Here is a 72,089-nt window from a genome sequence, read left to right as displayed (position 1 = left end):
ATTATTTCTGGATCTAGCATATTGCCACCACGGTGTCTTACATATGATAAATACTCTTTAGATATTTTACTTCTTGATTGACAGTGATAACATGTTTGGCAGGAATTATCATAATTTGGTACAGTGACGAGCTGATATTTTACAATATGAGAGAATCGAGAGCTTCAGCAAAAGGATACATTTTTGCTGGGATTTTTTTTTTTAAAGTTACTAGGCAGAAGCTAGTATAGGCTAGGTATAACTGTGCTCATATGATGAGCCCTGGAAGAAAAAGCGTAGTACTCAATCTCGGGCTAAGAGAAATACCAATGCCTAAAAGACAGCGTGCTGTTGGCATTGTTACTTCTCCCATTGTTTCCAGCAATTGTCAACACTTGCCAGTCGAATTTCCAAGCAGAGCAGTCTCTGACAGGACCCTGCCTCAGGCTGAGAATGGTTGTCTGAGGGAAATGAACTGTGGACTAAGAGGATTCTGAGCAGTGGAATACTGGTAAGTCTTTAATAACTTCAATAACTGGTCCGCAGTCTATGCCAATTTCCCTGGCGTAAGCACTCTCATCGTGGCTGATTTCAGGCTACCGATATGTATCAATGAAGGTGGAATTAGGAAAAGATGTGTACTCTCAGCTCTTTGGAGCCAATCCAAGTCAGTTCCAGCACACCACTGATCCCAAGTCCGGCCCCTTGTGGACACCCAAAGAGCCGGTCTGCAAACTGCGGGGATGGTGAGGGGTTTGTGGTTTTTTTTCCTTGCAGGAACATGAGGCTGAGACTCAGAATATTGCACAAGGCACCAAGAATTATTTTTAAAACATTACAGAAAGAAAAAATAGAGAGGGAATACAAATAGATGCCCACTCAACCAGCTAATAAAATATACCCACTTAAAGCATTATATTTGCAAAGACCTCTCAAATTTCATTACCACCCTGGGCTAATGTGAGTATACCAGGAGGGAACGTCAGAATTATATACTGTTCAAACCTTAGAGATCATCCAACTAGCTCCTTTGAGGCATGTGATTTCATCCTGATAAGCACAGAACAAGGAATATGCCAGCATCTGAACTTAGGTCAATCATCTGAAGATTTCTCCTCTGGCCCAAATCCTACCGCATCCAACACTCCATTAGGACTCTCTTCTGTGGCTTGTTTCCCCCAGAGCCTAAGATGGGCTAACATGCACAGGTCTGCTGACCCACAAAACTGGGAACAAGCTTAAAACAACCGAGAGCTTGTTGCAAGTCAATTTTGTCTGTTTGAAGAAATCTCTTCCTGGTATGTGAATTGCAAGTGGTGTCAGAGTTTGAGCAGGGACGCACCTGCACACCTGCCCTCCGACGTCAGTGCCCAGCTACCCGCCCCCTAACCCCCGGCCTGATCCCTGTACCTACTGCAGGGAGAAGAGATAGGATGAGGGCTGGCTAAAGGTTCTTATCTATTCTAATCAACTGGCCCTTTTCTAAATAATTAATGAAAAGACCTACTCTAAAAGGTTATGAACACCTCATTGTTAGGGCTCCTGCACGGTTATTCTTATAAAAGCTACCAAAAAAGCTTCCAGGGTTGAGGGTGTAAACCTGGTGAGGTATATAACAATACTCTTTCCCTTTTAGGCAAAAGAGGTCACGGACTGAGTTGGGTGAGGGGAGGGTATTGTACCCACGTGTTCATTCTGATTCATATTTCCAATTCAATTCATATTTCTGTTACCCTTACCTCACAATGTCTGTCCTTGACCCAGAGCTTGTTGGATTTTCCGAATTCAGCCTCTCAGAAAAGAGAGCCAGGATCAGGGAGCTCTGAATGAATTATTAATAAGCATTAATAACAATACAAAGAAGTCACACTGAATGAACTTCTTCTACAGTTTACATACTTTCATTGTCCATCCCGTCGAATGACATAAGAAATGTCAATATTGTGCCAGAAAAATGATCCCCAACAACCTTCTGCCTCTGACACTGGAGCAAACAGATATTATATGGAAGAGCTCAGTTTCCCTCTTTAATTCTAATATTATGGGTTAAGGGTGTGCCAAAAAAATTTCCTAAATAATAAATTTGGCTTTGCATTTCACTTATTTACCTAAATGTTTTGACCGTATTTATCTTGGTCAGCCAAGATGGACCATATCAGCCAACTTTTAACACTCTCTGTGAAAAAAACAGTTTCTTTACTGTCCAGCATTTAAAACATTAAGGGAGTGCTCAGCTAAAATTTAATAAAATGTGTTGAGTTGAATAAAAATGAAGCCCATGGCTGTAGTTTCATAAATGCTAATGATGTCTTTCTTTTAGCTCTAATCTCTATCAAAAAATTCACAATTGTTATAGCATCTGGTCTGATTATGTATTTTGCTACTGTTTTATTCCTGTGAATGCTTTTTTTCCCCCTTAAATTCTATTTTGCACTAGCTATCATTTAAAATTTGGTTGATAAATAATTACCTGTTATAGTGTTTTTTCCTATCTTTATTCTCTACATGTCTGTGTCATTTTATATTACATATGTTTCTTTAAAGTGGAATAAGACTGAACATTGGTTTTTTTTTTAAGATTTTTTTTTTTTATGTTTCTACTTTTTTAGAGAGAGAGTGTGTGTCAACGGAGGGGAGGGGCAGAGGGAGAAGGACAGAGGGAATCTTAAGCAGACTTCACACCCAGAATGGAGCCTGACATGGGGCTCTGTCTTATGACCCTGGGATCATGACCTGAGCCAAAATCAAGAGTTGGATGCTTAACTGACTGAGCCACCCAAGCACTCCTTAAAGAATTTTTTTTTAATTTTTTTAGTGTTTATTTCTGAGACAGAGAGAGACAGAGCATGAGTGGGGGAGGGGCAGAGAGAGAGGGACACACAGAACCAAAAGCAGCCTCCAGGCTCTGAGCTGTCGGCACAGAGCCCGACACGGGGCTCAAACTCATGGACCATGAGATCATGACCTGAGCTGAAGTCAGATGCTTAACCGACTGAGCCACCCTGGTGCCCCTTAAAGAATTTATTTTTAAGTACTCTCTATACCCAACATGGATCTGAAACTCACAACCCCCAGATCAAGAGTCACATGCTCCTCCAGCTGAGTCCAGCAGGTGCCCCAGTTGAATTCTGTTTTTTACTCATTCTGTCTTAAGTTAATGAGTAGGTGTAATCGTAATCATAATCACTCTTACAATTGAACTAATACTTAACATCTCAGGTTGTATTTTTTTATTCATCCTTTTTGAAGGATGAATTTCCTCTTCCTGCCTTCTATTGAAGTGATAAGATTTTCTATAGTACACTTTTGTCTCCCATGGAAAATTTGGAAACCAAAGATTATATCATTTTTGTAACTACCTTTGAATGCATAACATACACACCAACTATAACTGTAACTTATTTAACTGTTCAGAGTGGTTTTTTTTTGCTTTACTAAAATCATAGCCCCTACTTAGTTATTTGTACTTTGCAATCTATATTTAGTTACATTACTAAAATTTTATTAATTCCTGTATTTATTGATGTGTGGCTTTTTTTCTGTCTCATGTCTTCCCTTCAGGTTTCCTTTCTTCCTGATGAGATACAACCTCTAACAGAGAATGCCTCTGATTGGTAAAGGTCTGCGTCTTTATAGGTCTGCAAATGTTTCTCTTTTACATTCAATCTAGAATGATAGTCTGGATGGGTATAAAATTTAAGGTTGAAAATTATTTCCATCAGTATTTGAAGTCCATTGTTTACTGGCATCTATTGCTGATGAGAAGTCTCTCTAGTTGTCATACCTTTGCCAATAATCTGTTATTTCTCCCTGATAGTCTCCATGATTTTCCTTTTGTTTCTGATATTCTAGATTTCACTCTGATGTCAAGTCAGAGATTTATTTTAGTTAACTGGATTAGTATTTGTTAATTACTTTCAATCTGAGGACACACATCTTTCTTCAGTTCTGGGAACTTTTTAGTTATTAGATCTATCATATACTGAAACGTATCCACATAAACTGAAACTTCTCTTTCATATTTTTCCCCTGGTCTCTTGATGCTACATTCTGGGTAGTTCTTCTGTATTATCCTCCAGTCCATTGATTCTCTCTTTATGTCCAATCTAGTGTTTAAATCATTTAATAAGTTTTTAGTTTCAATATCAACATCTTCTATTTCCAAAGTTTTAAATTAATTCTTAGTCATGTCTATGTGGCCTTGTTTTATTACTACTTAGTTTTCTTTCACAACTTTCTGTTCTTGTTATGAATATCATTTGCGTATTTATCTCTTTGAGCATCCAAACATACCTATGTTCATGTGTTTCTCAGATTGATAGCTTATTTGACTCCTGGACTTAATTCACATTTGTTGTTGATTTTGTGTTCTTTCTTAGCATCAAATGTCTTGTGGGTATTTTATAAACCAAAAAAAAACCCAACAACAAAAACAAAAAAAACAAAAACAAAAACAAACATTTTGAAGCCAATAGATTTGTAAGATCATTTTGTTTATTTGGTGTTTGTTTTGTTATGTCTCCTTCTTCTGTGTTCCAGACGCCCTGACCATAAGTTGGGGGGCTTCTCTCAGCCATCTGCCTGCATCCATCGCCCAGGGGTAGGTCTCCTGTTATTATTCAGACCCCGGCTCAGGAGGTGATCTCAGCCTCACTCTCACCAGCAGCAGGAGGTTTCATGAGACTCACTGCCCCACTATGTCTGTGCTCTTCCTTGGCCAACCACTCTGTTAGCAACAGTTTTTCACAGCTTTCTCTCAGAAAGGATGACTTAGTGGTGCTCCAACCCCAAGCTCCTAGCATCTGGCTGGTGCCGGCCCCTACTTGGGTGGAAGGCTATAGTCTCCTTTCTCCTGTAGGGAACAGACATCTCCAGCCTTGGCTGCTTCCTGTCCCAGAGACCAGCAGGCCCACAGCAGTGCCTAGTTACTGTTTTGCATTGTTGTTCCATTTCTAGTCTTGGGAGGTTGATCCTAAAGCCAGCTGTGGTTATTCATTTTTTCTTTTATTTTTTTTTAAATCAATTATCGCTATATGCTTGAAGAATGTTAATACTTCCAACTGAATTTACTGTCATTACTTTCTGTCCATTTACAACAATAACCGTGAACGTTCATTAAATACTTCTGTGCCAGGCATTGTGTTCAGTATTTTCATATCTTACCTCATTTACTTCTGAAAATATGTCTAGGAGGAAGGTGCTATTCTGTGCCTCTGTATAAGTAGAAATCAACACTCTCTAGAATTTAAGTAGCCTGCTCTCTGGCAAAAGGCAAAATAGTATTCACATCCAAGTATGCCTGACTGGAAATTCAGAGCTACTGACTTTGATATGCTAAGGATAAGAAAATGTCTCTGACAATAATCTGACATAACTAGCTTTACGACCCTGGAGAAGAAGCCACAGGAGGAGGGAGAATGTGGGCTCTGGGTTTGTGGCTCTGGTTTCCAGTTAGGGTTCTTTCACTAACTACCAGAGAGACCTTGGGAAGTCACTGAAGCTAAGTATTTTTGCTATAAAATAGGGTTATTAACAATGGATTTTTCTCTCTGTTTCCTTATAAGGAAAAATATATATATATATATATACATATATAACAGATCTAAAATATTTTTTAAATGTTACATATCATGTAGTTCATATTTCATATTGGTTTCAAGCTTTTTTTTCCTGTACTGAAACCAAAAAGTGTCATAAGCAAAGCCTATATTGTTTTCCTTGAATATATTGCCTTACACTTGCCCACGCTAGAGCTCATTTGCTATTTCGCTACCCACTCACGAAACCTCATGGGATCTTTACGATGGTTTATTCCTGTTTGACATTTCACTTCCATCTTTAATTTTGGAGATCTCACTGTGTATTCTCCAATCCAAATCACTTCTAAAACTATCAAATAAACTCGTAACATTTTTCCATCTGGAAAATTGACCGTTTTCTTCTATCTTTGATTCCCTATCAAGCGAATTCTTTATCTACAGCAAAACAAACACTACCACCATTACACCGATTGGTGGTCAATGTCTTGACTGTTCCACAGCTTTTCATCACCATCCGTGCTCTTACCAAGGGGGAAATATCATGTAATGGAAAGAGCAAATTATGAAGCAAACCCACCTTAAGCATCTACTAATAGCCTGATAGAGGCCAGGTATTTAGCATCTCTGGGTGGCAGTTTCTCTAATCTGTAGGTGAGGGTAACATCCGTCCTGAGGGAAAGATGTGATGACTTTGTAAGACCAAGTATACCAAAGGCCAAGTAGAGTATCTGACACACAGTGGGTTTTTCAATAAATACAGATTATCCTCATCACTATCTGAAGCCTGAAAGTATTTACTGGCAGCAAACTCATAGAAAAGCCCATGTTGACTACATTAACCATACTCCAGTGATGCAAATAACTTGCTTGTTTTTTCATTTTTATTGTACTGTCAAGTTCAATAAAGCAGCAACACACCTTAATGTTCAATGTTGATAGCTAATGATGACTCATTTCAAACTCCAACAAGCACATTTTCCATACAACTGGTGGTCCCTTGTCAAGTGATTCTGAAAGGAAAGAAGTGTAGGATCCCAAGGAAGGATGGCGAGGGTGATGAAACCTGCAGAAGTGTCACTTTCAAGCCCTGGACCATCAGTGATATCCTTTATAAGCTATGGACAAGCTGTTTGCATGACTCATTGGTGGCTGCAATGTGACGTCCAGCCAAATGCAAATCTATTCCTGAGGAATCACTGAACTTGACAAGCATGTTTCATAACCTATGACTCCAGAGGCAGCAGAGTTGCAACCTGAATAGAACTTTTAGGAACTTTCTGGTTCAAGGTTTCCTAGGCTGGGTAAATGCAAGTGTGTGTGTGTGTGTGTGTGCGCGCATGTGTGTGTGTGCACGCACACATGCATGTGCACAGGGAAACTGGAACCAACTAGGGAGAAGGGGAGAAGAGAAGGACAGGAGGGAGGACGGGGAGCAGGGAGACTCCATTCACCTTCCTTTTAAACAAGTTTCCCCATCACCACGTATGTGCTACCTTGCTAACTGTGTATTTCCAGAAAGTTGCACTGTCAGGTTCAATAAGGCAGCAGAATTCTCTAATTTTCAATGTTGGTAGCTAATGACTCATTTCAAACTCCAACAGACATTAAAGCTTCATTTGCCACATAAGCAGTGGGACCTTTTAAAGCTAACTTGCTAAGTGCGTGCTTCCAGAAAGTTGCACAGATTCATATTATTGTTATTGTGTACTATAGGAGATAGCATAATTTCTTCCTAGAGGAAAGAAGATATATTTGCAGCCTGTTCTTTCATAACTATATTTATTTGCACAGTAGATTTCTCTCCAAGTCACTGAGTCATATCTTCCCAGACACAAAACTGAAACCTTCTTTTCTTTTTTATCAGGAGATTGACATTCTCATATAACATTTCGTAATGAAGTGTTCAAAGGTCACGTTTAAAATATATGAAATGTATATGAAATAAAGTCATTGAGAACTGCAAGTATTACAAGCCTCAAGCTAACAGACTGGCTTAATAAAGAATCACAGTAGCTGGCAGAATAGAAACTCAGACTAAAGCCCAGAATGAAGCCTCACTTTTTAGACACCTGACTTCCAGTATTTTTGGGTGCTGCCCAGGGAAGAACTTTTAACCAGGTTACTTCATAACTAGTTTTTTTTCCCACTTAAATAAAAATGTGTTGTATGGAATAAATAGCATCACATTTAAAACATGATGACTTTATATCTGTCGTAGCTACCTTTCATATTACTCTGAGTTTGGCACAGTACTGAACACTCCCGCAAGGTCTTGAAAAACTAACATCCTTCCACTTGGTGCTTGCTGTTACCTCTCGAGTGGTTGTGAAACCACCATGCTATCACAGCTCAAGGAATTTTCTTCCGTAAAACTAAATTTATGTTTCTATCATCCCTGAACAAACTTTTGTAAAATTTTGTAAAACGGTAACACACAGTGTTCTAGTATTGGTGAGCAGCATTGAAACTCTGTCCTCCAGATGAAGACGTGTGTTACAAACAAGAGAAAAGCTATGGCTTCCCAGTTAAATATTACCCTCAGCTAAGTGCCAACAACTTTCATTATTAGAATACACAAAAATAAGTCCTTCAGTACGTCTTGCCACCCACAGTCCCCTGGAAGCTTCGGAGTCATAACCCAGATGTCAGTGTGGCTTTCCCAGACTCTTAGGAACGATATTAGAATAGGTTAAACTCTCTGTGGAAGCTCAAAGCCCAGAAACCTGTGAATCTGACACTCGTGAGTTCTCAGGGCCACTTTTTTTTTGCTGGACAGATGGGAAACTCAGCTTCTTCCTCAACACACGCGCACACACACACACACACACACACATACACACACCTCGTTGTACAAAATCAGTTTTCATGAAGGTGAAGGATAATAAACAAGGGACACATATCCAACACATTTCAAATGACAGCATCCCCCTGTACATGTTCCTGTCCCTGGACATCTTTTTGGTTTCCCTTTGTCCACCATCTTCATCAAGGAGGTTCCTCACTGACTTTCTCCATGCCTCCTTTCCTTATTCCCTGGACTTCCTGGACGGCCCTCTGAATCCTTCCCCCGCCTCTTCCTGCTCATTTGCAGAACATTTCCGTCCCCTCCAGGTCCTGCTCCCAAATGCACTGAGGTGCTGGACAAACAAGAGCACCACTGGGTTACAGGCCCCCTCTCCCTTAGAAAGACAAAGTGGTCGCACACATCATTTCCCCGGTATACAGCATATCTTTCCCCTAAGTTTTGTGTCTATAAACAATTTTTTTAACACATTTTACATCTTTTTCACTTTTTGTCAGAGATCATGAAATACATTTGTAGCTTATAAGGCTTCAGTCTTGCAGTTTATCGACGTAACAAACTTATTTGCTCCTCAAATGGAAATTTTATAAAGGAGTACATTCTCTCTTTCACAGTTTGCCTGCTAGTTAAATTGCCTGCAATAAGACTGACAGTAATTTTCTATTGTTTATATGTCTTGATCGTGTTGCCATGAAGCTTTCTTAGGTCTTGGCAAATAAGTTCAGAGTCTCATGTGGCTTGGAGAAGCTTAGAAAAACGGACTCTTCCATAGTTGGGGGACAAGGAGCTACCATTAATCAATGCCAGACCCTGTGCTAGGTATTTACATCATTGCATTATTAAATTCAGTATGCAGCTGTTTTTGAGAAATGTTCTAAATACATATGTTTAATAACTATCTCAGGATATATGAATGGGATCAGTTTTAGTACCAAGTAGCCTTTTTTAAAAAAATGAAGTGCCCCTATTTAATAATTATTTTTCTTCCATACTGGAATTCATCCTTTTTGTAATTTTTTAAGTATCAAGACTAAATTTTAATGTCACACACTTTCTTTTTTTTTAATATTTATTTATTTATTTATTTTGAGAGAAAGATCGAGTGAGGGAGGGGCAGAGAGAAAGGGAGAGAGAGAATCCCAGGCAGGCTCCATGCCTAGTGTGGAGCCCGATGTGGGGCTCGATCTCATGACTTCATGACCTGAGCTGAAGCTAAGAGTTGGGCGTTCAACTGACTGAGCCACCCAGCTGCCCCAACGTCACACACTTTCATGGATGACTGTTAATTGGGAAAAAAAAAAATATCCAAATGATCAAACCTTATTATGCCTTTAGGAACATTTTCAAATTGATGTGAATTTGGTTAATCACAATGGTATTTATATCAGCTACACAGTCTCGGTACATTGGATTGTCAGGAGGGCCCTCTTGAGGAGGTGATACTTGAGCTGAGACATGAAGAGACTGTCATGGGAATATCGGAAGAATGGCAAGCGTAAAAGTCTCGAGGTGAAACACACTGGGATGTTGAAAGGAGAGAAGAGGCCAGACTGGCTGGTGTACTGAGCAAGGGCCAGTATTTGAGAGGCTGGCAGGGACCAGGCGCCACAGTGCTGTGAAATCAAGGTAGGAAAGCTGGCCTTGACTCTAAGTGCAGTCGGAAGTCATAGTGGGATGGAAGCAGGGCTTTAGGTTTTACTCGATCGCTCTCACTGCTGTGAGGATAAAGATTGTAGGGGACAAGGGAGAAAGCGGGAGGTCTGAAAGGAGGTTCCTGCCCTAGTCCAGGGAAGAAATGATGGGGCTTGGCCCATAGGAGGAGGTGACCAGGGAGGAGGGCAGAGTGGGGACATATGCCATACAAATGCGTACCATGCCACACCAGCACCAAATCAACCGTGAGCCATGATGGTGCCACACGCGTGGCAGCAACCACTATCCGTTTGATGTCGCTGGTTATTTGTATGGAAACATAAGCTCCTTTCAATAACACCAGGTCCCTCTTGAGAACCACTGTGCTAAAATATTGCAGCAGGCATGGTGGGAGCCCCGTTTGCTCCTTTGCATCCGTAGGGGAACTTTCAGAAGTATCACATGAACTATTTTCATCTGCAGAATACAGGAGGCAATTCTTTCGCATCAGTGCCTGATGAGGCTTAATTAGTTAATGCTTACAGGGTGGTTAAAATGAAAAATGAAAAATGTTTAAATGTCAACTATGACTCTGCTTAATTGTATTGTAAGCACTTAGCTCCGAAGCTTGCTGCGAATTCCTCTTTAAACCGATAGCGATTCTCGAGGGATGGGAAGAAGGCAGGAGCAGCTTTGTCTAACAGCAATCAAAAGTCCATCTATCACTTCACATTCTTTTCCAGAAAGGATGTAGGAATCAAGTCCTGTGGAGAGGTTCTTCATTATCTTCTAGAAAACCATGTCAGAGGGTCACTTTTATGAGAAGACTGGATGCCCACAGAAATACCACACTATTCGATATCGTTAGAGAATAAACGTTTCCAGAAAATGTCTACCTCAAAGCACCGAATCCTTTTTATTGTAACTCATTCTGATGGATATCTCTCTTAAATGTAGGGCACACTTTCTTATATGTAGGGCTAGGTGTTCAGTATGACTTCATCTTTTTTCCACATTTTTAGGTTCATGATTCCAACAACCATGTTGTGTTGTGAGTGAGTGATACTTAACAGGACCTGTCACATTCCTTAGTGGCCATTCGTTAAAAGGTCTGCCCTTTGTGGCTTTTTGGGGGGCCGGGGGGGGGCGGAGTTTCTGTTTTACAGTCAAGCCAGCTATTGTAACCATTATTATTTTCACTCCGATGACTCCTCATTTGCTGTTGTTAATCTGCTGCAAGCCAGATATTTAGTTACTGATGTTCTGAGAATTCTGTGTGAAATAACAAGGGAAGGGGTTTGAAGTGAGGAGATGAGGCTGCTCTGTTTGGAGGGCAAGGGTTTTGAGTTTTATTGTCTCTATTGGGACCATGTGGAAGACTAGAACACTGGCATGGCTTTGTAAATGAAAAAGCAAACTGAGAAAGGATTTGTCATTGCCACTCACTCTCACGGTGAGTTGACAAGCTCTTAGTTTCCTATTGCTGCTACAAAAAATGACTAGAGACCTACTGGCTGAGAACAACAAAATGTATGATCTTACAGTTCTGGAGATGAGAGGTCCCAATGGGTCTTCCTGGCTCAGGTCAAGGTGTCAGCAGTGCTGGTTCCTCCTGGACTCTGGAGAGGAGGCTCTAAAGGCCTTGACTTTTCCAGCTTCTAGAAGATGCCACTTTTCTTGGCTTATAGTTTCCTTCCATCTTTAAAGTCAGCAGCAAAGCGTCTTCAAATCTCTCTCTGACTCCCACACTCCACTTTTGTTATCACCTCTCCTTCTCTGACCCTTTGAAGGACCCTTGTGATGACACTGGGTGCTTTCAGATAACCCAGGAGAGCATCCCCATCTCAGTGTCCTTACCTGCACCTGCCCTGTAAAGTAACATAATCACAGGTTCAGGAAGGGATTAAGACATGGACATCTTTGGCAGGTCACATGACAAATTTGGCAGGTCACCAAATTTGAGTCTCTTTAGGATGGTGTTGGACATGGAAACAGGAGGCTGTTTATCATTTTTAAAAAAAAAATTTTTAATGTTTTATTTATTTTTGAGACAGAGAGAGACAGAGCATGAACGGGGGAGGGTCAGAGAGAGGGAGACACAGAATCTGAAACAGGCTCCAGGCTCTGAGCCGTCAGCCCAGAGCCCGACGCGGGGCTCGAACTCACGGACCGCGAGATCGTGACCTGAGCTGAAGTCGGCCGCTTAACGGACTGAGCCACCCAGGCGCCCCTGTTTATCATTTTTTTAAATAACCAAATTCCTTAAAGCTTACAAGGATCTAACAATCTAAACCATGTAAGGAAACTGGAAGGTTTATTCCCTTTGTGTTTAAGTCAAGATGTGGGGATTCATTTACACCTGCTGTCAGGGCTAAGAGATTCCCCTTCACTTCCTGGCAGGGATAGGAATTCACCTACACTTCCAGTCAACTGTAGGGACTCGGAGGGCTCTCTTACTTCTATTAGATCCTTAGATGTCCAATCAGGGAGGCTCATCTACACACAGGTGACCACGGTGCTGTTTGGAGTGGTTTCCAGAAGCAAACCCTTGACTGCGTTGCAGAGAGAATTGGGTGCTGGGCACGGGCTCCTTCCTTCAGATGAGCAGCTGGCCAGAGGCACCTGTCTCCTATATTCAAAATATATCTGGCTCCTTGTTATACCTACATGTCGTGCAGAGATATAACATGTATACTTGTGTTAAATGAATAATGAGGTTCTTATAAAAGTTGGGTAATTAATTAAAAAAATATTTCTATTTACTCTGAAAGAGGACAGAAGTTCAGCAACACAAATCTGGAAACATACTTCCATTTATTTTTTCATTTTATTTTATTTTTTTTTAATTTTTTTTTAACATTTATTTATTTTTGAGACAGAGAGAGAGAGCATGAACAGGGGAGGGTCAGAGGAAGAGGGAGACATAGAGTCTGAAACAGGCTCCAGGCTCTGAGCTGTCAGCACAGAGCCCGACGCGGGGCTCGAACTCACGGACCGCGAGATCGTGACCTGAGCCGAAGTCGGACGCTCAACCGACTGAGCCACCCAAGCGCCCCCATACTTCCATTTATTCACACATCTGCATGTTGAGAAATAGAGATAAACAAGAGAGATGAAGTCTTGGCCCCTAGTGGGTTTATATTCTCATTTGGAGAGGCAGACTCAAATAACCAAAACAAACACAAAAATTTTAATATGATCGGAGATTGTCATTAGGACCATAAAATAAACACGGCTGAGACTGTCAACTAGTTGAACCTCGGGGAAAGCCAAAGGCAGGATAGTTACTCTGAGCTCTGAGAGATCTGGAGGCAACCACGTGGAGATGGCTGTAGGCAGAAGGAACAGTGCAAAGACCCCCAGGGTGAAAAAGAGCCAATCAAGTTGAAAGAATGAGTACAAGGTCATTTCAGCTAGAGTACAGTGTGTGATGGGCTAAGGGTTACGGGACCCAGATCAAACAGGGCCTGTTGGTTTCAGTTTTATTTGAAGATTAATGGGGAACCACGAAAGTTTCAGGCAGACTATGATGTCAAGAATGACATTTTCTAAGACAGTTGTATGGAGGATGTGAAGGCGATCTGGCTGTGACATCTGTCACCCCATTGATCACCAGGGTTGATTCGGCTGATCTGGCTGGCTAGGTGGGTGTCCCCTTCCTCCCTCACCGTTCCATGTGCATCCCTCCGGAAGCTGTGTGCTCTGTCGAAGAGGACAACCTTCCCCGATAGAGGAGGACCATTCTTCGGTCAAGGGTATACGAGTAGCTGCGCTCCCCTGCTAGAACCTCCAAACAAGCTCTTAAGACAGTTGTATGGAGATTAGATAGGATAAGAACAAGAATGGAAGCAGGAAGACCACTCAGGGAACCAGCACAGTCCCCGGGGCAAGATGGTGGGCGGTGTCCAGGAGATGAACCAGAGGGGATAAATGGCAAGATCATGTTCTGAAGGTGGAATTGACAGGAAGGCATCATGGATTAGATGGGGTGGGTAGGAAAAGCAAAGGGTTCAGAATGATTTCTCCTTCTTTTTGGCTTATTAACTGGATGGATGTGGTGACATCTATCAAGGAGAGGAAAATCAGAGGGAAAACAGGTTTGTGAGAGAAAATTAAGAATTCCCTTTTGGATATTTATTATTCAGAAGGCTGCTAGATACACAAGTTGAAATGTCAAGTAGGCCGTTGGATGGGGAGTCCTCAGCACTGGAGGAAAGCGAGCACAAAGCCGTGTTGGCTGTAGCACTATCTTCCATGACAGGGTTGCCCTTCCCCAGGCACCACTGTTGGTCCTTAGAAGTTTCCAGCCAAGTTATCCCCACTTCTTCAGGTGACCCAGGTTTGCTTCTTGATGACGAAATATCCCTGAGTTGTTAAGAATGTGTTTGCCTCTTAGACCCCAGAGTCAGCGGTAGTCCCCAGAATTAATGAACACCCAAAGCTGTGACTAGGGACTTATGTATAAGGTGTAATGAAACAAACTACCAAATGTCTAGTGCACAGAGGGTACATAAAGTTTTGTTGAATGAATGGTTTCCTGTAATGTCTTTACTTTTTATTGGGGTTAGCAAATATGAGTCTAATTTTCCCTCAAGTAAAAAAAAAAAATTATTTATGGGTCTGCAAGCTAGACCTATGTTTCTCAGACCTTAATGAATTGAAATAATTCTATTAATCATTGGGGGTCTTGTTTTTGTTGTTGTTTTTTTTTTTTTTTTTACATTTATTTATTTTTGAGAGTGAGAGAGAGCGCACAAGTGGGGGAAAGGCAGAGAGAGAAGGAGACACAGAATCGGAAGCAGGCTCCAGACTCCGAGCTGACAGCACAGAGCCCGATGCGGGGCTCAAGCTCACAAACCGTGAGATCATGACCTGAGCGGAAGTCGGACGCTCAACCGTCTGAGTCACCCAGGCGCCCCTGGGGGTTTTGTTAAAGGCAAGTTCTGATTCAATCAGTCTGGGCAGTACTTGGAGATTCCTCATTTCTAACAAGCTCTCGGGTATTGCTGAAGCTGTGGGCTCTCAGTTCCCACTCTGAGTAGCAAGGAAATATACTCAACCTACCATCTTCTATTTCATCAGGCAACTTGCTCTGAAGTGGACATGATCAGGTAGGCAAGGCTCCCACAACCAAGTGTGGCCAGTGATGTTTTTGTCTCCTGTGGACTTTGACAGTAGTTATTTTTGATTTAATCATTTGACACCCAGTGTTTATCACCATGTTGTTGGTTATCATTCTATGCTGTCTTATTTTCCAAACAAAACTAAAAGTGCATAGAGAGCAAGAATACATCTCTGTCATTTTTTCTTTTTTTTTTTTATTACTGGCCCCAAAACTCCACTTCCCTACCTGGACAAGGTAATGGCTCAAGCAATATTTGTTGACTGATTAATGGATTTCCCCAGTAGGGAGGGACCCATTAGCATTAGCTAGACTCATACCGAAATAGCAATATGGCTTTTTCTATGAAGCCTAAAATTGAAATCAGATAGATTTATAGTCATACTTACATGTAATAAAGACACAGAATGTGTACATCTGTGTTAACAACCTGGGTTAATTGCAAAACAAGATTCTTCTAAAAGTTGGATAACTGAATAAAGAAGTATTTCAGAGCACCTGGACCCTCTAACTGCTTCTCAATTACAAAAGGATTACATAAAATGGTAAATCCATATTAAAAACAAATTAAACAATAATCATGAATATTATCCAAAATAATAAAGTAACAGTGAGTAGCTGCTTGAAGTGAATTATCGGGAACATTTTCATGATTATTCTTTAATTAATTGCTCCCTAATCTGAAAGCTTCTCTGCCTCTCAGTATGCATGGCAGCCTCATACCGTACTTCCCTCCCCAGAACTCACCAGCAGCTGAACAGTTTGTTCGATACACCATGGCAGCGAAAAAAACATCTAGTTGTGTGGGATAACACTTATGTGTGGCTGCCGCTTGGAATTCAGTATGAATTACATACTGCAATTAATACGAAGACCACTGTCTGAAATGACAGCCGGCTCTCCAGGGGCCATCACTTCCCCCTTTGTGCTCACTGGGAACAGGGTTCCTGGCAGCCACACAAGATTGCTCCAGAACGATGAGGATGGCCAGCTCTGATCTCTGCCCAGCAGTGGATCTCGGAGATGCTGCTCCAAGGGGTGGCCCAGTCACAGGGACAGCTGAAAGGAAGTGTAACCACAGCTGACTTTTCATTTTTCAGAAGTGTCAATTACCCGGTCAGTCATTCTTTAATCAACACTTTCAAAGCATCTATTCTAGGTTAAGCACAGTGCTCGGCTCTAGATAGAGTTACGGTGACAGACTCTCTGTCTTTACGAGCTTGTCGTTCACTAACATGTAGCTCCGAGAGGGCCGGAGCTTTATCTGGCTCGCTCACGCTCTATTCCCCAAATCCAGGAGAGTGCTTGCTTTATAATAGGGCTTCAAAAAATATTTTCAAGTGAATGGATGGGTGAATGAATGGGTTTGGTGGGGCGCCCAGATGTATAAATGATTACCTTCTGGTTAACGGAGTACCTTGCATAAAATTATGCCCAAACTATAATTTACGGAGCCTCCACTAAGCCCTGGGCCCGGTACTCTCCTATCAGTCCTGCACACGATCTATTTTCATCCTTACAATGACCTCTGAGTAGCTGTGACCAGCACACCACCGCACACATAAGGAGCTGGTGCAAAGAACAGCCATGCATGGTGCTACTCTGTTAGCGATAAAGAGAGAACTCAGATTCAGGTCTGCTGACCCTAGAATTCTTAACTGCGGCCCTGCACTGCTCTCTCTCCCAACTTCAGACAGTCAAGAGCCTCCAAGTTGTGGGTCCAAATCTAAAAAGGAAAAAGGAAAAGTGTGAGTAATTTTCTGCCATGGGAATGCTCAACATGATGGCAAAAGCAATCTCTATCCTGTTGCGAAATTGCTCTGCTTTCCTCGGGGGAAACTCGGGTTTTTTTTCTCACAGCCTGAGCTCAAGGAAAATGCAGGAAGAAGACTGGAGCCGACTCATCCATTGGCTAGACGAGTCAAGATGGCAGTGCTCACCTCGAAGAGAATTCTAATTTTCATGAGCAGACAGAAGTCAGGTGGCACTCCCTCTTCAAGACAAGCTGCAGCAGAAAATGTCACCTTCAGCGGCTTTTAATACAGGGAATCTGCTATTGACAGCAGAATCGGGGGGTGAGGGCCAAAAACAGGTCAAGATTTTTTTTTAAAGTGACTTTTTTTTTTTTTCAGCGCGTTAATTTCCAGGTAGTATCGCAGTAGACAATTCTAAGTTAAATGACAAAAGAAGCAGGCTTCTGGATCATGATGTTTGACATCAGTCACAGACTTGTAAATTCTGAAGATTCCCTCTTCAGATTATTTACCCCACCACTGAAACTGGGAGCTGATTACAGAGCTGCCGGTGTGCTGGGGAAGGAAAGTCTGTGTGCAGAGCCAAAGTTGGGGACAGTCAGAGAACCTCCAAAGTCCAGAGCCCTCAGGATGGCAGGGAGACAACAAGCTAAAGAGAGGTGGAATGACACCCAAAACAAATGTCATCCCCCTTAAAATTGTGCTGGGGGCTAATCATCGTATACTTTTATCGTACGGTATCGTACACAGAAAATCCCTTTTCTCTATACTTCCCAAAAAATCCTCAGGCATTTGCCCCATTCCACTCCACTCCACAGACTCCAGGCCTGTAGTGAAACATTAACACTGAGGAGTGTGGGAGTAGGAGGGGTGTTTAATTGAGAGCCACTGAGAGCAGGGTTCTCAAAGTCACCCCCAGAGAAGCGGCACCTCCCAGAGCAGGGGTCTGCAAATATTTTTTCCGTAAAGGGCCAGAGAGTAAATATTTTAAGCTTTGTGGCCAAGAGGCAAAATTGAGGATATTGTGTAGGTACTTACAGAACCAGAGAGGAAGTCAAAATTCCACAGTGTTATTGATGAAATTCAAACTATAATGAGTATAATTTCTTCGTAATACGGATTTGCTAATGAGAAGAATGTAATTCTCTTTGTAGGGGACATTTCACTTCATTGGGGCTCAAAGCTAGTGTTGCCTATCGTGGAATCAAAGAACCACGATTAGCTTGTGAGTCTTACAAACACAGGTTGCAACATAGATTTGGCTCTTGGGCTAGTCCTGAGAACTTGCTAAAAATGCAAATCTTAAGGCTCTACTCCCTACCTACTGAATTAGAAAATCTGGGGGTGGGGCTAATTGTGTCTTAACAAGCCCTCCAGGTAATTCTGATGCACCCTAACATTTGAGAGCTACTGCTAAAGGGCCAGCTAGCCCCACCCACCCTGCTGTTACCATGGTAACAGCCAGTTCCCAGTCCTAGTCTTCAGCCCTACCTTCCTATTGACATCATTTTAATGACTTGGATGTGTATTTTTGTTTCAAAATAACCTTCTGGGGCTTGGGCAACTCATTTAAGAAACATGGCCGCCCATGCCTTCTCCGAGATTTCTGAGCAGACAAGCAGGACTCCTTTGGGAAGAGGCTCAAAGCCAGTGAGTAGAAACCAAGGCGCCAGAAGGATATATCCACACTTTGTTTTCCATAGAGATTCCTAATGGAAGTTGTGACCTTTCACCTTTTCACTTGCTACCTCAGAACTACCTTTGGCCAGTGAAAAATAGATGGAGGGGCATCTGGGTGGCTCAGTTGGTTGGGCTTCGGACTTCCGCTCAGGTCACGATCTCACAGCTTGTGAGTTCGAGCCCGGCGTCGGGCTCTGTGCTGACAGCTCAGGGCCTGGAGCCTGCTTCAGATTCTGTGTGTGTGTGTGTGTGTGTGTGTGTGTGTCTGCCCCTCCCCCACATTCATTCCCTCTCTCTCTCTCTCTCTCAAAAACAAATAGATGGGAAAGTGGGTGATGGGCATTGAGGAGGGCACCTGTTGGGAGGAGCCCTGGGTGTTGTATGGAAACCAATCTGACAATAAATTATATTTAATATTAAAAAAAACTTTAAAAAAAGAAAAACAGATGGAGTTACAATATCAGCACTGTTTCCTGGTTGAATTGGGAAACCTGGCAGTATAATCAGTTCGCGCAATTCCTGAATAATATTTTTGCAGCCAACTCAGAGGGAAGAATTATACAGACTGTCCCCTGGGTTCATTCTTACTGGCTCATCTTCTCTAATAAGCCACCTCAGTTTCTCCATGTGTACAATGGAATTAATCAAACCATACTAACAGCATTGTCTTGAGAATAAACAGGTTTGTGAAGGTCTCTGAAGTTGACAAATGCCCAGAATTATTAGTAGGCATTATTATCCTAACAAATTGACAAGATGATGTTTATGCTGACAGAGAGTACAGAGAACTTATTATTCACGCAGTATCTCTCCTGTGGCAAAACTGATCACTTTATTGTCCATCTGGCACCTTTGAGGCATAGGGAACTTTCTGCTAAAAATTCAGCTCTTTAGACCCATTGGACGGGCTATCTCTGTAGACATTTTAAATACGTTCCACACTGGCCTGATCCCCCCCTCCATCCACTCTCTGAAATTCAGATCAGAAAACAAAGGGAGAAGTGGAAGGGATATCGTCTCTGGAAGGGCTTTGGTAAGTCTTCCAGGAGCAGCTTCCAGATGTTTTCCATTAATATCAGTTAATTGAACAAATTAGGTGGATGACTAGGAAGCCATAGAGATCCAGACCCAAGTGGACAAGAGGTGGGATTTTAATTTTCCTGTTTTCGAATTATGGGGGTAAAGCCAGGAAGGCTGTAGATGTTTGAGGGGAACCCTGTATTCTCCTACTTTGCAATGTTTGCCTAAGACAAGCAAGGTACTCAACTCTGAGGGATCTCAGCACCCTTTTCCTCATCAGGAATCCTAATCGAGCTGAGCTTCAGTTCAGTAGATGCAAAGGAAAGACCCACCCAACTACACATCCGAATATGTTGGTGGATTACTGGAAGGCACATTGGAAGGAGAGTTTAGAAAATGGGTCCCAAGGCAAATAAGCAGCTCTACGTCTACTTTAAACATCTAAGACCTCAGAAGACAATTTGTTTTCACCAGCACGGGAACAAAGAAGGAAGTAACAGGGAAAAAAACGAACAACAACAAAAAACCCATAACTGATTAGAAGAAAGCAAGCCTTGGAAAGAACCCCATAGAATCGAGAGAACTATGTAATATTCTTAAAAAATAAAGATAAAGGGTGCCTGGGTGGGTCAGTCTGTTAAGCGTTTGACTCTAGATTTCGACTCAGGTCACGATCTCACGGTTCCTGAGTTCGAGCCCCACATCGGGCTCCACGCTGACAGTGTGGAGCCTGATTAGGATTCTCTTTTTCCCTCTGTCTCTCTGCCCCTCCTCTGCTCTCTCTCTCACAATACATAATTAAACTTCAAAAAATAAGTAAATAATAAAGATAGAATGTATACAGAGTTGAATCCATAACTGTCTCAAAAACTTTTACGTTGATAGATGATATTGTCGGTTGTTATTTTTAATCCCCACTTCATGCTGTGCTTGGCACTTAGATTATTTTTACAGTGATGTATATTTTGCATTTTCTATTCTTTGGTTAGGAAGCCAAGAATTCCGGGGTGCCTGAGTGGCTCAGTTGGTTAAGCCTCCGCCTTTGGCTCAGGTCATGATCTCAAGGTTCCTGAGATTGAACCCTGTGTTGGGCTCTGTGCTGACAGCCTGGAGCCTCCTTCAGATTCTGTGTCTCCCCTCTCTCTGCCCCTTCCCTGCTCACTTTCTGTCTCTCGAAAATGAATAAACATTAAAAAAAAATCTTTTAAAAAAAGAACTTCCAGAAAAACGTTTTTGCTAGAACTTACTTCTTTTCTAGAAGTTTTAGGCACAGGGTAAGTAAGCTTTGCTTCTTTCCCAGATTTAGAATCCTAAAATGACTTGGGCTAAACTACAAAGTTCCATGTGTCTCCATTTCCTCTTCTTTTCTTTCTTTTCTGTTTTTGTGAGCGGGGCCGGGGGCACGAGGTGGTTAAAAACCTTTTTGTTTTGAAATAATTACAAATTCACAGACAGTTGCAAAGGAATACATAGACAGCAGGTCCTATGAACCCTTCACCCAGCTTCTCCCAATGTTTACAATCGCGTCATTATATCACAATATCAAAACAAGGAAACTAACATTGGGACAATCCACAGAGCTTACTCAGAGTTTACCAGTTCTCTATGTACTTATTTGTGCGTGTGTGTGTGTGTATCTGTATACAATCCTATCACATGTGTAGCTTCATGGAACCACCACCACAATGAACATGCTTAACCATCACCAGGAAGTTACTTGGGGCAACTGCTTTATGGCCATACCCACCCCCACTCCACTCCATCTCTGACCCGTGGAAATCACCAATCTGTTCTCCATTTCTATAATTATGTCCATTTCTTCATTTGTAAATGGTCTTGCCATCTCATGTCTTGTGGTTAGTTCGAGATTTCCTTCACCAGAGCTGTTCTTATTAATACTTTCTTTTTTACTATATATAATTATAAAAAGTATCCACGGTCACTTTGAACATGAGTGGCAAAAATAAATAAATAAATAAATAAATAAATAATGCATGCAAAGAAAAGAAATGAAAAAAGATATCACCTCTGGAATCCCGTCACTCAAAAGATAAGTGCCATGCAATTTTAACATGTTTTTCTACACTCTCCTAGATTCTGGCTTTATCAGATGGAAAACTGAAGTTCTCAGAAGTCAGGGCTTGTCTGAGGCAGCATTGTTAATGTAGAATTTCCTTTCCATTTTGTATGAATTAAGGAATGCATTTGGACTCACGGTATAAAAAGCCCAACCAATAATGCCCTGATCGTATCGGGGGGTTTGTTTCTCACGTACAAGACAGTGGCAGGGTAGGAATGAGGCACTAGCTTAGGGATGCACCAGGGACGCAGTCTCTTTGTGTCCCACTGTCCTCAGCAAGTTGGATATCATCCCCAAGCTTGTAAGTACCCTTTAATCAATAACATTCAAAGTTTTCTCACTAACCTTCCTTTGTAGACTTCTGCTCAAATCAAGTAGGCCAGAACTGGGTTACACAGCTACTTTGGGCTGCAAAGCAGGGCAGGACGAATATCTGCTTTCCCAGCGTCTAGAGAAAACAGCAAGGAGAAGGAGGTTAGCGTCCACTTTCAGGCAGCTAAACAGCAGTATCTGTCACCTTTCATCAAATTCCAAAATCATTTGCATTTGAACTTTAAATACATGTTTCCGTGTGCGTAAAAAAAATTCTGGTCTGCCGTTTTCACTTTCCATATATTTCCATATATTTCATGTCAAAATCTCATGCAGTTACTGTACAGCAGGGGTCAGCAAACTATGACATGCATGCAGGGTAAAGCCATCCCACCCACTGCCTGCTTTTCCCAGCAAAGTCTCACCGAAGTACAGCTATGCTCATTCATTTCCACACCACCTATGGCTGCTTTCGCCCTAGAAGGGCAAGCTTTAGTACTCTTACAGAGACCAACCACATGGCTGGCAAGGCCTGACATGGTTGTTATCTGGCCCTTGACAGAAAAAGTTTTCCTACCTAACTCCACAGCATCTTTAATGAATGCTGATTTTCAATACAGTGGATGGATAGCCCCGAAGTTATCAAACCAGTTCTCTACCTTTCAATATTGACATTGTGCTACTTTCCACTAATGCAGAGAAAGCAGCGAGGGACAGCCAAGCACATAATTTTGCAAAACTCCTATTTCTTATTGTCATAGGAAGAGAGAAAGTATGGTGTAGGAGTTAACAGCATCTTCTCTGGAGCTTGACTGCTGTGTGCAGATCCTGGGTTTACCTATCATTAGCTGTGTGACCTTGAGTCTACAGGACTTAACCTTTATGAACTTCAGTTTTCTCACTTGCAAAACCTACCTTGGAACTCTTGTGATGATTATATGAGTTAATATGTGCCTGATGCTTAGAAAAATGCCTGTACATACTAAGTGCTGCGTTTATTAGTTATTATTTTTGTTGATGTTTTTTGTCCTTAGTATCATTAGTAGTCATGGGTTAAATCCCTAACAGTGGAATTGCCCGAAGAGTAGGCAGATTTTAAAACTTGTACAAGTTTGGAAGGAAATATGTTTTCCTATTTCTGAGCAACAGTGCGTATTACCTTTTGTAAAGAAGAGTTTTTTTTGTTGCTTTGTTTTGCCATAGTGAGAGATGTTTAATTGTATTGAAATGCAACTGTTATTCTTAAATTTGTTATTCTTTCATTATTAGTGAAATTAATCGATTTTTGCCTATTTGACATTTGAATTTCTTATTTTGTGAATTGTCTTTGTTTTTTCTCCTTTATCCATTATTTATAATTAAGATCTTGTTTAGGTATTGGAAAAATTTTTTATACATTAAGGATATCAACTCTTTGGTACCTAGACTTTTCAATTATTCCTTATTTTGTCTTTGTTTTTGAATTTTCTTTTTGATATTCATTAACTAAAATATTAAACTATAAGGAGTACAAACTATCAATTTTTTGTCTTTATGATTTTAGTCTTTAATTCCTGATTGGAAAGCTTCTTACTATCCTGGGATCCAATATGTATTCACTCACATTTTCTTTAATTTTTTAACAGTCTAATTTTTTGACTTTTAAATGTTTAATTCACCTGGAATTCATTCTGGAATATAGTGAAAAGCAGCAACCTAACTTTTTTTTTTTAACTGAATATCAAACTTCACAGGATTTGTTTAAAATCTTGGCCTGCTGACAAGAAGCATCACCTTTCATGTATGTTAAATCTCTTTGATTGATTTACCCATGTATGTATGTATATATACATATACATATATATGTATATATACTCTATTAATTAATAGAACTTTAATAATTTAATTATAACTTTATAATATATTTGTGTCTGTGTAGCTATTTTTTCTTTACCAATTTTTTAACTTTTTTATTTTCAAATAGTCGTAGATTCACAAGAAGTTGCAAAGATAGTAGACAGAGGTTCCCATGTACCTCTCACCCAGTGTTTCCCAGCGGTTACATCTTACATGGCTATAGTACGAGATCAAATCCAGGAAACTGACATTGGTACAATGTGTGTATGTAATTCTATGCCATTTTATCACATGTTTACATGCCTATAATCACCGCTGATGTGCAGATTTCTGCAACTACCACTGCAATCAAATTGAAAAGTGATTCTATCACCACGGTCATCTCCCCTGTTCTACTACTTTATAGTTATACCCCAGCTCCTTCCCTCCCCACTAGCCTGACCCCTGACTACCATCTCTAACTTCTGAAAACCAGCAATCTGTCCTCCATGTCTATAATTTTGACATTTAGGGAATGTTATAGAGATAGAATTATACTGTATGAACCCTTTGAGACTGGCGCTTTTTTTTTTTCTTCACTCAGCCCAATGCACTTGAGATTTATCCACGTTGTTGCATCTATCAATAGTTTGTTTTCTTTTATGGTTGAGTTGTCTTCTGTGGTAGGGATGTACCACAGTTTAACTATTCATTTATTGAGGGACATTTTGGTTGTTTCCAAATTTTGGCTATTACATGTAAAGCTATGAACAATCGTGTACAGGATTTTGTGTCAATATAACTTTTCATTTCTCCGGGATAAATGCCCAGAGGTGTGAATGCTAGGTCATATAGCAAGGCTATGTTAATTTTTCTTAAAAGCAGCTAAATTATCCTAAGAGTGACTATACCATTTACATACCCAGCTGCAATGCATGAGAGACGCTGTGTCTCCTCCATGTCAGAGGCATTTGATATTGTGATTTTTTTTTTAATTTCAGCTGTTTTAGGAGAAATGTAGTGAATGCTCATCATAATCTTAATTTGCATTTTCCTATTGGTTAGTGTTGTTCAACATCTTTTCCTGGGCTTGTCATCTATACAACCTCTTTAGTGAAATGTCGGTTTATGTCTGTTGCCCATTTTCTTTCTCTTTTTCTTTTCTATTTGAGAGGGAGAGAGAGAGCACGCAAGCTGGGGAGAAGGGCAGAGGGACAGAGAATCGCAAGCAGGTTCCATGTTCAGCACAGAGCATGATGCAGGGTTTGATCTCATGACCCCAAGATCGTGACCTGAGCTAAAATCAAGAGTCTGACGCTCAACCGACTGAGCCACCCAGGCGCCCCTATTGCCCGTTTTCTGATTGGATTTTTTTTTTAAGCGTTGAGTATGTAAAGTTCTTCATGCATCATAGATAGGAGTCTTTTGTCTAGACATGTGATTTATGTGATTTACAAATATTTTCTCCCAGCCTGTAGCGTATCTTTTCATCTTCTTAATGAGTCAGTCTTGCACAGAGAAAAAAAAATATATAGTGATTTTGATGAGGTCAAGTGTATAGATTTTTTTCTTGTAAGGATTGTGTGTATTCAAGAACTCTTCACCAGGTCCAAATCTGGTCCACAGAGTTTTCCTCATGTTTTCTTCTAAACATTTTTATAATTTTACAATTCACTTTACAATCTACTATATCTTAGGTTACATCTTATGTATGGAGTGAAGTTCTGATCCAGGTTTATTTGCTTATTCTCAATATAAACTCATAAGCTCTTATTTACATAACATGTTCCTCATCCCTTTTTCGGTGTACTGTTCAGTATTTTTTTTTTTTTAGCATATTTACCGAGTTGTGCGGTCATCACCACAGGCTCATTTTAGAACATATTTCACCCCCAAAAGCAAACTTGTACGCATTTACACCTCAGCCCCAGCCCTCGACAACCACAACTGTACTTTCTGGTTCTCCAGATTTATCTTCTCTAGGTTTTTCATACAAACGGAATGGAAGATTCAAATATGTGATCTTTTCCACCTGGTTTCTTTCACGGAGTATAGTGTTCTCTAGATCATCCATGTTGCAGCAGCACTTTATTCCTTTTTACTGCTCACCAGTATTTCTTTGTATGGGTGCAAATTTTGGTTATCCCTTCACAAGCTGATGGGCATTGAGCTGTTTCCACTTTTTAGCCATTATGAATAACGCTGCTAGAAATGTTCGTGTACAAGTTCTTTAAGATATTTTTTAAGTTTCTTTACTTATTTTGGGAGAGAGAGAGAGAGAGAGAGAGAGCACATGAGCACACGCAGGGGGAGGGGCAGAGAAAGAAGGAGAGAGAGAATCCCAGGCAGGCAACTCGCTGTCCGTGCAGAGCCTGATGTGGGGCTCAAACTCACAAACCATGAGATCATGACCTGAGACAAAAATCAAAGAGTTGGATGCTTAACCAACTGAGCCATCCAGGCGTCCCCTATTTACAAGTTTTATGCGGAAATATATTTTCATGTCCCTTGGGTAAATCTCTAGAATAATTGTGGATATGGTCAGATTTGTCCTGGAACTGTATTAAGCTAAGGGAATGATTCGCATCTTTGCAATATTCAGTCTTTACATCCAGAAAGATGGTGTGTTACTTCATTTATTCAAATGTCAGAACCTCCTTCCAATTCTTCCACTGATATAGGCCCCTCGACTAATGGAATGCTGTACAATACTTCTAATTAATTTTTGTAGACCTCCCTTTTGCCCACAAATCCATTCACTGTCTTGTACATGGAAGGTGCTTGCCAGGTGCTTGCCAGGCACTTTCTTTGGTGTTCAGGACGCAGCAGCAAAAAGATCAGGTAGCGGCTCTCATCGAGCGTACTTTCTAGTCAAACAAAGGGACAACTTGCCTGAAATCTTAAAATAGCTGGCAGAATGGCAGCACGAGTTAGCATAGTTAGTGAGCAAGACTGGGAAGTGGGGGACTTAGTGTTCCAGGCAGAGTCTGGGGCCATCTTTCCAATCCAGAAGGCCTCTGAGATGCAAATGACCCACAGTTTTTAGACTAACCTACTCCGGAGATTTTGTCCCAAACTGTCAGGCTTACAGCGCTAGGAAGAAGGCCTGTCAGGAAGAATGGGTAAGTGCAGTCTTTGCTGGTTGTAGGGCAGGAGATCAGGACTCTCAGATACAAAATGACCTGTGACATAGCCAATGGGACATACATTCACAATCTCAGCGTGAAGGATCCTGTAATCCCTATAAATTCCTAAGGTGTATCATTTATATTATGCTGGCTATTGGCCCATGGGATTGACAGCAAAACTCTAAAGAAATGTTGGGCTGTTTGTTTGGAGGGAGTGAGAAATGTGATAGGAATAAACATCCCTCTCTGAGCATGAGTTTGGAGAGAGAAATATCCCAAGCAGGAGAGAAGAGAGATGGCAGTGGCTACTTGTAGAAGACAAGGCGTGGGTTGCCTCCGTGGCTCAGGCAGTTGAGCACGCAACTTTGGCTCAGGTCATGATCTCATAGTTCCTGAGGTCAAGCCCCGCGTTGGGTTCTCTGCTGTCAGTGCAGAGCCTACTTCAGATCCTCTGTCCCCTCTCTCTCTGCCCCTCTCCCACTCATTCTCTCCCTCCCTGTCTCTTCCCCCCCCCCCCCAAAAAATAAATAAAACAAGAAGAAGAAGAAGAAGAAGAAGAAGAAGAAGAAGGTGGTGGTTGGCGGGATCTCTGAGCCCTGCTGAGCAGATGACGAGGAAAGCCCAGAGAGGCTGTATAGATGAGGAAGGGCCTCCAGCAAAGGGAGAAGAGGCACTTCCTTCCAGAGGCACAGGGCTCATGCCCCTTTCGCCTGAAAATCCGAGGAGACTCGGGGTGGAAGAAGGACCCACCTGGAAAACCGCCAAGAGGATTTTGCAAACGGTTAGTCCATCACCATCAACCTCATACAGAGACGCTGTGATGAGAAAGTGTTAAATAATCTGCACAATGAACACTTCCGATGTGACACTCAGGATGGAAATGCAGAGGGGTGTTTGAATTCAACGTGAGTTTATTAGCTGATTTACGGAGAGAAATATTGCATGAAATGTTTCTTCAAAAATGGACTCAAAGTGGGTTGAACTCTTGCTCTGTCTTAAAACAATATAGGTCTCTAGGTACTGATCCCTCTGAGAATAGTGAAGTTCTGAATACAAATAACCAGAGGAGAAATTCCCCTGGTGATCCTGAACCTTCTGTGAGTTCACTAATGATCAAGAGAAGGGAGTAAACAGTACCCTAACTAGGGCTGAGACAAGCGAAGGAAGTATTATAGACACCCATAAGGATAGAGCACGATAGCAGAAGATTTGCTTGGATAAGGAAAATGTGCTATGGTGAAAAATACGAGGTTCAACTGGGGAAAAGTGCCAGCTAATACCTCTGGGGCATTGTCCAGAGAAACAAGGTAGTTAATGAGCTAGAGAAACCTGAAAAGCAGTGTTGCTGAAAGAGGCCAGAGCAGAGAGAGAATAAGCAGGTAGGTGTTTGCTGTGTGATCCTGAAGGTCAACATGTTAAGTGGCAAAAGCAAAAATAAGAGCCAAAGACAAAGATCCTGGGTTGGCCAACCATGATGATAGCTAAGAGCATCTCTGAAAAATTATATTCTTGAAGAATACTGGTCCATAACTAGGTCAAGTTGTCCCCTGGCTCAAATAAACCAGTGTGTTCTTTTCCAGTTTTTAGGATGTTATCACACAAGGGTTCCTAGTTTCAAGGTTTTCTTCCCTAAGAAATTCCTGAAAATATTTGCTGCTTGCTATATTTCTATGTGAGAATCTATGTTAGAGGATTTGTGATGCAATCCAAAATCATCTTTATTTTAAGTTCGGTATCTCAAAATGTTCCCAAGAAGAGCTCTGAGATTTTCAAATATGCCACCTCCTGAAGAAGTTTGCGAGTCACTAATCCAAGTGAGGCAAAGTGCAGAGCAGTAGAAAGCCAAACTCAATAGCTTCTCGATGTTTTGGGACATTTTAATTTTACTGTTTTGTACAAAATGATGTTTCTGGTTACACAAGAGAAGTAGAAAGCACAGTGGCCTATTGACATTACGTAAAGGACCTGTCTCCAATTTCTATAGCCTTAAGCAAGAATATGAGGGATCGGAAGACAAGAAGGAACCTTTCAAAGCCATCTAGTACTCCCTTCAAATCACATCATTCAATACCAACTATTCAACATTATGCATCATTTAAATAGCGCATTAATATGTATTGTGTCCAAGAGGTTATGCAACATGCCCTTGAGATTTTTATGGCTGCAAACACAAAGAGGGAATCAAATTATCCAGTTGACTTTCTACATCCTTTGTATAAAGAGGACGTTCTCAGTCTCCACCTCACCTTGCGAGGTGAAGCATCACCCAGGAAAAGAGGACGGTAATTACCATTTTGCGGTGGTTTAGAAGCCATCTTGCTCAGAGCCGGAAGACTACAGCGACTTTTGATGTCTCCACATGCCAGTGGAGACGGGCCCAGATAATCAGAGAGCTGGTTCCATTGATGAAGTCCTGGAGCCTTTTAACTTCCTCCCAGCTGAGAAGCAGTGCTCTCGCCCCCCACCCCCCCAGCCACTGCCCCTCCCCAGTGCCCTCTGCGTTAGCAGACACCCTGCAGAAATTCCCTCAGGGCTTACAGAAGGACCTGGCAGAGTGTCTCTGAAATCTAAGACTTCTAAAGTAAGCCATTAAATATACGTTCTAATGTGCGGGCTCTTAGAGTGATGGCTGCAAATTACCGTCTCTTCTAATTCCCCTCCCTTGGGTCAGATGCTCAGTCTTCATCATAATATATTTATCTCTGTAAATGGGAAAAACATAATTTCATGGGGGGGGTGTAGGGGGGAAATGGAGCTTTAACACTGATTGATATCAAAATTTTCTATCATTTCATTAATATTAATGTCATCAAAGCCAGAAGTTTTAAGTGATTGGGAGGAATTTAAAGGAAATGTGTGACAAAGCCTTCTCACTTTTGTGAGGTGAATATATTAAGCTCTTATACAATTTGCTGTAAGTACTCAGAACTCCACCCACCTTTCTGTAGCCAAACCCTGATCTTTGGAGAAAGCGGCTTTGGAAAATAATAAAAATCAGGTATATTCTGAAACATTATCTCTGCTTTTTCTACGTATCATTTTCCAACATACCATACCAATATTTCACCTCTGTAAAAAGCTGTGTAATCAGTTTACTGTGTCTGTCAGGAAGTGATGTTGGCATCTTTCTTGACAGAAAAATATTTGTGATGCTTTCCTGAGGTAATGATACTTCAATTTTCTTCAGTATAAAGAAGCCAGCTTAGAGAGTTATCAGTAAGACTTTACAGAAATTCAAAACTAAATTTAGTGTAAAAACTGTTGCATGATTTTCACCGTCAGACAGAAAACTTACATTAAGGTTCTTTTGAGCCCATTTTAATCATTTAACATGTCTTTTGTGGTTCTTGTAAGATCAGGGAAGTTCCATCAGGTGCAAATATGCCTATTAGTGCCGATTTACTGGCTTTATGTATTTAGACATATATTTGCTTTGTGATGGTAACCTGGGTGATTCGGTTTTCTCTTTTGCTAGGACTCTTAATACCTCGAAGAATAAAAATGCATTGTAGATGTTATGATGAGGTCATCTGAAAGATATGTGTCATAAAAAAATAATAATAATTGGGTGGCACCCTCTCCAAATGTGAGATTTAATTCTCCACGTGGCCCTTTGACTCCTAAGGATCTTGAGCCCCGACCATTAAGATTCCATGTTCAGTTAACTCAGCGGTGGGGATGCCAGAGCCTTGTGAGGCTCAGAGAGGCCCGCTACCCAAATTCCTCATAGTGGAGCACATTGTGGGACTCACCCAATGGTCACAACGGCATGGCTGGGGGACTGAGGAAACCCACGCTTACTTCAAAACATAATTACCTAGGGGCTCAGAAGGGAAGGGGGTGGGGCGCCTGGGTGGCTCAGTCGGTTGAGCATCCGACTTCGACTCGGGTCATGATCTCACACTCATGGGCCCAAGCCCCACGTCGGGCTCTGTGATGACAGCTCAGAGCCGGGAGCCTTGCTTCGGATTCTGTGTCCCCCCCATCTCTCTGCCCCTCCCCTGCTCACACTCTGTCTCTCTCTCTCTCTCTCTCTCTCTCTCTCAGAATAAATAAACATAATAATGAAAAAAAATTTTTAAAGAAGGGAAGGGGCTGACAGAGTGGAGGCCAGAAAGCCACTGCCATGTAGAATACAAAGCAATTTGAGAAACATCTCCCTGTCTCTTGTGGATCTGACCCAAACTTCATAGGTAGCCTTTACCCTCCGTCGCATCTCCAGTACCCAGCTCAGTACCCGACACATGATAAGGACTCTGTAACTATTCACCGTTACCATCACGACCGCTAACATCTGAATACAAAAGCACAAGCCTGGCTGCCTGTATCCCAAGAAAGCCCTACAGTGGCGGCTCCAAAATTTCGGCACAGAATATGCTTAGGGACAGTCATAGGGTGTGACAAGGAACACTGAGGTAGCAAGTACTCCTATTTTGCTTCTACACGTTCACTTAGGGGGACTTTCTGGGGTAGCAGAGGTAATGGGACCAGAGCGCCTCTTCCTCACAGCTACTCCTCTAAAGCGCCACCGATGATCTCGTCTCTCGCTCACAGCTACCTGAAAAGAGAGGAGTTATAAATCACCCTTTACAGACAATACAACTACATCCGGACACTTAAGTAATATCACATGCTCCATATCACATGGCCAGAAGGGGCCAAGTTACTCGAGTAGCAACAGGTAATCCAAAAACAGAGTAATTTGGCCTTTTACAAAGCCGGATCCAGGACTCAAATCCACCAAAGTGGTTTTTTAGACAGATGCATACACCTGAAATGTGATGGAGTCTAATTTCCTCTTCAGTGTGAGCTAAAACACCATGCTGGCTGCCCTACGGTAAGAAATGCCTATCTGGCCACAGATGTTATACACCTCTGGGTTCATTATTTGAAAATATCAGTTAAAAGCAAAATTCTCTCTGTGTCACTCACGTATGCACACACACGGGCAAAGATGGGGATCTGGTCCCTCATCCCTAAAGTGGGAGGTCTGGACCAGAGCAGGGTCTCACCAAGTTTGATGTGCGCAGGAAATCATCTGGGCATCTTGTGAAAACGCACATTCTGATTCAGTAGGTTTGAGACGGAGCCCAAGATTTTGCCATTTCTAGCAAGCAAGGTGCTGCTGCTACCACTCCACAGATGACACCGGAAGAGGCCCCTTCCTGTTGCAAGCGTCTTGGCATATCTACCATGCCCCTACTCCCTGGTCCCGACACCTATCAGAGGGATCATGTCCATTACTGCTCACCTGCCCAGCTGCAAGCCTTCACTCCGCTTACCCACTTATCCAAATCTCTTCCAGGCCTGGGGTGGGCTCCACATCCATGAGGTATTCCTTAATTCCTTTTTTTCTCCCCAGTGGTCATTTTCTTCTAAAGACCCCAGCATTAGAGGTTTACTCTCTTGCCTTGCATCGGTCACTAACGATTTCTGGATGGGATCTAACTAAATTATAGGCTAGTAAGGACACGTCCCTTCATTCTTTTCTCTCAGTAAGAATGCTTCCAAATGGTCACCTTTTTTTTCAGTCTTAGTTCTCCGTACGCATGTCATTCCTTGGTGGCCTTCCCTGAATGCCCAATCTAAGTTACTATACATCTCAACCATGATCTCGCGGTCCAGGGGTTTGAGCCCTGCGTTCAGCTCTGTGCTGACAGCTCAGAGCTGGAGCCTGCTTCAGATTCTGTGTCTCCCCTTCTCTGCCTGCCACACCCGCCCCCCACCAAGTCACGCACTCTCTCTCTCTCTCAAAAACAAACATTAACATTTTTTTTTAATTGAAAAAAACAAACAGAAAATGCTTTGTGGATCCATCAGAGACCTGTCACCAGAGCACTAATCTTGGGACTCTCACGTGTCTTTATTCTTGAAAACCAATTCCTTGTCTGTGTTCCTTCTTTCCTGCTGGGTACTCACAGCGGCCCACATCACAACTAATTCTGAAAGGAGACCAGACATGTGAGCTCCTATCAGTTTCCAGTAAGTTTCCAGCAGGACAAATCTCTTCTCTCACAGAGCTTGTAGATTCTAAGAAGTAACAGGAGAGACATACCTGTGGACATTTAGGATCCGTTTGGGGAACACAGGGCAAATTTAGATGTCATCTTTCCTTGGTTTCTCCACTGACGGAGCCCTCTCTGTAAAGCCCTTTCCTAGCTCAGCTTTGATCTGCTCTCAGGCCTGCCAACACACCCGTTTCTCATCTCAGACCTCAATTATTTTATAAGACATACAATCTGGCTTTGATAGTGTACATGGAAAACGGTAGAAAACGCAGGCTTCAGGGGGAAATCTGAATGTGCAAAAATGAACCCACTTATTAGAGAAAACCTCCCCGGTTGGTCTCTAATCAAGAGCTTAGTGATTTGTAATGTTAAGAATGAATGAAGCCGAAGGCAGAAGCGAAGGCTGCTATTGCCATGTGCCATTTATCTGCAGCGGAGGTAGAGACCCCGTCTCCTGTGTTCTAAGGAATGCTCTGTAGACTTTTCCTGATCATCATTGCCTTTCCTCTGTAGTGAAAGCTTTTGGGCTTGAACTCTTTGACACCCTTCAGACACACAAGAAATAGGTTTGATCGTGACCTTGACACTAGCATGAGTTTACCTGTTTGCAAACTGAAGTTCTAGAAAGTGGCGCTGAGTTCAGTCTCTCGGGGGTTCATCTATGGGACTCGGAGGCGGAGGCAGGCACCCGTCCCTCCCCCAGGGCAGTGTTGCACGGGGAAGGGCTAGAAACGCCAACCGCGGAGCCTCTAACTGTGAGAAAACCCAAGAGCCAGGGCCGCCTGGCTGTGGAAATGCTGTTCCTGCTCCCTCTAGGGTCTGCTCAAGCTTTTTCTGCCTCTTCTGTTCCCAAGGAAATCTAACGAGGCCTTAACGTACTGTCGAATTTCACATTTTCTATCAGGCTTGTTTATCTTTTACACATGCCATGAAAAACACCTGTGAGGCTACCAAGGTATGTTGTGTTGGAGTTGCAGATAGAAGGTAGGCGGCCCAGGGTGCCTGGGAGGCGCAGTCAGTTAAATGTCCGCCTCTTGGTTTTGGCTCAGGTCATGATCTCACGGTGCTGTGAGTTCAAGCCCCGCACTGGGCTCCACACTGTCAACCTGCTTGGGATTCTCTCTTTCCCTCTCTCTCTCTCAAAATAAATAAATAAACTTAAAAGACAAGAGGCCCAGTTAAATCTGAATTTCAGAGAAACAACAAATCATTTTCAGGTTTATGCCCCCAGCAATATTTTTATTTGCTAAATCTATTGCTTAGCTTATCGCTTGCTTTTGTCACGCTTTAGTCTGTCATGTTGCCTCTTACTGGCAGGTGTACGAGGAGGGTGAAGGAGCAAGAAGGAAAGAGGAGGAATTTTATGCCCTGTGTCCAGCCTTGGGATCACAGGTTCCTTCTCCTGCTTTCGAGATGACAGAAGAGGGCTTGAGAGGCCTTCCTGTGATATCCTCAAACCTTCCAGGCCAAAGAATGTTCTCTTGGTCGTGTTTTCACAGACTTCGAATTTGACTGTAGAGTGGTGTGAGTTTGAAAGCTGGGTTCTCCAGCAAAGTGAAATTAAAGAGTCCCGGTGAACCGCAAAGCGAGGAAAGCAGCCACAGAGAAAGTGTCTCCGTTCTCCTGGACACAGCAGGCTTTCGTGAGTGACACTGGTCCTATGCCACACGGATGCCACAGTTCACACACGGCAGCTGATTGTGTAACTCCGTTCCGTGGAGGTTAAGTGCAGATACGGTCCCATGTGGATCCTGGCGAATAGGAACAGAATGGGAGAGTGAGGAAAACAAACTGGGAGAAGACGTTAGGACTAACAAGGTTGAAAGCTAAATTTAATGAGTGTTTACCGCGTGCTACGCATTAATTTACAGGAACTAAACTTGTTGATTCCTCACGATAATGCTGTGAGGTAGGTGTTGGTGTCATTATCCCCATTACAAATGAGGAAACTGAGGCAGCCGAGATCAGGTCATTTACTTACTTAAATGAAGTAGCTGGTTAGGGAGGATACAAACTGGTTCCAGAACCCACTACACCAAACTACCTCAATCTCCTTCCTCAGCCTGAGCCATCTGTGACAGCAGGGCGTGCGGAGAGGTCCCAGTTGCTGAGCTGTCGACACAAGCAAACCTGTCCCCCCTGCAAGCTTCCGGAGACCAAGAGGGGCCTGTGTGGACCCCTGGCCGGGCATCTTCTCCACTGAGCAGCCCCGGGAGCCCAGATAGGGGAGCCAGGCCAGGCTGATGAAATGATCAGGGAAAGCAAATGGGTTGTGAATAAATGATGAAACTGAAAGAATTACATAAGGATTGTTTTTAAGAAAGAGCAAGAGCAAATGACAGGTTTCAGGTCAGAGTTTAATCCAACTAAACGAAGCTCATCTGTTTCCTCTTCTTTTTTTTCCCAAGGCCTTCATTGCCCTCTTGCTACAACATGTTTCAAATATTGTCCTGAGCTCCGAGTTCTTGAGAAGCCAAGGAATGACCACGATTAGGTAGCCTTAGCCTGTTAGTCCTTAGCAGGGTGACAGGGGTATCCCACAATCCCAGAAATCATCTCTACTGAAATGGCCAGTGAACTTAGGGAGAAAATAACTCCAGAAGGGCCAAGATCATCACTGTTGCTTTAAAAATAACTCTACGTAACTCAGAAACCCCTAGGAATGTATGTTGATACCATATTATTACAGAGGTTAAAGGACCTTGCTGGAAACAGATGGGATCTATCTGATTTCCTCTGATACCCTGAGCTAACAACAAAGAAAATTACTGAAGGTGGTAACACTCAGGTTAAATGGAACAGTTCGAAGTTCCAAAGAACTCAGTCTGGAAGGACGCCTCTGAGTAAGAAATCATAAATCTTAATGCAGTCACCAACATAGCTAGAAAAACTAGCTATGTCCAAGGCCTGTTCATCTAGAAAAGGATTCTTCTCTTCTCCAGATCACTCAAATGAGTTTTCAAGGTACAAATGATGGCTATAATATATGCAGAAATTAGAAACTGTTAATGACTTAATCCCTCTGAACTCCTAATGAAGTTCTGCAATATTATCCTCTGTATACAGCTTAGCGCACGGAGGCCCACAAAGGATAGGAGTCACCACCCGTGGTCCCCTGGCAGCCAGCTGTGTAATAAAATGAGATCTCAGATCCTGTCTTTGTACAAAACACCAGCTTATTATTGACATTCAAGAAATCTGGAAGCTTGGAGCCCAAAACCCTTTAAAGATGACAAGCTAGACTTAGTTATTTCTCCTTTGCAGTGATTTCTCTAAAAGGAAACAATCCAGTATGGAATTAAAACTCTCCCTTTATATGGCTTATTTTCTAGCATTCAAAATCTGAGCAGGAATAGAGAGGTGGAAAGAGGTGTGCTGGGAACACTTTGATCGTCATCCAGATGCATTATTTGCTTGGAAAGGGTATCAGAGGTCACCTTTCAAACAGGCAGGTGCAGGGGTTTCCTTTAAGGAAACACTTCTCCTTCAGCCCGGCCATCACTCCACAATCTCCACCTCATGTAACATGGTCCACATTTATATCATTGAATCTGTAAGTGTTAGTATCCTTAGTGTTCTTTTGGGAAAGTGTCTGCTTGAGCTTTAAACACAAGTGAATGCTGTGTATGTGAGGAGGAACAATCTTGTCACCGGAACTGTGGCCAGCAAAGCCCTCCTGTGTGGGTTCTGTGGATCCTTAAACAGCAAAACTCAGTATATCCAATACCCACTCAAAACCACCATCGTCACAAGATTTCTGTCTGGACCCCAAAGTTCAGACCGCCCTTGTCTGTCGTCTGCTCTTCTCTTCCTTTCTTCCTGAATCCTGGCTGCCTCACTTCAATAGATAATTAAAATCTTTCTTACTTTCTCAATACTCCGTGGGGAAATTCCACTTTGAAATTCTCTTTTCCCTGTCATTTTTACTTTACAGTTGGGAGGACAGGGATGAGCTAGGAAACAGGATCTCTCTCTCCCTCTCGCATTTTTAAAATGACGTAGGGAGTTTGGACATCCTCCCTACCCCCATCTCCCCTCTTTGATCCTAACCCTGATTCCTGGAGAATTATAGTTTTCCTTTTAATGCTTGCTGATTACCGCCCGGGGTGGGAGCAGGACCGGCTGCCCAAGGAAGCGCCCCGGAGAGCCGATTCTAATCTCCGCGGAGCCCCAGCTGCCCCGCGTCGGGGGGGGGGGGGACGCCGAGGTCCCCAGGAGGCCGGTCACAAAGCCCGGTTCTGCCGGAGCGCGAGAGCAGCAGACACTGGCTGCCCCGGGCCCGCGGTGCGCCCAGCGCGGCGGGGGCGGCTCCACTCCGCCGGCCCGAGTTCGCTGGGGGACAACTTACTGTGCTCGCTGTGCGTCCACACTGCAAAGTCCCAAGCGGGAGGGGGAGAAACAGCCAAGGCTGTGTCGTGTCCGAGAGTAGAGGCAACAAAAGAGGAAAGGGGAGAGGGAGGAAAGGAGGGAGGGCGGGCCGGCTGGAGACGCGGGCACTGCCCCCTCTCTCTCACCCAGAGCGCCCCTCGGATGCTGATGGGGAGACCCTCCAGGAGAAACGGCCCTTTCTTGGGGCCCCCTCCGACCCGCTGCTCAGACAGGTAGTTGGAGGGAAAAGAACAAAGCTCCCAGGGCAGGCGGGCGGCGGTCCCGGGGCGCCCCGGGGGCGGGGAAGGCAGAGGCCGAGGCGCCGCGCGCCCCGCGCTCCCCGCCGGCGCCCCCCGCCTCCCACCCCGTGCCCGGGGCCCCTCGCCGGCCCCCCCATCCGCCTCCCCTCGCGCCTCCGGGGCCTCCGGGAAGCGCTTCCCCCGAAGGCACCGGCGGCCGGCTGCGGAGGAAGTGGGGGGAGCGCAGGGAGGGCGGCGCGGCGACGGGGGGCGGGGAGGGGCAGCGCCGGGGAGGAGGCGGGGGGCGGGGCGGGGGGCGGGTGCGCCCCCGAGCAGCGGAGTCGGGCCGGGTACCGACTGCCATCCTGCCGCAATTTCCCTGTGTCATGGCTCCGGTCTCTTAGCAACAGCCGCCAGTCCGGCCGCCCCGAGCAGCGCCAGCCGCCGCCGCCGCCGCCGCCGCCGCCGCGGGCTCAACTCCACCCGGCGGAGCCCGGCGCGCCGCAGCCACACAAAAGAGGCGCTGGGGCCGGCCCGGGAGCGCCGCGGCGGGGCTCGCCGAGAGGCGCAGGAGGAGCGGCGGCGGGGAGCACGGCTCCGAGGCAGGATGCGGGCTGCGGAGGACCTGACACTTCTTGGAAACTCTTGGAAATGGCTCCCGCCACGGCAGCGGGGGGAGCTGCGAACCTGGGGCGGGCGCTCGCCCCCGCTGGGCTGCTGAGCCGCGCTCGGCTGGAGGGCCCCGAGGCGCTGTCCCTGCGCCCCGCCGTCGGCTCGGGCTGAAAAAGTTTCTCCATGGTTCCTTTGTGTCGCCCGAGCGCCCGTTCGCCGGCCCTGAGCTGCCCCAGCCTTCCCGGGTAAGTGAGCGATATTGTTTGCTTTTAGTGCTGCCATTTTGAGCAATTCCGTGAGTCCTCAGCCCCCGAGCCGCCCCTCCCCTCACCTGCGGCCCCAAGCCCCGGTCCCCGGGCTGCTGCTGTTCGGGGAGAGTCGTTTTCCTAGGCGGGCTGCACGGGATGCGCTGCCCAGAAAAAGCGAGCTCGGGATTGCCCTCACTTCGCTCCTGCCTCTGTTCTTTCCAGAGGCGGACTCCCAGCTGCTGCACTCATGTGACTCCAACAGAAATAAGCAGACCCAAAAGCAGGGCAAGGGGTTCGCTGTCCAGCCAATTAGGGAGTGGGGGTCGAGGACCTGGATTGAGTCCCGGGCAGGGCGCTCCCAGCCTGTGGGCTGGGAGCCTCAGACGCCGAGTGGAGCTTAATCCATCATGAGCAGAGAAACTTGAATGTCTCTCTTGGAAGCAGTTGTATTTTTAGACATCCCTCCTTTGCTTTCCCCCATGCTCCATTCCTTAACCACGGAAAGACCAGCACCAGGCAGTAAATTGCGAGGGCAGCCAACCTCAACTGCCAAGTTTGTTTCCCTTCATTATGTATGAAGAAAAGCCTCAAAGGTGGGTCTTCCTTGCCATCTGACTTTTGTCAGTATTTCACGTCAGATGGCAATACATTACAATGGAGTTCAGCTTTCAACAGAGCTGAAGGAATAATAAACTAGGGAGTTAATTACTAGCTATTAAACTAATTTTAAAGATCTGTAAACGATTGCTGAAATCCATTCCAATTTTCTTTACATTCTGTCTACCCAAAGCCAAAGCCGCCTTATTGGGGAGAAAAACAGGTGGATACCTTCTTTCCCAAAGATGCTCAGCATTCTGGTGCACCTTAGCAATGCCCAACAAAACGTTAGCCCTTCTCTCCTCTTGGAGAGCCACTGTGCCAACTGAGTCTAGGTTTGTTTCTAAAATGTCTGGCTGCTAAAACCTTAAAATAACTGCAGATCTCCAGATTATTGCATTAAAGATGCTGTAGTCTAGGGATCACTTAAAACAGCAGTCTCTATGTTACAACTACACAATAAATGTGCTTATTTTGGGGGATGACAGATGAACAGTAGCTACTCTTTTTTTTTTTTTTTTTTTTTTTTTTTTTTTTTACAATCTGTTTGTACTTACTGGTGCAGCCTCTTTTTAAAACAAAATTGTAAAGGCTTATAGATGTATTCTCCACGAACCCCTCTAACCTACCTAGTATTTCTCTTTAGTGAAAACCAACTAAGTTCCAAGGAGACATTGATTTGCAAACATTGCAAAGAGATGATTACCATTTGCTTTTCCACCAGTGGAGAAAAGATTCTGCCTATATTGATGTAATGGAGGGGATCAAGGGCCAAAGCTCTTTACCCAGGCACCAATTAAAAGCAAAATTCTTCCTAAGTAATCCCACATATTCAAAGGGTAATTTATTCGAAAACATGAATTATTTCATAAAGGGCAAAATACCAAAAGGCTTCTGAGTGGTATCTGAGCCTTTCAAATTCATACAATGCCCTTAATTTTAGCATCTCTATTATAGGAGAGAACACAACCAATGGAACAGAAAATGTTTTACTCTGGGGATCCAGCAGGATTGAAATTTTTAGAAGCTCACAGATATCTGCAAAGACACATCTGTGCATTTACCTACCTGGGGTTTATTATATTAAACAACCAAACTTTCTATAGGATAGTCCATGGATCCTTGCCACCCTCCCTTCCTAAACACGACCTCATGAGAGAAAGATGAAGAAAACAGCTCTCACTTGGGGAGAGGTCATTCTACAAATCATCATTATTATGTAGACTGCTGCACCTAATTAATTGCCTATTCATTTGAATATTGGGAATCTGAAGAGTGCTGTTGGCACATTAATAAGGGGTCAGAAAGCTATTATGGCAGAGTGGCTATTTTTTTTTTTTTCTTTTTAAGATTGTAATTTTCCCACAGGAGGAAAAAAAAAAAAGGTCTTTCTCTTAGAGATTCTAGGGGACTTCTTAAATTCCCTGATGAGGTTTAGCACATGATACCTTTAAGGGAGTTCCTCTGAGGGAGGAGAGGAGGCCAGAAGGAAGAGCTCAGTTACATAACCAGTTACCTAAAACTAAATATTCCACCCCAAGAAGCTGTCCAGATGTTGCAAAAAAAAGTGATGAGGAAAAGGCTGCTTGTCTTTAGCTGTAGGAACATCAAGAGGTGGGAGACAACTTTCGAAAGGGATTTATTATCAGAGGATTGACGTAGTTCTGGTGTTCTCCCCGAAATGAACTCTCCATTAATTATCTGCAGTATATAAGCTGTCTGCCTGCCAGTATGTGACCTTTCATTTTCATCCAGTGATGAAAATTGCTTTTGTCATTATAAAACAGTAACTTTTGTGACTGTTTTAGTGACTTTGAGCTAAACATTGACAAATTCCTCTGCTTAGAGACTTGAACCTCCTGAACTGCTCCCTTGGGCAATCTTCCTATTCCCACAGGACAAAGGGAAAGGCTTTTGCCACGAAAGTCCTCAACCACCTCTTTGAGCCCCCACATTTAGTTTCTACTAATGGTCAGCCCTCCTTCAGCTGCCAGCTGGGAGGGTTTGAAATGAGCCTTGCTGGAATATCACCTACAGAGTGTGTGGGATGAGGGAGGGGGAAGAAAGAAGGCGTTCTCTCAAATTGTTTTATCACCTCCTATCAGTGATTGCAACAGCGTTTCTCGGCCCTAATCCATCTACCCCACCCCCTGGCCTCTACATTCGGCACTCCAGTTAGTGGGTAGCCCTGGGCTGGGGGGGGGGGTACACATGTGGCGAGACCTGGGAGCGGGACAGTCGCAGCGCGTGGGATGTTGCTGCAGCCAAGCCTATACCCTCTGACTGTCTTCTTCTGCTTTGCAGCAGGAGGAGGTGGCCGAGCAGCTAGTGGGCAGTTGGCGCCCCCCACTACTCAAGCCTCCGCCCCAGAAACTAGCCGCGCACCGCACGGGCTCACCATGATCGCCACCGGTGGCCTACTGAGGATTTCTGCCAGAAAGCAGGATCCCCTCCGGCCCCCAAGCCAGGTCCCCAAACGCAAGCGGAAAGCCAAAAAAAGGCGCAAGAACGACGTGGTGGTGGTGAAAGGCAAGCTAAAGCTGTGCTCCATCTCGGGGCTCATTGCCCTCTGCGGGATCCTGGTGCTGCTGGTGGGCATAGCCATGGCGGTGGTGGGCTACTGGCCCAAGGCCAACGGGGCCAATAGGGAAGGGGGTAAGCAGCTGCCGCCCGCAGGCAGCGGCCACCGCGTCCCGACCACGGCCAGTGGCAGCAGCAGTGGGAGCAAAAACCGGTCCAGGAGCCACCTGGGGACTCCGGGGGGTGTCAACTCCAGTTCGGTGGGTGTGCCCCGAAGCACCCCTCCAGCGCGGTCAGCCTCCCCTTCGTCTTCCTCCACGTCCGTGGGTTTCTTCTTCCGCATCTTCTCCGGATACCTGCACTCCGACAAGCTCAAGGTCTTCGGGCCCCTCATCATGGGCATAGGCATCTTCCTCTTCATCTGCGCCAACGCGGTGCTCCACGAGAACCGAGACAAGAAGACCAAGATCATCAACCTGCGGGACCTCTACTCCACCGTCATCGACGTGCACAGCCTTCGCGCTAAAGACCTGGCGGCCGCCGCGGCTGCGGCCGCCGCCGCCGCCTCCTCGTCCTCCGCCCCCACCTCGGCGACCCCCGGAACCGCGCCGCTCAACGGCTTCCTCAGCTACGTGCAGTCGCGGGGCCTGGAGCTGAAGCCCGGGAGCTGCGGCGGCGGTTCAGGGGACGCCTTCGGGGCGGCGGCGTTGCTGGCCAGGGGCTCGTGGCCTCACCCCTCGGCGCTAGGCGGGGGCGGTGGCGGGGCCAAGGAAGCCGCGTCCCCGCCGGACCTGGCCTCGTCTCCGCGCTGCCCGCGGGAGTCCCCGAGCCTGACGGAGGCCGTATACAGCATCTACCGCGAGCGCTCGGGCGTGGCTGGCCGTCGCCGGGCCGCCGCCGCCGCCGCCGCCGCTGTGGCCGCTGCCGCCGCCGCCACCGCGGCCGCCAGCAGCGGCGGCAGCCCGGCGCCCTGCAGCCCACCCGAGAGCTGGGGGCGCCAGAGCACCGCCAGCTCCCTCGTGGGCTCTTCGCTGAGCGCCTTCGCGTTACTACCCTTGCAAGGGGACCGCGACGGGGATGGGGACGGGGACGCGGAGGGCTTGAGCTGCAGCTGGCAGAGGCCGCCTGGGGAACGCGGCTCCCGGGAGATCCCAAGGGGCGAGCTCGACCTGAGCTTGACCGACCTCCGCGGCGCCCCGGGCTGCTCGCGTTGGGCGCCCAGCGAGCTGGAGGAGCCCGAGGGCGCGGCGGCGGCGGCGGCGGCGGCGCGCACCGCCAGGGGGCAGGGTGGCCGCCTGCCCAGGACCGGCAGGTACGCCGCCCTGCGGCGCCGCAGCACTAGCGGGCTCCCTGACTACCGGGCGCCGCCGTCCCCCGAGCCCCCACCCTCCCCGCGCAGCGCGGAGCTGGACTCGAGCCTTCTGGCCCAAGCTGCCTCCCCCTCCCCGCCCCTGCGGCTGGAGGACTCGCCCCCCGCCAGGCCGGACTCGCCGAGCTCCCAGTCGGACGACCCTTCCTGCTGCAATAAGGGCTACAGCCCCCTGCGGGAGGCTGGCACCTCTTTGGAGTCAGTTGTGCAAGCAGTAGCCAGTAAAAGTCCAGACTGTGAGGCCGCCACGGCCCCGGGTGTGGAGCCGAGCCCCCCGGAGGATCCCAGCCAAGGGCCACCTAAGGCCCAGCCACCTCAGCCGGTGCAGAGGCAGTTTACAAACAAGGAGAAACTCTTTATGATTTCCCGGTCTCATGCCATAGGGGTAGAGGATGGAGATCTGGAAAGTACTGGCATTTAGGGCAAGAGGGAGCAAGGGGGCGGGGGGGAGGGGTGGAGTGAGAAAACTGGGGAAATGCCCACTCCAATCGGCGAATTTAACATTTCCCTCTTTCCCTGTGGACTCATCCGAGGAAATCGTCCAATACCCAAAGAGCTGCAGAATGTTATCCTTGAATTGCGTTCACAAGATTCCTGTAGATAACTCCAAGCAAATTTTTTTTTTTAAAGCCAGCTAGTCTTTTATGTCCGATGGTGATTGTACGTTCCATGAAAACCAAATGTATTAAAAAGTCAGCAATCTAGTTCATTAGATAAAATTCTCTTAATTTTCTTAGGATCAAAATAATATATTTTTGACAGTAACTGTGCACTTTACTCCAACTTCCCACTCCCCCCTCCCTTCATTTCCCTAACCCTGTACTCTGCTGCTGGTTTTGTCCATAGCTGCTTGTGAATGACAAGCTTCCTTTCTCTTATGCTTTTGTGGAGCATGGAAGGGGTTGTCCGCAGTTCTTTTAGAACTGACCTTACTAGAGGAAGTCAAAGCCAGAAGCAGGAGTATGTCAGGAAAGAGCACTTTCCTTGCCCTACCCCACACTGCTCCAATAGCCCAAAGGCCTCTTTATTTTTTAAAAGGGTATTTACATTTTGCTACTAGGGTATCTGATGGAGAAGGGGAGGGGCAGCATCTAGATGGACTGTTACATTCCTAAATTCACTCTACCAAGTACACGATACTTTCTTGAGTATTATCATACGTGTATTGCAAATAGCGTTATTAAAAATCTTTTTTTAATAAAAGAAGTTTCCAAACAGTTAACCATAATATTGCCTCCTTTTGCCTTGGAACTAATGCTTCTAACACATTAAACATTTAACAGTTCAGCTGGTAAAATCTAAAATATTTTGCTATGACACTGTAATATGATAGTAGGTATCCGCCCCCAAAGTGCTCTGTGCTATCATGACTCCATCCATTTCCAGTATATTTTTAACTTTTAAATACAGGGTAGTATTGAACATTTGGGAGTTTCTCTTTCAAATAGAATGAGACATTAAATAAATAGTAATTTTCTATAATACTTCTAGTTTACCTCAAAGTATTAATTTATAGAGCACCAGGCTTAATGGCCCCTTTTCAGAACCATTTGACTTATTTGGTTTTGACTTTAAGTTCATGATCTCAAATCCATGGCCTACATAGGCTAAAAAGATAATGTTTTAATAATTTGGGAGATTGTTTACAGTTGATTTTATTAAAAGTCGGCTACTTACTCTTTAAGAATAGTAGACGAGGTACCATTTTGATGCCTCTTCCTTTGAATGTGAGAGCCGAGAATCTCCAGAATGGTATTACTTGCTTTTGGCCATTTGGAAATGAGGCCTCATTGTAGGAGGCTAAAATACAGATTTTAAAGGAAAAAAAACAGCCAAAGATGTCATGTTTGGTCTCCCTGGGTGAAGCAGTGAGTGGGTCCAGTGGAAAGAGTGCAGATTCAGGAGTGAGACTAGACCCCAGCTCTCAGCATTTGCTAGCTGTGTAACTTTGAACAGAAACAAATGCTGAGTCTCAGTCATTCGATCTATGAAATGGGGATAATGAGACATACCTCATAAAGGTATGAGAGTGTTGGACAAGGGGTTATAGGTACAGAGCAGAGTACCTGGCTCAGAGTGTGTACTCAGTAAATTGTTCCTGTAATTACTATTATCATTATAATAAGTTGTCTGCATGCACTATAGAAGAGTAACCCTTCCTTCAACTTGAGCTCAAGAAAGCCTGGCTAAAATCTGGAATATCCACTTATTATCTGCATAACCTTAGGCAAATCACTAATCCCTCTGGGCTTCAGGTGGATAATAGAATCTCTCTGATTGCCTTCAGCTCTAGAAGCTTTACTTCAATCCAGGGTATTTGTTTTGTCCTAGATATAATCATATTTGTACATACAACTTTGCAAAGTGAATATACTTCATAAACTACCATTTAGTGTAACTTTGAAAGGACCTAATTTATTTCCAGATTGGATCTGCATTAAGCTATTAACTCACTTTAAAGCTCTGGACTAATATATTTGGTTCTTCTGTATAGCATACATGAGCTTCCACTGGTAAGAGTGACAAGCAAGTGTAATGATACCTCCAGGCAGTGTTAAATTTCAAGCGTCTCAATATTGTTTTATCACACTCCCCCCGAATTTCTAATTTCCTTAGTTTCTTTTCTCCATCATCTTGCATATTGTGTAATACACTGGGTTTGATGGGCTGTTTTAAAGGGAAAACAGGGGCACCTGGGTGGCTAAGTCTGTTGAGCCTCTGACTCTTGATTTTGGCCCAGGTCATGATCCAAGTTTGAGATCAAGCCCCAAGTCCAGCTCTGCACTAAGCATGGAACCTACTTGGGGTTCTGTCTCCCCCTCTCTCTCTGCCCCTTCCCTACTCCTGGTGTCTCTCTCAAAATAAATAAATAAACATTAAAAAAAAAGGGGGGGGGAATAGGCTCCAGTGCTCTGAAATACTGTTTCTAGTCCTCAGAAAATGGACTGTAAGACATTTAGCAAATAATAAAGCCCTACCTCTTAGTTTAAACAGAAGTGGGCATAATAACATTTATCCCTTACAAACTTTAGAAAGTTCAATCCAACCAATTGACTAGACTCAACAATGCCAAGTGCCTGGTTATATGAAACAGATTAAACAGACACTTGTAGTTCAGAAATTAAATAACTTCAGGGGAGCCTGGGTAGCTAAGTCGGTTGAGCGTCCAACTTAAGCTCGGGGCATGATCTCACAGTGTGTGGGTTCAAGCCCCGCATCTGGCTCTGTGCTGACAGCTCAGAGCCTGGAGCCTGCTTCAGATTCTCTGTCTCCCTTTCTCTCTAGCCCTCCCCCTGCTTGCACTCTCTCTCTCTCTCTCTCTCTCTCTCAAAAATAAACAAAAAATAAATTAAATAACTTCAGCAAACAATTTATCTTAGTATTAAATCATATCTATCTTAACCATTCAGCAATTTTACTGGATCTTTTTTCTCCCCCTGAAGATAAAAAAGGCTAAGCTCAGTTTTTCAAGTCTTGGGAGGAGCCCAGGCTTTCATCGGCCCTCAGAAGGAGTCCTCTGCAATTATGCCAATGGTAATTTACAATCCTCCCTTTTGCAGGAGTGGAGATCTGCGATAATAATGCTAGATTTTTGCTCACTACTTCCTGTGGGCCATGTTCTGTTCTACATGCTTTGTGTATATTATCTCAATTACTCCTCGCAGCAGCTCTGTTGAAGTAACATTATTATCCCCATTTTACTGAGAAAGACACTGAGGTCAGGACGGTGGAGCGCTTGCCCAGGTTCAAACAGCTGGTAAATGGAGGAGCCAGGATTTATACAGAGTTTTGAGGATTCTCTGGACCTGAACCCAAACTGGCATTTCTAGAGACCATCAGAATATCCTCTACCTTCTTAGCTTCCTGCTAGATCCTTTCCCGGAAACTATTCTTAGAGACTTGCAGAGAAGTGTTAGGGTGCATGGCCAGTTTAAAAGCTGGAATTTGCGGGACGCCTGGGTGGCTCAGTCGGTTAAGCGGCCGACTTCAGCTCAGGTCACGATCTCGCGGTCTGTGAGTTCGAGCCCCGCATCGGGCTCTGTGCTGACAGCTCAGAGCCCGGAGCCTGCTTCGGATTCTGTGTCTCCCTCTCTCTCTGCTCCTCCTCCATTCATGCTCTCTCTCTCTCTCTCTCTGTCTCAAAAATAAATAAACTTAAAAAAAAAAAGCTGGAATTTGCATTTAAGTCTTCAGGCTGGCATCAACAAAGCTTTTCTCGGTGCGACTTGCAGGGTTTGTTGTACCAAAATCAACAGGACTATTTGAAGGGATCTTGGACATCATGGAACCCTTCCCTCCTGTATTTATAAATGAGATTGCTAAGAATTAGAAAGATGACAATTTGTTCAAAGGCAAATAAAATAGCAATGGCAGGACTAGAAAGCTAAGACTGTTGTGATTGCAACAGTGGGCATACACATCCCCCCTCCTCTACCAACCGAAACTCTGTCCTGTACGAACTAGCTGGGCGAAATGGGCAAGCTGCTTAGCCTCTCTGTGTCTCAGTTTCCTTTTCCATACAATGGTAATAATAATGCTCCCTACCTCTAGGGGACTGGACTGAAGATTCAATGAATTACCGTCTGTGTAAGAGCGTTTGCAACAGGCGTGGCACGTGGAGAGTGTCATAAAAAGTTTTTTTTTTTTTTAGTTTTATTTAAAATAGAATTAAACTGTTAAACCAAATCATTTTGTATGACTTTCCTTTTTATTCACGGAATAATTTCAGGTTAAAAATTCTAAAGTTTAAGGCAACATAGCATAGGGGCTCAAAGTATGCCTTGGAGGGTTACATAACACTTCACCTAGGTTTCCACATCTGTTAAGGGAGATAATAAATAGCATTCGACTCGTGGCATTCATTATTTAAATGAGGGCTAGATACACTAATATACTCAAAGAACTCAGAACCACTCCTGGCACAAATAAACCTTCAGTCACTGTGAATTACTGCTATTAAGGCAACATACAGAAAATTAATTAGTAGGCTAAATTTATTACTCAGTTGATAGGGACAGCCATAAACTTACTGTGCTGAGAAGTCTTTGTAGTTTAAGTATATTGGAAAGAAAAAATAGACCTTACGAAATGAGAATCGAGGCTACTGCAAGGTCCCCAGTAGAACGTAGAACTAATGACAGGTATGTGCCCCTCAGGGTCCCATCATCATAATATGTAACAACAAATGCGAGCCCAAACTGCTTACATGGCTGCACTTGGTCATGAGTATTGTTTTTCCGCTACTGAGGCAGGTTCCATCAGAAAGGCCAGGCTAGCCATGTAGTCTGGGCCCCATTCTGTCCGAGGAGTGCCCAACATGGGCCAGGTGCCTGTTCATCTATTTACATTTCTAGACGAAAGTTTTTTCCATACTAGTTTTCTCTTTCATCATTTTGGGTTCTTCAAGATGCAGTTTTGAAATTCTCTTTTTGGGTTAAGGAAATTAAAAAAAAAAAAAAAGCCCTTCAGATGGCTCAGCCGGTTAAGCCTCTGACTTTGGCTCAGGTCATGATCTCGCATTTGCAAGTTCGAGCCCTGCGTCGGGCTCTGTACTAACAGCTCAGAGCGTGGAGCCTGCTTCAGATTCTGTGTCTCCTCCTCTCTCTGCCTCTCCCCTGCTCATACTCGTTTCTCTCTGCCTCTCAATAATAAATAAATGACGAAAAAAAATTTTTTTTAAAGCCCTCCAACAGCGTAAGATTAGAACAAACTAAATCCATGAATTTGTATTTGATGGGAATAGCATTTTTGTCTAAATGCAAAAATACATTTCATGGTCAAATAAAGGATAGGATTGATATTTGTGGAGGTTGTTTTCTGTAGACCCAGACTATTTATTTTGTATTTTTTGGCTAAAAATCATTGGATGAATATTTAGACTAAGTTTTTGAATGACTCACTCTGAAAAGTATTTTGAGACTTTTTTTTTTTCTTTCCAGGGAAATCATCTTTGAGCTTTTTTCCTTCAAAAAGGGATGGATCTCCTTAAATGGATGGCAAATTATATGTTTTTTAAAATATTAAGTCACTACAAATTGGTGGTTCCATTTGCATTAACAACTTCGGTCAAACACTGCCTATCACTCTCTAAAGCCAGATGAGCTCCTTATTATGTGTGTCATCTATTTATGATGTCAGAGAAGCACTGGGCTGGTGTTGGGTCTAAATATGGTCATGAACCACAGTAGGAGTTATAAAGCCTGCCATCCTGGGAATTTTGCCTTCACTACTGAGCCGGGGGCACATTAGGGTTTCTACCATCTGAAAATACATTTATTCAATTTTAAACTCACCCCGAATCCTTACCCCATCAATAATTGCTAGCCTGTGATATGGCCCTGCATGACAAACAGGATATTTGGCTGATTCATTGCTAAGATAACAGGTTTTTTTTTTTGCTCAGGATGTTGCCAGTCAAAGACTAAAAAAGCTTATGCAGATTCACCTGGAATGTCACAAAACATGTGTCTGTTGCAATAACGCGTGAGGCTTACCTTTGCTTAGGACACCACACTGCGAATCAGCCCTACTAAGGGCAGGAAGGTTGACTGTCAATCACATGGGAAGAAAACGGGGCATAAACCCAGAGGTGGAAGAAAAAGAGAATCCTGGGGAAAGAAAAGAAGAAAAAGATGAAGTCAGATTAGAGTCGCTATGAAAGCTTTTTGTTTCACAAATGAGCACGTGATCATTTGGCTTGGAGATCATTTGTAGACAAGTGTCTTAAACTGAAACATTACAATAACTTTTATTCTTTAGAAAATCTTTCAGCAAATGCAGAGTTGGACATTAATTTGTGTATTTTTCAGTATTTAAGAAATTCAACATAACATTGTGCTATTGACACAAATCCACTGGAGTCTAAGAACTGCTGAACATCTAAAAATGTTTAATAGCAGGAAAGAAACTTATGGTCAAATTTACAAAGAATTGCTTTTATGTTGAAAAATCTGAGGATCTTTATGTCTATACTGTCAAAGAAAGAAAATATGCCAGTTATTAGTTGTAATTGTGTATTAGGACAACTGAAACAAAGCAGGCCAAAACTCTGCTTTGTCTTTGTGTAGGACTTTGGCCATGGCTTTATTTTACAATTGCCTCATCACTCCATTTTGTACAGACATAACTTACAAGAGAATAATTTCACCTGTAGGAGTAAACAGCTTTGTTGGAAGCAGCTGCCCTTTCAGTAAAATACATAATTCATTTTGGGTTAAATTGCTTTATTTCTTTTTCAAGATCCATTTTAACTGCCTATCATAAGTCAGGCAGGTGCTGTGCTAGGCGGAAAGGATTAAACCTTATAAGACATAATTCCAGACCACAGGGTCTTGCAGATCTCATGGACATAGGCACATAACCAATAATTTCAATACAATGTGAGTGTCACGAGAGAGTTATGATGTGGACCCTACAGCTGAATCTTGAGATATGAAGAAAATGTCAGCTAGGTGCAAAAAGGTGGAGAACAGTGGAACCAGCATGAGCAACTACGTGGATGCAAAATGCACTTCAGCAAGTTAGACTTTCAGAAGATAACTTACACTTGACTTTTCCCCAGAACCCCCATAATCTTAGAGTGAAATACTTATTTTGAAAAACAAAACAAAAAACCAACAAAACCCGTATCTATCTATCTGTCTGTCCATCTCTCTATCTCCTCTTATAAGTAGTAGAAACATATTTGGAATTAAGATGAAAGTGATTTGGGTGTTAAAAGACTCAAAATGTATACTCTTTACCATTAGATATCTAATTACTCCCTATTTATAACTGACTTCAACTGGCAAGAATTCTTGAATACTGAGAAGTATCGGTACATGGATGAATGAACCATATTCTCATTGGACCCACACCATCTTCATGAGCAAGAATGATTTTTGCTGAATTATATACTGCTTTAAAATGACAGTTTAATTTAAATGTTCAGGTGTGGGAAACCATTTCTCGAGATGTAGTATAAAGGGATAAAGCTGGGTGGGGAATCTGCTATTTGGGAATGCTTTGTATGTTTCCGGCATGGTGGATAATGTTGCATTGATCCATGTACTATGAGGATTGGATAAACTTGAGGATATTTTAGCGGGCTACAGGGCATTTTTGCAGAATCTAGACCTGATAATTGAATGTATTTCTACAGCAATTTGCAACGTCATTTATATTAGATCAAAAATAATTTATCTTTGTTAATAAAGAATCCTATCGTGATCTTTTCCCCCACTTTCATGTTCCTAGCAAAATGAAGATTAGTTCAGGCCTAGTTATCCTTTTATGAATGTGTACAAGACATGTACAAGCATTCTTTACAAATTGGCACCAAAAGACTGTGCTTTCTAATTTCTAAACAGGCAATAATTTTTTAAATTTTTAATTAAACAATTTTTTTAATGTTTCTTTTTGAGAGAGAGAGAGAGAGAGAGAGAGAGAGAGAGAGACAGGGCATGAGTAAGGGAGGGGTAGAGAGAGAGGGAGACACAGAATCCCAAGCAGGCTCCAGACTCTGAGCTGTCAGCACAAAGCCCAGTGCGGGGCTCGAACTCACGAACTGAGAGACCATAACCTGAGCCAAAGTCATACCTTAACAGACGTGACCACCCAGGTGCCCCTAAACAGGCAATCATTTTGGGATAGTTACAAAACCAGATTCAGCCAGAATAATCGGTACTGTATACATGCAGCCTAAATACTTCATTTACTCACAAACCTTCCAACTAAAAGATACCTCCCCTCCAAGAATAATCTAGTTTTCAATACAAATATTCCCTTAAAGTAAAAAAAAAAAAAATTAGTTTTCTTCTGTTTTTTTGAATTCCCCATATTTTGTTTTCTTCAAGATCTTTTTAGTGCTTCAAGCAGTGAAGGCAAAAGTATGAAATGTGTTTATTCTTTTTTTCTGATCCACCAAAGTGAGAATTTTGCCAAAGCACTTTCCATTGCGCATAAAGTCCAACAGATACTGTCAATGGCAGTTTTATTGTCACAGCTGCCAAATAAATCTTTCATAGAAGATATATTTATGGGTAAGAGGCTTATAATTTGGAAATACTGATAGATGAAGTACTATGGTTAATACAGCATGGTAAATGATGTCAGGAAGCAAATTGAATTCTTGATAGAGCAAGAAAATTCAAAAGACTAATTTGGTGACCTAACTGCTAATCCTTCAGCTTATATAACCATGCATCTCGATGTGTTTGGAGCACAAACACACGCAAAATATGGAGCACAAAATATAACCTCAGTGCTTGTGCACTTGATTGTACAATTTCTTCCACTTGTATTGTTAATTTCATTTCAGTTTCATGCCTGAGAAGTTTCTTGATTTATTAGTCTTGCTTGCTTGAGATTACTACTTTAGAAAAAAGTGAATACATTTATAATAATAGTAATAATAATAATAATAATAACAACAACAACAACAACAACGGGCTTACAGGAGAACAAAAATAATTTGAGTACATTACTAATACTATAGTAGTCGCTTCCACCCAGTTTTTTTTACATCTTTTCAAATAGAGAGTGAATTGGACGATATCTTCTTGAAACATGTGCTGCCCAAAAGCCAAAAGACAACAAAAATGTGCCTCTGCAACGTCCTCATTTCTTAAATCCCATGAACGTTGGACTTGAGAAAACTTTATTTTCACGGCGCGTTCTAAGTTGAGCTATGGGGGTGAATGCTTTCCAAGATTTCTTTTATCACAACGTGAATGGAAAGGAAACTTAATAATGCTATAGCTGCTTTTTAAAAAATGCCAGCTTTGATGAAGTTGATGGCAATTAAACATAACACTTACAAATAAATCGAATAGAGCATCTGGCCGGCCAGTAAGTATGAATCATCTCCAACGGAAGTACCGAGTAATAGTAAAATAAATAAATAAATAAATAAATAAATAAGGTGATACGAAAACAAACTAACTAAAACGTATTTCAGGCATGATTAGAGCCATGAGTAAAAACAATCCGAGTTGATGTGTAGCAATTTCTAACGCAACATAATTTTTGAAAATTATTTAGTGATTGTATAAATGTGACATGCCTGGAAAATGTTAATTAAACTGGTTTACACAATGGTTGAGATGTATAATTATTTAGCCATGCTCCCACAGTCATGAGCAAGGCAATTGTAAGCTCCAGTTCCACAAGGCTGTTTTGGATTGTAGCCCCTGGAGCTGGTGGTTGAATGAAGAACCTTTCTAGCCACTGAAAATGAAAAGGTCCTAGGAGTGTCCACCTCATTCGTCTTTGATTTCATTTACGTATGTTAGGAAGAACAACTTCAGTGGCGAGCCGAGTATCGCCTCGCACACTGAATTATGGAAAGATAGCAGTAAGATATTTGGTGGGGGTCAGAATGAAAACTCCAGCCATTGGAAATTTTGATTCACAAGCACTCCATAAACATCTTAAAGACAGAGAGGAAGGAGAGATTGTTGAGAAGATGAGCCAGAGGAACTCTTAAAATCTGGACCATTTTTACCACAATGTCCTGAAACTGATCTGAATGCCTGAGATTGATTTCCAGATCTTGGCCTGGAATTAGGCCTGTTGAATCAGGCTGTTGAAATAAAAACTGGGATTGATGATGGAAGCATTAAGTGGAAGCATACCTTGGATTTTGAGTTGCAAAAGTTACAGACCAGAGGACATCTCAGACGTGTGCATGGGTGCATCAGTAAACCCAGGGCAACATAGAGCAAGGTCATCTTTGCGACGCACTACTTTGTTTTGAGGTCTAGGAAAAATTGCCTGGTAAGAAATTATGGCACAGTCAGAAAACCCTTGCTTCAAGCCTCCGACATAGACAGTCTTACACAATCCACCAACACCCAAAGTTGATTTCTTTGCCACAGAATTCTGTTACAGATCAGGTTTAGAAATGAATTTGTTCATATTTACGCTAGCAAAGTAGATACGTAAAACTCAGTGAAGAATCCTATGGTCTTTAGATTATGTTTTGGTTGTCATATAGCATAGTTTACGTCCTCTTGATGCCCGCTATTGTCAATATTATGAGCTAAGTAAAGACCTGGACGCTGGAGAGCTCTGGGCCTTGCCAAGTGGGCTTCATAGGACTAAAAAAAAAAACAAAACAAAAAAAAAACAAAAACAAAAACAAAAAACAAAACCTGAACGTGAAATTGAACCAAACAAATGTCAACTGTACAAGCGCTGGAATTGATTTCAGACTAAATTTGCACATTTAAATTAAAACAAAATAGGAATAATTCATTACGCAACTCTTCTGTTCAGTTTGAATACACAGGATTTTTTTTCCTAGACTCTAATTAGAAAATTCAGATGTGGTCAAAATAACTTTGAAAGAGTTTATGTTTGTTCTGACGCCAGCTGGGGGTATTTGTCAGGGAAGATTTGCTGTGGAGAGTGTTCAAAGGACTCTTCCGGAAGTGTAACGCCATAAGCATTCACTTGTGGCGATGTCACATGCTTGAAGTGAACTAGATTCTCTCTAGTTTAGACTTCATAGAACAAGTCTATGAATTTCTTCTTGCATTTCAAAGCAGAATATAATCCTTCTTCACAAAACAAGCAAAACACAGCAATAGCGACGCAAATTTTATCTTACACTATATTATGCCTAGGGAAGCTCATTTAAAGAGTATCATTTTTCACTCCAATTTTGGTTTTCCATAGACCACGATAAAGGGTTCAAGTCTGGGCCTAATTAGCAAAAAACATGGTGGGAATTTTTACCACCCTTAAAGAATGAATCAGTTAATTTAGGTTAAAAACAACCTATTCTGTTTTATCGTTATTTGAACACCTACACCTGATCGTGGCCAAATCTACCTTGAACTGTGTGCTACGATGCCAAAGCTTTGGTGAGCAATTTCAAAACATTTTAAACACAAGTCAGTATTTAAAATATAGCAAGACCAAAAAAATAACAAAATAACAAAATAGTAAAATAAAATATAGCAAGACCCCATTTTCCGACTGTTTTGTGTAAAATCACTTTCTCATGCTTTTATCCCTCCATGACTCAGATATCTTCATGCTTTTTCTAGGAAGTGTTCTAAAATTTTAGATTTCCCTGCATCTTACTCCCCCTACTGTTCAGTAGATGTATGTACTCCTTAAAGTAAAAATAAGCGCCCTGGTCAAAGCATACGCTTTTCTACATAAAATGAATGTCCTTCCGGGCTGCCCTTACCCCTTGGTTAAAATGTGAGGTAACCCAGATAATAGATATTTCTATCATCATTATTCCATCAATAGCATAATCTCACTCTGTATTCTTTCTGAATTCTTTTTATGTAGAGGGGCTCACACCCTAGAAATGTTAATAAATCCTTCACCAGGCACACAGCCAATTTTTCTTGACCAGAAGTACTATGCTGGCCGCATCTCCTACTCATGTTCCTTTTATGTGTGCATTTATTCAGCAAACATTTTTCAGAAACCTGCTAATTTTCAGATTTTATGTTTAACAGGGAAGATAGTAAAAGGATGTACTTCTTGACCTTGAACTATCATATTCTAGTGGCAGACACTGATATGTAAAGGGACAATTTTTCTGCGTGGCCAGTGGAGACGAATTATGCACATAGTTTTTGAGAACATACATTCTCAGCTCTGAGCTAGCCCCAAACACTTTCTTACCTGCAAAATAGGATGGCGATTGTAACCTACCTCAGAAGGTCTGTGTGAGGGATAAGTAATGTAAGGTAGATAAGGCCCTGGGTCTAACACATAGTCGATGTTGGGTAAACGCGTGCTATTATTATTACTGGCCAGTGATAGTGCTATAAGCATCAAGGGCTATCTAGGTTTCCCGGAGAAGGCATTTCTCTCAATCATGTACTACTCGGAAATGCCTTCATCAGGTTTGGTACAGCATGTTGAACCAGTCAGAATTCAATCCGAAAGGTGGAGCATTGTGAGTCCTGGGGCAAGGGATTTAGTACAGGAATGGGACCTAGGACTTTGGAGAAGGAGGTGGGGGAAGTGAAGTTCCAGAAAGGAATTTGGAGTGTCAGGGAAGGAGTCAGCAGCGTGGGAAGCCAAGCATGTCCAACCACCAGAATGGGAGACTCCCGGGATTGCTGTGGGAAGCTCTGTCTCCGGGTACTACCCTCCATGGGTCCACCACCAAGCATCGGGGGTGAGACCGGGGCTGCCATTGTTCCAAATGGTCATCCATTGGGAGGAAGAGTTGGGCATGGAACAGAGGAGGGAGAAGGTAAGCTGGATCCCACTGGCCCCTCTATGTCTGCTGTAACCCCACTGCTGCTTCGCTTCCCCCTTCTGCAAATTGGTCTTTTGGCCAGCTCTAACTCAGAAGCATACAAGGCAATATATTCCGAGAAAAATAGATCCAGTTTAACTGAGTTGACACAGTTAAAAAAACAAAAACAAAAAAAACCACCAGAGTCCCTGGCGCCTGGGTGGCTCAGTCGGTTAAGCATCTGACTCTTGATTTTGGCTCAGGTCATGAACTCGCAGTCGTGAATTTGAGCCCCACGTCAGCTCTGCGCCGACAGTATGAAGCCTGCTTAGGATTCTCTTTCCCTCTCTCTCTTTCAAAAATAAATAAACATTAAACACACACACACACACACACACACACACACACCAGAGTCCATCTGTCACTAACTTGGCATCCATACACACCCCTTTAGCCATATTTAACTTACAAATAAAGACATGAGAAAATCACCTAATGTGATACAACGATCTCTCACACAACTGAAAACACACGAAGGCTCTCTCTAAAAAAGACAAGATAAATTCAGCGCGTTCTTCTTTGAGTGATGTTCATTCTTCTCATAGCCAACCCTCTGCCATCCTGTAGCTTAAATACTGAGATACAACAAAGTTAACCACTGTTACCCTATCTTAAATTAGACAAATGAAGAGCTGAAGTGGGGGAAAAAGACAAGGACAATGTTTATATTTCATATTCCCTTCCCTTTCAGCAAGCAGACTGGCTGGTTGTGATTCTCTTTGGGTGATCCAAACCTTCATTCCTGAAAGTTCTGTGCCAGGAGCATTCCTGCCTACGTCAGGCTGTTGTCATTTTACATCAGAGGACATAAGAATTTGAACAGGCACCACCATCAGGACCTCCTGCATTCCAGATAACCTCGTTGCTAGCATTGTGTAATAGCAAATTTCCCCTTGACAGTCAGAATCAACAGCATCACCTAACTCTCATCATTGCCTGCAGGTTCACTGGCACAAAGATCCCAAGAACCCGCAAGGCAATCTTAAATTCCAGCTGACTGGAACCAAAACTGTGTCTCTTGTTGGAAGCATTCCTTCCTTGAGAACTAAAATCTTTAGACCCAGCAGAACCCAAACTTGCAGCCTCTCAGAAGCAACCATGTCACTAGGTGTGTGTGTGTGTGTGACTAGGGGAGGGGCAGAGAGAGAGGGAGACAGAAACCCAAGCAGGGCCTCATGTCGTGAACCATGAGATCATGACCTGAGCCAAAATCAAGACTAACTCTTAACCGACTGAGCCACCCAGGCCTCCCAAAACTCTATAGCCATTAAACAATAACTCCCTATTCTCTCCACATAACCCTTGACAACCACCATTCTACTATATATCTGTATGATTGTGACTACTTTTCAGTACCTCATGTAAGTGGAACCATACAGTATTTGTCTGGATTGTTTCATTTAACATAACGTCCTCTAGATTCTTCCATGTTTAGCATGGGTCAGAACTTCCTTCCTCTTTAAGGCTGAACCAGATTCCATTGTTTACATTTTCCATATTTTGCTTATCCGTTCATCAATCAATGGACGGTATGTTTCCATGTTTTAGCTATTGCGAGTAATGCTGTTACGACTATAGATGTACAAATACCTCTTTGAGACCCTGCTTTCAATCATTTGGGGTATATAGCCAGAAGTGGAATTGCTGGGTCATATGTTAATTCTATTTTTAATTTTTTTTTGAGGAACCACCATACTGTTTTCCGTAGCAACTGTACCATTTTACATTAGCACCAACAGTGCAGTATAACAAGGGTTATACTTTCTTCACGTACTCACCAAAGCTTGTTGGTTTCTGGTTGTTGGTTTCTCCCTTTAGTAGCCATCCCAAAACTAAAAAATTAAAAACAAACTAACAAAGTATAGTATCCATCCCAATGGGTGTGAGGTGAGATCTCATTGTAGTTTTGATTTGCATTTCCCTACTTATTAGTGATATTGAGAACCTTTTCATGTGCTTATTAGCCATTCCTGTAACTACCTTTGAGAAAGTCTATTCAATTTCTTGGCCCATTCTTGAACTGTTTTTTGTTTTGTTTTGTTTTGTTTTTTTGTTTTTGTCTTCTGTTGAGTTTTAGGAGTTCTCTATTCTGGATACTAATCCATTGTCAGATATATGATTTACAAATATTTTCTTCTATTCTGTGAGCTGCCTTCTTACTCTGCTGATAGTGTCTTTTGATGCACAAAAATTTTAAATGTGTATAAAGTCCTCCAATACATCTATGTTTTCTTTTGTTACCCATGTCTTTGGTGCCTATCCAAAAAATCACTGTTAAATCCAATGTTTTGAAGCTTTTTTTCTTATGTTTTCTTCTAAGAGTTTTATTGTTTTAGGTCCTTGATCTATTTTGAATAAATTTTTGTGTAAGGGTCCAACTTAATCCTTTTGCATGTAGATATCCAGTTTTCCCAGTACCATTTGTTGAAAAGGTTGTCCTTTCCCCATTGAATTGTCTTGGTGCCCTTGTCAAATATTATTTGACTGTATATTTCAGGGTTTATTTCTGGTCTCTCTCTTCTATTTTATTGGTTGAGATATGCCAATATCATACTGTTTTGATTACTATAGCTTTGTACTAAGTTTTAAAATCAGGAAGTATGAATCTTTTGGTTTTGTTTTTCTTTTTCAAGATTGTTTTGACTATTTAGGGTCCCATGAGATTCCATATTAATTTAAGGGTCAGTTATTGTATTTCTGTGAAAAAGTGTCATTGGGATTTTGAGAGGGATTGCATTAAATCTGTAGTATTGATATTTTAACAATATTAAATCTTCCAATCCATGAACATGGGTTGTGTTTCCATTTATTTACATCTTTAATTTATTTTGGTAATGCTTTTTAATTTTAATTGTACAAGTTTTCATCTCCTTGGTTAAGTTAATTCCTAAGTATTTTATTCTTTGCAATGGTATTGTAAATGGAATTGTTTTTATAATTTCTTTCTCAAATTGTTTATTGTTCATGTACAGAAATACAACTGATATTTGTATGTTGAATTTGTACCCTGCTGCTTTGCTGAATTCATTTCTTCTAATATTCTCTCGTGGAGTTCCTAAGGTTTTCTACAGATAAGATAAAATCATCTACAAACACATCATTTTAGTTCTTCCTTTCCAATTTGGATGACTTTTATTTATTTTTCTTGCCTAATTGCTCTGGCTAGAACTTTTGGTACTATGTTAAGTAGAGGTGAAAGCAGACACCTTTGCCTTACTCCCCGTCATAGAGGAAAAGCTTTTAGTCTTTCACCATCGAGTATGATATTCACTGTAGGTTTTTCATATATGTCTTTTATTATGTTGAAGTCGTTTCCTTCTATTCACAGTTTGTTGAGTATTGTCATTAAAGGGTATTGAATGTTGTCAAGTTCTTTTTCTGCATCAATTGAGATGATCCATGTTTTTTCCCTGCATTCTGTTGATGTGGTTGGTGTATTACTTTGATTTTCACATGGTGAACCACTCTTACATTCCAAAAAGAAATCCCTCTTACTTAAGCTATACAATCTTTTTAATTTGCTGCTGAATTTGGTTTGCTAGTATTTTGTTGAAATTTTTTGCATCAATATTCATAAAGGGTATTGGTTTGTACTTTTCTTGCAGCGTCTTTGTCTGGTTTTGGTGTCACAGTAATAAGATTTAGTAATACAATAAGTTAGGCAGTGTTCTCTTCAATTGTCTTAGAAAAGTTTGAGAAGAATTGGTATTTGTTCTTTAAATGTTTGGTAGAATTCACCTGTGTAGCCATTTAGGTTCAAGGATTTTGTTGTCTTCGTTGGGAGATTTTTGATTACTGATTATAGGTCTATTTAAATTTTCTATTTCTTCATGAGTTAATCTTGGTAGGTTTTATGTTTCTAGAAATTGCCCATTTCATCTAGTTTATCCAACTTCTTGGTGTACAATTGCTCATAGCACTCCTTTTTAGTGTTCTTATGATACTTTTTATTTCTGTTGAATGAGTACTAATGTCCTCACTTACATTTTTTATTTTAGTAATTTGAAACTTCGCTCTTTTTTATCTTAGTCCATGTAGCTAAATATTTGTCTATTTTGTTGATCTTTTCAAGGGATAAGCTTTTAATTTCATTTTCTTTCTTTCTTTTTAAAATTTTCTGCTTTATTTATCTCTGCTCTCATCTTTATAATTTCCTTCCTTCTGTGACTTTGGATTTAGTTTGTTTTTCTTTTTCTGGTTCCTTAAGTTGTAAAGTTAGGTTGTTGACTTGAGATTTTTCTTCTTTTTTAATGTTAGTGTTAAAAGCTGTATTTTTCTTTTCTAGCATCACTTTCATTACATCACATAAGTTTTGAAGTGTTGTGTGTTTGTTTTCATTTGTCTCTAAGTATTCCTAATCTCCCTTGGGATTTCTTCATTGATCCATTAGTTGTTTAAAAGTGTGTTGTTTAATGTCTACAATTTTTTTTTTGAATTTTCCAGTTTTGCTGTTGATTTCTAACTTCATCCCATAGTGGCCAGAGAAGATTCTTTGTATGATATCTATCTTGTAAAATATATTGAGACTTAATTGGTGGCCTAACATATGGTCTGTCCTGGAAAATGTTCCACATGTACCTGAGAAGAATATGTATTCTGCCTCTGTTGGGTGTTCTGTATGTGTCTGTCAGATCCAGTTAGTCTATTAAACTGTTTAAGTCATCTATGTCCTTACTTATCTTCTGTCTGGTTGTTCTATCTATTATTGTAAGTGGAGTAAATTCATGCTTGGCTTCTCAGATTGACTGGTTGGTGACTTCTCTGATCTGCTAACTTAGCTTGCAAGAATTTACTTGCCCCAGCTCCTCCCACAATTATGTACAACCGACTCTCTGCATAAATACCTTATTCTATAACTCGTGGAAATTCCGCTCCTCTCACTGAATCCTGATTGATTATTGGCACTGGAAGTGGTTTCAGGGGAGGAGAACCTCAATGATGAGAATCTGGAATAAGTTCTCTGACTCTATTAGATTTAAACGCATCACTGACATGTTTCCAGAAGTAGAGGGGGCATTGGTGGTCCACACACTTCCCACCCCCAAGCACCTGTGTGCATATTCCTGGAGCAACTTGCAAAGAGCTTGCGGGAGCCATGGAGAGCTCCTCTGATTATCAGAGATCTCTGTTTTGATCACTGATTGCTGCTTCTGAACACAGAGGTGCAGACAAAGAGGCAGGTAGTCCTGTTGCCCCTCCCCTGATTGTCACGAGCCCCGGTCAATCTGAGAAACCAAGCGTGTTCAGCTGCCAAAATGGTACTGAGGAGGGATGGCTCTTGGGACAGTCTATGGAAAGCTTGTGACCTCTGTTTAGTTACTGCTTCTGTAGGTCTGCCACCGGCCACCTGGGGCCACTGTTGGAAAACAGGGTCAGTAGCTGGGAAGAAGAGCTGACCATGGAGTGGAGGAAATCACAGACAAACTGGAACCTGCTGGCACCCCTACATCTGTCTCTCATCATAACTTTAATGACCTTCAGGAGTAACTGTGGATGCCTTATTTCCACCTTCTGCACATGGCTCTTTAGGCTACTCTCACCTGGAACCATACATGGGAGAGGATCCTGAAATATCATTCAGAAATGTTACTGACGTGACATAGTATTAATTTGTGACCATGATGACAGTCCTTACTAAAAACTACTAAAAACCTAATTTTAGAATTTGTACCAAGTTGATTTTTACTTCTTCTTGTCTTAGGAGACATGTAGTTTTGTTGCCTTTTCCACTAGAAGAAATAGTCCATGTTTTCAAGAGCAATTTTGAAGGCACTGGCAAGAACCATCTTTTTTTGTGTGTGTGTCATCAATCATAACACATAAAATGAGTCAATGAACAGTTTGAAAATATTCCTTGAAAAGAAAATCCCTTGTAATATTTTTTAAATTTGCAAAGCGTTTGGTTAACATGCAGGAAAGGAGGAGGTGGATAAATGGGAATTACATAGTAAGGCAGGTGTGATGTGTTTTCAGACGGCAATTACAATTATTACATGAAATTATTACTAGGTATCTTGAGCTATTTAAACGGTCTCTCCCTTGTGCCATCATTACAGTGATACAAAACAAACCCAACTACAGTGGACGCTGTGTTACCTAGTATTTTGTCAGATGAAAAGCATGCAAACAAGTCCACGTAGAATCCCCCATCTGAAGAGATGGGATAGATACTGCCGGTATTATTTGGCAGCAAGGGAACGTTTAATTCTTTCATTTCCTACCCTCCATTTGTCCTGAGATTTCATGAGTAGAGATTATTTTCTTTAACTTCTTAACATGGCACACTTAAAAAATACATTAAATGTTTACCCATGTTTGTAGGGAGCACTAATCACAACAGCCAAAAGGTGGGAGCAACCCAAATGTCCATCAACAGATTAAACAGATGAACTTTTGTGCATATACATATAATAGAATACTATTCAGCCTTAAAAAGGAAGGAAATTCTGACCCATGCTAAGTAAGCATGGATGAATGTGCGGAGTGAATGAGCCAGTCACAAAAAGGCAAATACTGTATAATTCCACTTATACAAAGTACCTGGAATAGTCAAATTCATAGATTGAGAAATCAGATTAGAGGTTGCCAGAGCAATGGGAAGTTATTGTTTCATAGGTAATAGAGTTTTAATTAAGGGAGATGAAAAATTCTGGAGATAGAAGGTGGTGATGGCTGTACAACAGTGTGGATGTATTTAATGTCACAGAACTGTATACTTAAGGTGATTAATATGGTAAATTTTGTTATGTTTTGCCACAATTGTAAAAAAATAATAAAAATTTATTGAGCAATGTTATTCACTGCTCAGTATAAGTTAACCCAGGCACATTCATATACGTACTGAGCATTAGAAATGGCGGTCATGACTGATGAGGAGAAAACAAAGGCTGTAAACTTGGAGCGTAGGACACTGACTCTGGGACAGCACCTTAAGAAAGGTGATGATGTCGAAAGGAAGCGTAATTCACCAAAGACTACCTGGGAAGTCTTGGGATACAATGTGAAAACGGTGTGCAGGGGATACAATGTGGGATAGCTGCCCCACTTACAGCAATTCCTTCCTCCATGAGGCTACCACTGATAACAGGAGTCCCCACTGTCCACACCTACATAACATGACTTTAGTTTCCTGGCCATAGCTAATTGACCCAGGGGTAGTCACCTGCCCCGAGCTTGCCAGTCAGATTTTCTCTGCCATGAACTTAAAATGTGGAACGGGGAGAATCAGAGACCAGCAGCTCTTGAGGTTGGATCACATTACGTGATCAGCAACGCAACACACAGAGGGTCCCCAGGATGGTCCAGTCGCAGAAGTTCCTGGGGTTCCCCTGGCTCCTGCAGTGGTAAGCCCATTTGGTTTGGGTTTGGGTTAGATCCAACAGGGTCATTCCAGTCCCCCTTGCCTTCATTTCTCATTTTTGTTCTGTTTTGTTTTCTCTTGTTAGCTAGCATCGGCTACTGCGCTCACAACCAGAAGAACTTAAACTAACACGGGAAGGCACGGAGGAGTCTGATCGCGGCCGTCAGGGGGCCTTCTCTCTCTGACTTGTGCCGCCCTCACATTTCAATGTCAGGAAGGGAGGTACGTGGTGCCGTCGGTGAGTACACTCAAATCCCAACTAACAAAGAGTTTTTGACAAACTGATACCACTCATTCTTACAACATAGACTTTTACTACTATATTAAGTATTGTCACACACACACTCAAAACTTCCAAGTCACAATCAAAGGGCACTCAGTTAGCAACTGACATAATAACTCTTACAGAACACTCTCTTCCTTTTTCCTGTGATAACTACTACGAGCACTTTCTTTGTCTCTCTCAGTGGCTCCACAGAAGTTCAATGCTTCAAAGTGAAGAGTAGATACCCTACAAAAATGTAATTATCATGATTAGTTTATCAATCACCGTAGTAGGTACATAGTTTCCTTCCCTTAAGGCTTACTCTCACCCGTGGAGAAACATAAATAAATACATAAGACTTAAAGAAGGCACGTGATAGCTCACTGACCTCAAAGAAAAGCTCTTGCTAAGTGGAATTTTCAAATATCTTCATCTTCGATACACCTGGCCTGTCAGCGACTTCATTTGAGGCAAATGTCATCACAGCATACACTCTCTCTCGATACCCTCTGTGACAGCATCTGCCTCAACAGAAGCCTGATTTAAAACATAGGTACAAACATTAAAAAAGAAAGTCTATTCCACCTGCTGTGCTGAGCAAGGGTGGCTTGGATGGGAGCCGGAGAAGTGAGGACTAATGATCTGTTTTCCCTTTGTGCCAGCCCCCAGATATACAGGTCCCTGGGGCAGCAAAGGCAGATGACCCAGGAATTTGTTAGCGATGCAAATTCTCAGGCCCCACCCTAGAACTCCTGACTCTCCGGAACTCAGGTCAGCCCAGCAATCTGTGTGTTAAGGAGTTTACCAAGCCCCCCAGCTGATTCCGGATGCTCGGTCTGAGAACCACTGCCCCAGGCTCTACCTACCGTCAAGCCTGCTCAAGCACCTTTCAGGTAAGTTACCCTTTGGTTCTGAGGAGGCTCAGACAAGACAATGTGGGTGGATGGAAAAACAGTCCCCTCTGAGGAGGCAGCAAGATCAAGGACAAAACTGAACCTGTATGCCTTCTCCGGGGGAAAGGAGGGCAGGTTTGGGGGAGTGGGGGGGGAAAGGTTGTAGGGGGGGCTGTTACCAGAATCCCCTGAATTCCAAGGTCATGGAATTATTATTCCATCACGATGACTCATGGGAAACTCAGACTTACTGGAATGGCTAGGATGCTAAAGGGATTTCAGGATGCTGAAGCTCATCCCTGCCTTCTTGCTTCAAGGTTAGGAACCACAGCCTCATCACAGCCCCCACGGCGACTTTCTTCCATTGCTCTGAGTGGGAAAATATAAAGCAGACCTTTCCCACTGTATGAGTTTGCTGGAGCTGCTATCCCCAAACCCCGAAGACTGGGGCACTTCAACAGCAGAAGCTTGCTTTGTCGCGGTTGTGGAGGTTGGAAGTCCAAGGTCAAGGTATTGGCACGCTTGGTTTCTTTTGAGGCCGCTCTGGCTTTAGAGGCCGCCTTCTCCCTAAGCCTCCACGTGGTCTTCCGTCTGTGTCTGTGTCCCAGGGTCCTCTTCTTCTAAGGACAGTAGTCAGATTGGATTAGGGCCCAAGCCCAATCTCCAAATACAGTCACATTCGGAGGTGTGAGGGGTTAGGGCTTCAGTTATGACTTCAGGGGAACAGCATTCAGCCCATGACACTCAGAGAATAAGCGCTGACCGGGCAGCCTTCAGTGACATCCCTTCGTACCTTTGTCACTCCAGATACTGCCTCCCTGTGCTGCCACACGCCGACAACAAAACCGGAAGGAGCTCTTTAACTCAGGGCTTTATCAAGACAATTAAAAGACTGTAAATGATTGATCTCATATAATTCAGTAAGAAATGGGCTTTTCAGTTTACGTAGTATAGTTATACTTACATATATACATTTGAAAGGGCTGTGCAGTAAAGTTCCAGTAAAAACACAACCTAATAAAAATAGGTAAATCTTTAAACTATTGTGGCTAAGTGCATTTTTTTTTTCCTCTCTGTATTCTTTAGGTCATCATTCAGATAAAGCAGCCAGCTCTTGTCGTCTTTTTTCTGTGCCTTTTATTAGAGCTGCCACCACAAATTGCAAAAAAGCACCTTGCTTCAGGCCTCTCTTTGCTCTAACTACAGACTGTAAATCCTCATACCTGCTTACTGCCAGGAAGTTTTGTTTCACCAGGAAACTGCTTCCTCCAGTGGACAGAATGCAAAATGCCTGCTGTCAGTCACTTATCACCCAGGAAGCATGCCTCCCTCTGTCTGGATGTCACTCTAAATGCTTTCTCTATCTTATGCTGTTTGTGGGGGTCGGGGTGCTTTGGGTCGGCAGGGGGACTATCCTGGCCTCAGTAACCCCTTGAAAACGGAGCCTGAGACAAGGATTTGCATACAGATTCTTCATCACCTTCTGAGACCACTGCTTTCTGGTGAAATGACCTCACGTGTCCAAAGGGTAGACTCCTTCACCATTCAAAAAGCAAAGTGTTCAAAAGTGAAGCCCAGGGGCGCCTGGGTGGCTCAGTCAGTTAAGCACCCAACTTCGGTTCAGATCGTGATCTCACGGTTTGTGAGTTCAAGCCCCATGTTGGGCTCTGTGCTGACAGCTCGGAGTGGGGAGCCTGCTTCGGATTCTGTGTCTCCCTCTCTCTCTGTCCCTTCCTTGCTTGTGCTCTCTCTCTCTTTCAATAAATAAACATTAAAATTTTTTTTTAAAAAGTGAAGCCCATGTTTTGCTTAAAGATTAGGGCTCCAGGTCTCCCGGGACATCTTCAAATGTTAAATTATTTTCAATCAATGTATGTTCCCTGGCACTAGGTCCTCAGATTCTCCAAGTACTATAAGAGGTATGTGGCTTTCGAAGAGCCAGTCCTCACCCCTTTACCATCACACATGTAAATCAAAGATCCAGCGTGCCCCTGATTTCCAGACCTTACCACTGGGGTGAACCACGTTTGGGAATGGTACACCACCCCTGAGAAGGTAAAGAAGGCCTGTTTGGTGATTTCAACACTCGAGGATGCTCCTGCCCCATAGAGCTTAAGAAACTAAAGCAATGCATTATTGACAATGACGTTTTAAATCCTACACACCAGAACTTGTGAAAGCCAAGGCCGCTACTACCCTGGCCCAGTATTGAAGAAAACCAGCAGTGACCAAATATCGCACTAACCGAATTGCAAACCTAGATTAGGAGATCATCCTAGGTCTAAGGAGGCAGGGATATATGAATCAGCAGAAGGAGCTGATGAAGGGTGAAGGGAAACGAGAGAAAGAAAAGAGAAAAGGCTTTGCAGCTTCCAAAAGGAAGTGCTTATTTGCTGGTAACTATTTCTATAGCTGTTACATTTCCGCCGTGTTGTGATTATTTATAGACTGTCAAAGGAGTCTCTCTTTTTCATGTGTAGGTTCCAATTAAAATCTGTCAGCAGTTCATCAGCCCTGTGAAGGTAGCGCTAAGTCTGTGTTCGTGTTGCAGATAACTCACACAACCTGGCTCCCGCTTCCCCAAATCAGTTTCTTTTATGATGAGAAATAAACGTTTGGAGCCCCTTATTTAAAAGATAAGCAGGGGGGTGAGTCTGGGTGGCTCAGTCAGTTAGGCATTCGACTCTTGATCTCAGTGCAACTCTTGACCTCAGGGTCATAAGTTTGAGTCGTGCGTTGGGCTCCACCCTGGGCACGAAGCCTACTCAGATAAAAATAAAAATAAAAGATAAGCAGGGAATGGGCTTGGCGGTGATTTTCACTAGCGGCCTCTCCATGTGTTCCATTCCATAAGCAGAATGTTCTATCTCAGTGTTTTGTTCCTCCTTGATGGAGCAAACACGGTTTTGTTTTGTTGTTTTGTTTTGTTTTTCTTTTCCTGTGGAATATGAATTTCCTCTCAGCCTCTCACAGTTCAGTGATTCCTGGCAACATCAAAGAACTGAGACAACAAAATGGGATGCTTTCTGAACATAAAGATGCTGGGTCCTTCAGTCTCTCTCAAGAAATAATGATGTCAGCAACACCTCTCAGCCAAGATCATCATCATCGCAAACAGCCTTGAGGAGCTGGAAAAAAACTAGATTGTCATAGCATGGGTATCTATGCCATTTTCAAGCCAGAAATGCATCATTTTGTAATGATTACTGAATCTCAGGTATTTGGGGGTAGGGAACAATGAAGCATAAGAAAAATCTGGAAATTCCTAATGGCTCGGGAAGAAACTTCTGTTTAAATAATAAAAGGCAGCCATAAGGAGTGCTACTCCACAAATATTACTCTGAACCGCAGCTCAGGAACATTCGAGGTGGTAGATTTTCCTTTTATGTGAGAACAAAATAAAAGTGACTCAACTCCCAACAAACTGTAACATGCCTCTTCCGTTCACATCCGTCTGCTGAACCCCTCTCCCCTTCTCTTCGGAGGCGGCCACCACTAGCTTGTCCTGCCTGCAGAAAGCCCACGACAGGTGAGTGACCTCACCGTGGGAAATGACAAAAAGGAAGGCTGATTGCTTCCTGATGCTTGGAGTGTCTGTATCAGATGGTGCGCCTGACACGGCCCAGGAGAGGGGTCACTGAGTCCGTCCGCAAACAGGCCTGTGAACTTGTTGTTCGGGCCAAATGAGTTAGTCCAGATGGGGATATCCATTTATATAAGCGGATTTGAGTCAGCGTTGTTCCAGAATAGTAGGTGCTGATACCAAGTCCTAAAAACCAAGACTCCATTTTTAGTTTTTAATCGACACTTGCAGTAGGTCAGTGGTTCTCTAATAGGGGCGATCCCTCCCCACCCCCAGGGGACATTTGGCCACGCCTGGGGATATTTGGATATTTGGGGTTGTGACAACTGGGGTGTGTGTGCGCTACTGGCCTCTAGTGGGTAGAGGCCCGGGATGTTGCCAAGCATCCTCTAATGCACGGGGCACCCCTCCCCAACTCTGCTCCGCGAAACAAAGAGTTAATTGGTTCCAAACGCCAATCAGTGCCCACGATAAGAAATGCTGTGATACGTTAAACGTGGCCACAGACGCCTTGCCACTTCTTCCATCAAGAAATGGAATCTCTCTCCCCACTTGGGGCCTGCCTGCACTGACTGACTGGATGCAGGGGACACGATGTTCAAATTCCAGAACTAAGTGTCCAGAGGCCTTTGAGCCTGTGCTCCCCGAGACCACGAAGCCTGAAAGAAGCCCAAGAGGCAAGATCAAGGTGACAGAAAGACCCCACTGTTCAGCTACACCCACAAGGTCAACAGGCAAACACCCCCAGCTACTCCACGGCGTGGTGAGAAAAAATAAACAGCTGTTTTAAGTTACTAACATTTGGGCTGTTAGGCCAGGCAGCCACAGGTAACCGACATGGCCGGAACGAGAGCTAACCTCACTGTGGAGAGAGCTGAGTCTCCCCAGCGTTCTCCAAAGCCACGGTCCCTCAGATCTTTACAACAGGCTCCAGAGAGGGCACATCTAAAGCTATGGCTCCTTCGCTTCCACTGACACAACCAAACCAATGAAACTCTGGGCATTTCTGGAGAAATCAGCCTTTCCTGGTGCAAACATTCTAACTACCTGCTTTCCCTCCTTCATCTCCAGTCAGCGTCATCTGAAGCAGGTTGAGGGGAAGAGAAGACGATAGGGGAAAAAGAAAACAGTGCAGAAATGAGAATCCCAGTTAAACCACTAGGCGGTTGCATGCTTCTTGAATTCCACACGACGTCCTCTGGAAGACCCCAGAGGAGACGTAGTTCTCCTCACAAGCGGTGGAAGGACTAATGGCCTGCATTCCTGAGGAATGCTCTCCCTTTCCTGCTTCCTGAGCAGCAGAGTTCTCTAAGCCAGCCAGCTCACACCCAAGTGTGCAGCACAAGAAATCAGATTGCAGGGGTCCCTCCACCCCAGCCTCCTGGCACTGTCCTCTGTGGCACAGGAGCAGGGCTCGTTGACTCCACCCTGCCAAGGAATCTGTAGGTAAAGCTCTCTGTCTTGAACACAGCATCTTCCAGGACTTGGTAAGGAAGAAGGATGCCTTTGCATTGGGAAAAACTCATTGTGTGCAGCTTCTGAAGGAAGCAGGATTGACTGTGGTCTCTGGGGGAGCATCAGCCCCGTCAAGTCCGTGCCTGCTCTGTGCTCCGGGGCTGGTGGAGGAGACCCAGCAGCCTAGGTGTTTCCCAGGGTAGGCGAGGCAGGGGTGGGAAAGGAGGGAAGAAGAGCCAATGATGTGGATTAGGGGGTGGATGGGGGCCCACCGAAGCAAGTGGACCACATCCTTGAGGGAGTGAGAACTACAAGCTTATCTCCTCCCAGTCCTGCATGGCACCTGGGATCAGGTCGCTTTCGGCTTCCTTAGGGCATCAGAGATTTGCCACCCTGGCTGGGCATTAGAATCATCGGAGAAATGTATTTATTTTTAAACCGATGTCGGGACGCACCTGCAGAGAGTCTGATAAAAATTGTCTGGGATGGGATCCTGGTATCAGTAGCTCCTAATGTGCAGGTATTTGTTTGTAGTTTGGAAGGAATCTACTATTTCATTGTCTTGTGGGGTTGAGGCTCTTGCCTTCTTCAGCCCACCTGGGTTCCAGCCTCAGCGTTGGCGCTAGAAGAATCTCACAAGCGCCAGCGCCCTCTGGTGGCAGCCAGGACCTTGTACAGTTCTAAGAAAACAGTTTATCATGCTGGTCGTTAAGGATTAAAGAAAGAAAAATGAGAAGATACAGATACACAGAAGAAAAAAATACACAAATAACCTGAACTACTCAATGTTAACTTGTGTACGTATTCACAGAATTTCTTTGAAAAATTTGTTCTTTACCAAAATAGAACTAGGCTGCATATGCCGTCTTGTTAACCCTTTACTTAATATACTATGGATGCATTTAAGCAAATACATTCAATTGCTACATTGATATAAAGTGAAATTTATCTGATTATAATTTTGCACACAGTAATAGGAAAAACATTTAATGTTTATGGAGCACTTACTATATGCCAGGAACCACTCGAAATACTGGAAGTGGATAGTCTCGTTTTATATTCACGACACCCCTATGAAGTGGATATTATAATTATTCCCATTTTATAGATAAAGCTACTGATGTCACAGAGTTTTGATAATTGGAACTCAGAATCAGGCATAAATATTTTACTTTATGTTGCCAGGTATTAGGTATTAACTATGTTCCTTCCTGTGGTCATATTTGTGGTTTCCTTTTGGGGGGGGGTAACAAATTGTATTGTGTAACACACACACACACACACACACACGCACACACCTGTGGTCATAGATTGTTTCCTTACCCCTTATGCTAAATTCCTGGATGAATTTATGGTAAGCATTTTAATGGTTTTACATCTATTATCAAACTTTTCTCCAAAAATGCTCTACTTAGAAGGCTAAGGGGTATGTGTGCTGGTATATTCTTGTGTTTACAAAAATTTCTCAGCCTTAATTTCTAATATAGTGAGTATGTGCGTGCACATGCACACACACACACACTTACACACAAGCTTTTTAGGGCCTCGGTAATTTTAAGAAAGGATTCCTGAGACCAAAAAGTTAGAGACCCTCTGGGCTAAGACAATCAACCTAGGGAAATTTCTTTGGGGGGCACTGCCCTGCCCCCCATCTCCTCTATCCCTCTCCTCTCGGTTCCGGGCTGTCCCTTGGCTGCAGGACCCATTCTTTCCCTTTCAGTAGTTTCATTTTCGTGTTCATCCTTCACTCCTTCTATCATCAAACCCAAAGTCTCTGTCAGCAGTTGGTCTAAATACCACGAGTGCCCCATAGACACGGCAGCCATGCAGCCCAACACTTCCAGAAAACACCCTCTTCCAAACATTCGCCTCTTACTCCCTGTCAACGCCCACTGCCAAGAATGCTATGATGGGCCAGCCTGTGTGTTAGGAGGGGCGACACAGTCCTGTGCAAAGAGAATTGGGTTTGAATACCACCTTTGTTTGGTGTCACAGTACTTTGGTAACCACACGTAACTTCCTTAACCTCTCTGAGCCTAGCTTCCTTATCCGTAAAACATGAGAACATGACCTATATTTTTAGCGTTCTGAAATTAAATGAAATAAAGTGTCTAGAACCATGAGTGGCAGAGAATAGAAATTCAACCGTGTGTAGTAGTTCCATGATTTCTCTCCGCATCCCTTTATTTTCAATGTTTCCCGTCTTTGTTTCATAAATAGATCTTAGAAATAGCACATATCTGGATTTTTTAAAGAATCTAACATGACAACCTCAGTCTAACTAGAGAACTGAATCCATTTAGATTTGTGATTCTAACATAGTTGGACTTGTTTCTTTAAATTTGCGACGCGAACTATGTCACACACACAAAAGGAGAGAGAACAAATGCTATGGTGTAAGGAATAATTAGAATATCTGTGTACTAACTCCTGGGGTTAAGAAGTAGAATTTATC

The 72,089-nt window shown here is 43.1% G+C and overlaps 1 protein-coding gene and 1 long non-coding RNA gene across 2 annotated transcripts; one reads left to right on the top strand and one right to left on the bottom strand.

Annotated features, from left to right (window-relative positions):
• Positions 1–34,083: 34,083 nt before the first annotated feature.
• Positions 34,084–64,821, bottom strand: LOC125914802 (uncharacterized). Its single transcript, XR_007455435.1, has 4 exons — positions 64,570–64,821; positions 64,092–64,240; positions 49,321–49,434; positions 34,084–34,624 (listed from the first exon to the last, which is right to left on the bottom strand). It is a non-coding gene; the product is annotated as an uncharacterized LOC125914802 (long non-coding RNA).
• On the top strand, positions 41,188–44,786 carry TMEM200C (transmembrane protein 200C). Its single transcript, XM_049620398.1, has one exon. The coding sequence runs from the start codon at positions 41,190–41,192 to the stop codon at positions 43,245–43,247; it is 2,058 nt and encodes a 685-aa protein (XP_049476355.1). The 5' UTR covers positions 41,188–41,189; the 3' UTR covers positions 43,248–44,786.
• Positions 64,822–72,089: the final 7,268 nt, after the last annotated feature.

The sequence above is a fragment of the Panthera uncia genome, assembly GCF_023721935.1.
Source record: "Panthera uncia isolate 11264 chromosome D3 unlocalized genomic scaffold, Puncia_PCG_1.0 HiC_scaffold_8, whole genome shotgun sequence".
Lineage (NCBI taxonomy): Eukaryota > Metazoa > Chordata > Mammalia > Carnivora > Felidae > Panthera > Panthera uncia.
The sequence above is the reverse complement of the archived record's forward strand: the minus strand, read 5'-3'. Positions and strand labels throughout refer to the sequence as shown.

What these genes read in the sequence shown, in the direction of transcription:
- TMEM200C (XM_049620398.1), top strand. Translation starts at nt 41,190, where the DNA reads ATGTTGCTGCAGCCAAGCCTATACCCTCTGACTGTCTTCTTCTGCTTT.